We start from the raw sequence: 71,894 nt of genomic DNA on the forward strand, positions 1-71,894 counted from the left end.
TATATGTGTGTGTGTGTGTTTCCGCATCTGTAGCCTGTTATTGTCTCATTATTTATACCGCACTGTGAATGAATCAAAGTAAATATATAAGTGGTCATGAACACATCTGTCCATCAGACAGAGGGGTGCTGTGGCTCCTGTCATCATTAATGGACGTCTCTTTTAAAATGACCGCTCAGAGGAGAGGAGTTCTCATTTCTCTAACCGCCTGCTGCTTCCCCTCCTCTCTCCTCGGTTCCCCTCCTCAGTCCTCCGCTCGCATCTCCTGTGGGCGGGACTAAGTATCGAGGATAGGAGTCGAGGAGGGGAGTTAGAGAAATGAGAAAGGGCCATGGCGTGTGTGTGTGTGTGCCTCACCTGCAGCGAAATCCCGGATGTCCGCAGGCCTTTTTAGAAGCACATCTCTGTGAGAGGAGGACAAGAAATGTGATTAGTAACTTTACAACTGCAGTAAAGTATATTGAGGAGACACCCTTTGAGTGTACAATAAAGAGTTCACCTTAAAATGTGATCAACTGGACCCTCCAGAAAAACGCGGGCAAAAATCCTTGATTATGCGATCAAACATGCGGGGTTTTATGTGATTTTATGCGGTGAAATTGCGGGAAGTTGCGAAATATGCGGAAAGTTGCAAAATATGCGGAAAAATAAATATTGGGCTGTCTTATTTATTTATTCTCTCACACACAATCTGCCACTAACTTTAAACCCCTTTACTATTCAATTAAACACATTCAATGTTTATTTATTGTAAAAGCAATTGGACTATTTTAATCTCACACACACACACACTTCTCCGCCTCATTCTGTTTTCATTTACTCGTTCGTTATCTGACCAGCTTCAATCTTGTAGGCTTCTCACCTCGTTTCTTGTAGCCCTCGAAAGGGTTTTGGAGGTCGATGCCTCGGTGAACGTGGGTTGTTTGACTTTCTTGTCCGCAGCAGCAGAAAGCATTTTCGAATGTTTGAATGAATCAAAGTGGGTCGTCACCGTCGATTTTCTCTTATGCTCCAACACAGTTGCACGGGGTGCAGAATAGTTTCCCCCCACTTTCGTGCAAGACATCGGGGTACTGCTTTGCCCGGTCTTTAGCAGAAATGTTCGTCGGTAAATGAGATGGATTACATTGTTTCATCTTGGTGTTTTCTCTCTCGTGTGAGCTCCACACATTCACTCTACGGTGTTGTTTACCTTCTGTGATGCGCGAGTTGATGACGTCGCGTCATCATCACTTCACGTCAAGACGAGTTAGCTTTTTTCCCCCTCAACTTTGTGTGGAAAAACGCGGGGATTATGCGGCCTTTTGATAAATATGCGGCCTTTTAAAAATCTGCGCCATTTTGCTGATAATGCGGTAAATTCTGCGATCGCAGAATCGCGTTTTTCTGGAGGGTCTACGGATACACTCATTGTCGGAGGCAGATTCTAAAGTATCTTGAATACATCGCATGTTTCTTTCAAATAAGCGGCAAGATACATCAATACAAGGTTTGTATTCGTTTCTTTGAAGTTACTTTGTATAGCATCTGATACAAATCATAAAAAGTCAGAATGTCATAATAATCATAAAAATGCATATTATAATTTATTATAAAAATAATAAAAAATAAAAGTCATTGTTGGTTAAAAGAACAAGAAAAAACATGATATAGCATATCAGACAGACCCTTTAACCCTGACGAGAAGATATAAATCCTGTTCACATGGACACACAGAACAATCATTTGTGATATATAGGCTACAATTAATTGTTCAGTCTCTATCCCAAATAGGCTACTACCAGCAGACACAGAGAGCAAAGAACAGTTAGTTTAATGTAAGTTAACTAACCTTAAAAAGTCACCTATCAATACCTCCACCTCTGGATGTGATCTCAAATACTTCTCATTGTTAATTCTCGTCTTGATCTAAAAAGAAAAGGCATTTCAGGTTAGTCAACAACATACAAATCCAGCTGCGGGTTGTGGCTGTGTGTGAATGACACACTGTTACCTTGAACTGTCGAAGTTTCTCCTGCTGATCAGCAGTTAATACAGCAACGTCCAGTTTAGCTAAATCCCCTTTTCCAGACATATTTTCTCTACAAATATTGGTCTAATGTATCACCTTACAGACCGGAGCCATGTCACGCTCAGATCTGTCCACCTGTTACTGACATGGCTGCTGCTAACAACTGTTACTATGGAAACAACCTCCAACAACTAACGGCTGCGTCCGCTAGGCGGCAGCAGAAGACAAAAAAAGGACTAACATTTCTGCAAATGTGTGAGTTTTCAGTCACCCACCCTTTTCAATACAAGGACGGACTGTTGTATCCTCGCTGAAGATTTATGGGATTTTTATTTTATTATTAATAAATGCTGTACTTATTGTTGTATGAGTGTTATTAACCAAAAAGTAATGTATCGCTTTCTGTGTGGAGGAGGGGTTGTGGGGTTTGTATTATACAGGACTTTGGGTTGCATTTTACTTTTATCAATCACAGTTAATATACACAATTCAATATTATAGAATGAGCAACCATGGGGATAAATGTGTGTATTGTTTCTTGACAGTCTTTCTAATATGCCTTTCACTTGTAGTCCATCAGGACAACATTCATTTGTGCTTTTGAATCCTTTTTTGGAAGCTCAAGCACCTTCAGGGTGACTGTTTTTTTGTTCTCTCTTTTCTGTCGGTTTCAGAAATACATCATATGAAAACTGCAGTGTTATGTCAGCTTAGCTTAGACATTTTTTAAAGTTACATTTTTGGACTCTTCTGTCATATTGGAGTAAAACACCATGGCAGCTGAAGTGCGGTTTCAACACTGACAGTCACCATTCAACTTTTTAAATGTATAACACCACAACAAGTCCTATAGGATGGGTTTTTGCCTAAAGAAAACATTTAAGAGGCTGGGTGATTAGGGAACTGTTCTAGCTTCAGTATATTGAGACTGAAAACTATTTTAAAATGCTTTTTGACTTTCAGTATCCCAGCATGGCAGTATTCAGCTGCTATTTGGGGCCTCAAGGCTAAAATGAGCCTCTGGGCCTGAATACAAACTCTGTCCCTCCTCCTCTCTGTGCAATGTACACAGTTTTCCCATGCTTGATAGAAGCATACAGTATAACCACATGTCTTAAAACTATATTTTAGTGTAGAGACATCTAAATAATAAATCACTTTTAGCCCTGTGTTATATTGATTTATATTGTGCTTAAAATATTCCTAAACACGTAAACAGTTCTGCAGCTGACTGAATTGATACTTGTATGCCATAACCTTTTTCCGGTCATCAGACCATATTTCTTCAAAAATAAAATAAAACATCACATCCCACCATTTTGCAATCGCTTTTAAAAATCTTGTAAAAAAATATGTGGAAACTAAAAAGACATGAAGCAAGTAATATAGTCGATAAAGCTTAATAAAAGTGTATACCAACAGAACAGGAGTTGGTCCTACAACATATAGCTTTAGAATTAGACGACATAGCCTGCTGTTTTATCAGGTCTTTCAATTGCCACAGATAAATGAGAGAGTAGCTTTACTGCTCTTCATATGACAAATACAACAAATAAAAGTCTTTCAGAGGTATTCAAGGCATCATATAGAAATAGAAAAATACAAGCTGAGTTTGATTGCAAAACCAAGCTCATTGGAGAACCATCAACGTTTTAAGTCCATTATCCTTTCCATAATATATCACACTGGATATGGATTGTTTATTCCCCTTTTGCCTGTTCATCAATAAAGAAAGAAATAACTTGAGTTGTTGAAATGTAAGGCGTCTATCCTCTCCTTCAGGCGCTGCTTTTCTTCTTCACTCTCTTCTTCATTTTCTTCTTTACTTTCTTCCATTTCGTTCGGTGGGGGTTCTTTGTTACAAGGAGGGGCAAAGGTCACCAGAGCATGTCCTTCTGGAGGTGTTTGAGTGGAGGGTGCAGGCCGTGGAGAGTCACCGTACGGGGTGCTAACACTCATACTCTTGAGTTTAGACATGAACCTGTGTCTGTGTCTGCAGTGGGGGAAAAAAACTGTGAAAGGATTTGCTGAAGTTTTAAATCAAATGACTCCCATCCATTTGGGATTATTTAGCTTTTGCTATAAATGTATCCATGTTTGTTTTACAGTAGGAACAACTATTTTAAACATATATTCATTACCTGAATATGAAAAGAGCCAAAATGACCGACAAGAAAGCAAATGAACCACAGGAGATCCACAGGATGTGATGTGACCCCTCGTCTCCACCTTGCACAGGTTCAGGAACTGCAGGAAAGACGGGCAGACTGTGAGAAATCCAAATGGAGATCAATAACATACATGCAAGTACGTTTGGGTGGAACTAAATGTATGTGTGTGAGATAGGTGTGTTGAGCCATGCTTCCTGTGGCTTGTTTCACTGTCGTGCCTTAGTTATTATGAAGACATGGCTTCCTGTTGAAACCCAGTGGGGCACAGGGGGTTTTCAACACTAACAACATTTTAGAGTTCCCTTCCTCTCACTCTCTCAGCCCCCCTCCTCTCTTTCTCCCAAACACAATAAGCTAATTAAAAACATATTTTACTTTCTGCTATATTTCTTACCATCAGACAGATCCTCATCTGCACCAGAGCCTTCAGTGTATACTGAAAACTGTTAGAGAAGGTAACATAAGAGACGGTGTGAGATACTGGAGGCAGGACAACAGCTAGCATCAAAGTGTGAGGAGAGCATGATCAAAAGACACATTTAGACTGTTACCGTTGTGGCAGTGAGATCCTCATACTCCACTGACCGTTTTGCTGAGGAGAGAAACATCGATGCAGATGAAATCAGAAAAACATATTGTACTGTAGAGTGCATTATTGCAGTGCATTCCCAAAAAAGTCAGACATATCGAATAGATATGAAGGATTTCAAGTTAAAAGAACAGAAGGATGTTAGAGAATATCCCGATAAAACCTTTTCTTAAGAGGTTTCACTTCGATGTCAAAAGTTGCATGGTTCAATTGAATTTAATGGGGTTTATTTAATTTGAAAAAGCATATATTCTTTTTAAATAATGTCAACATTACATGTATCCAGGATCCATAATACTGCACTCAAGCTGTGTACAAAGAGTTCACTTATTCAGAGGGATAAAAAACGTGACGGAAAGAGGTGAAAGTATGTACAGTACAACTTTAAAGGAAGGAAACGGGAAGCTTTCCTACGGGTTGTCCTAACTTATTTTGTTTCCAGGGAGGATCAAGTGTTAATGAAGCGAGAAAGGACAATGATTTACAGGTCCACCTAATTAGCACCACTTCCATGTTTCTGAAGCAATATGTTATAATGATATCATACGTTTCCTCTAATAGAAGAGAACTACAATCCACACAATAGCCTCAGTTTATACTGTAGCAGTCAGAGAGCAACCCTGTCTCCTAAAAATTACGTTCCCACAGAACTAAACTGCATTCTCAATTACGTTTAGCTAGAAACGTATTTTCTCCCACGTTACGTTAGTTATGAACATATCTCAAATACGTTTATTTTCTACATATCTTCTAGAAACGTGTTTTCTCCCACGTTACGTTTGTTATGAACGTATCTCAAATACGTTTATTTTCTACATATCTTCTAGAAGCATATTTTCTTCCACGTTACGTTAGTTATGAATGTAACTTAAATACGTTTATTTTCTACATATCTTTGCCATTTATTGTCTTGCTTATAATAATGATAATTAGTTATTTATAAATATCATTTTAGAGCACACCTTTGAAATCGACAATCGGGCTCGATATATGGTTAAATTAAAATCAGTAGGCGAGGCTGTAATTTTGCCAGCTGTTACTCTCATGAGCGAGGCAGAACATAATAGTTTTAACATGCCAAAAAGCTGCTGTGTCGTTTATTGCACCTCAAACATTAAAACAAATCCAGAGTTACGTGTTTCTGTACTTCCTCTAAGAAGAAAGGACAGTATCAGAAGAGCTCTGTGGCTTCAGGCTTGATCGCCGTTCAAATGACAGCGCTGGTTTCCCCAAAAGTGGGCGGGGCTGTAAAGTGAAGTAGATTTACTCTCATCTATTATTCAAAACCATTCTATTTATTCTAACGTAAATTACATGCCAGTGTTTTATCTTTTATGTATTTGTTTTTATTTTAAATCGTATAATGTCTGACTTTTTTTCTGTCTGTGAGGAAAAGAAATGGGGCTCAGAGCCTCAAAATACTGAAATCTGTATTTTTTAAAATCTTTTCTTTCTAATTTATTATTCTTTTCTAAATAACACACTGTTATTTACTCAACAATAACACACAATTATCCTTGTTTTTATTTATTCATTTAATTCTATAATCTTGGGCTTTTTAGCCGTAAATAAAGTCACCGGAAACAGACGGGACATTTTGAGCGATACACACCACAAACCCACTAAACTGATTACCCAAGATCCTCAGCTTGAAGCTTGTTGATTGGATGTTTTAGCCGCAATGCACGCTGGGATATGGTGTTGATATGATATGGAGATATGATATCCGACAACGAAAAATAAAATAATACCTAATTCAGAGTGTGCTTGCTTTTCTCGTTGGAAGTCATCACATAACGGCATTGTAATACACGGTTCGGCTGCATTAAATATTACACATCTGCCGTAATTCTTTATTTATAGAGAGAGACAAACAGGAGAACTGCTGCCAAAACTGAATACTTGACGTGGATCATAAATATATCAACAATTAAACAACATCTTCAATTTCTTTTCACAAAATACGTCTCCTTGCAGTATCAATAGTAATTCGGCTGACTTTTATATTTGATCCAATTGGTATATTGGTTATATTTACACCATAACGGTGCACAGCTGATAAAAAAGGACTTGTAGTTTTTAAAGATATTACTGATTTTCTTTGAATATAAGAATCTAAATACTGAGTTGAGAGAATAGTCAGGGGATTTTGGTGATGGGAGACACATCTATGGAATCACAATTTCAATAGCTTACTATTAAATGAAGGATAGCCTATGCCTTTCTGTCTGTGATGTTTTACAAATCAGATATTAATGTGAAGAAGTAAAACAAGAGAAATAGTATAGCAATATCCTGTAAAATTATGTAAAAACATGAATAAAATTACACATCTTCAGATGTTATACATAAGTGTCTACACTAATAATACAAAGTTATTATTAGTATGCTGTGTGTACCTTGTGTGCACCGCCTAGTGGTTAAAGCATGTTATTGAATTATTTTTGTTGAATAATCTTATTTGATCAAAACAATATTAAGAGTACATACTTTCATAGGGGGAAAGTAGAAGGTCAATGATAGAAATATAGAATATAAAAAGTCAAGAAGATACTAAGTGATCTCTACAATAAAACAGTTTAGTGCTGGATGTTCAAAGATATTAATAAGAGGATGTGCAAAACAGAAAAACGAATTAACCTTTATTAACACATTAAAAAATACTTTAGGTTAAGGTCTTCTTTTAAACAAGAAACAAGCTCTGGGGGTATCTATCTACAAATGAATATTAAGCCTGACAAAGTACTTAACGTCTAAAATATTGCTTTCCTGCAATGTTAACTATGTTGAAACACTTATTTTAAATGATATTATACACATTAATTATACTCTTATGTATGTAGATAGAATAAGAAATGTGCAGAATATGACAGTTTAATGGTGGAGGTATACAGTACACACATATTGATAGATGTCTGTTGAGGAACCTGCGACCCAAGTTGTGTATAAGATCAATACACCTTAAAAAACCTTGAAATCTTGAAAGGGATATGCAAAATAGCCATTATACAGTTTTTAATTAACTATTAGTAGAGAATAACGAGTAATGAATATACTTTATAAAGATCTGCAGATAAATGTTTAGTCTTCTCAAGCACCAACTATCAAATATCTCTCCTGATTGTTGGCACTTGACAATCACCTTCCCTGAATTGTATTCAGGTGTAACTAAAGTCTGATTTAAGGGTTGTTTATATTCCACATCATTAATCAGAATCTGCAAAGTAACTAAACTAAATGTAATGAAGTAAAAATACCAGGTTAACCTCTGAATTGTAGTGGAGTAGAATAACAAAGTAACAATGAGCTGTCATGTGGGTATATATTAATGCTGCCCATTAAGGATACAAGCGATTTTCACCCATTTAGTAATTACATGTTTTAAATGTGTACACACCAATGTGTTTCCTATCGCCTAAACCTCCAGGGCTGTACACAGTTTAATACTGTCAACTTCTACATTTGGGAAAAAACGTCTTTTAAAACTACAATTCCCAGTAGAGATGTGCCATAGAGAACATGTTGCGAAACACAATAGCCAGCATGTGTAGTTCTGGTGGGGCGTTCGAGTCCAGTTTTGAATAGTCTGCCGTGGTTTCGTTCCATTTCAAAGAGCTTGACGCTCGGCGTAACCTTGGCGCAACATCACGGGGTTTGTCAACGGGACTGTAGTCCCAAACGATAGCTGGGGATTATGGGTAGTGTAGTGTCTTGGGCCATCCTAAATCTCGAAATGTCCTGTCTGTTTCTGGTGACTTTATTTACGGCTAAAAAGCATGCTAAAATGCCCAAGATTATAGAATTAAACGAATAAATAAAAACAAGGATAATTGTGTGCTATTGTTGAGTAAATAACAGTGTGTTATTTAAAAAAGAATAACAAATTAGAAGGAAGAGATTTAAAAAAATACAGATTTCAGTATTTTGAATCTCTAAACCCCATTTCTTTTCCTCAAAGACGACAAAAAAAGTCCGACATTATACGATTTAAAATAAAAACAAATAAATAAAAAGATAAAACACTGGCATGTAATACGTTAGAATAAATAGAATGGTTTTGAATAATAGATGACAGTAAAATCTACTTCACTTTACAGCCCCGCCCACTTTTGGGGAAACCAGCGCTGTCATTTGAACGGCGATCAAGCCTGAAGCCACAGAGCTCTTCTGTTACTGTCCTTTCTTCTTAGAGGAAGTACAGAAACACGTAACTCTGGATTTGTTTTAATGTTTGAGGTGCAATGAACGACACAGCAGCTTTTTGGCATGTTAAAACTATTATGTTCTGCCTCGCACATGAGAGTAACAGCTGGCGAAATTACAGCCTCGCCTACTGATTTTAATTTAACCATATATCGAGCCCGATTGTCGATTTCAAAGGTGTGCTCTAAAATGATATTTATAAATGACTATTATCATTATTATAAGCAAGACAATAAATGGCAAAGATATGTAGAAAATAAACGTATTTCAGATACGTTCATAAGGAACGTAACCTGGGAGAAAACATGTTTCTAGAATATATGTAGAAAATAAACGTATTTGAGATACGTTCATAACAAACGTAACGTGGGAGTAAATACGTTTCTAGCTAAACGTAATTGAGAATGCAGTTTAGTTCTGTGGGAACGTAATTTTTAGGAGACAGGGTTGCAGAGAGGCAAGTGAGAAAATGAATATTTAAGGTATTTTTTTGTTGTTGTCTGATCTATTTTATTTTTCTCTTCTGTGTTTATAACTAAAGCCAAGGTGACAAAGTGTAAAAAGCAGCTGGCATGTGAGGCTGAAGTTCACCACCGCTTGTTCCAAAAATACTTAAAGTAATCAGGTCGTCTTCTTAGGTGAGTTTCCACATGCACTCTTAACACAAGGTATATACAGTATATTGATATGTTGGCTGTTTTCACAGGTGGGAAAAACGTTTTATAGAAAAATTGAACTGGGAAAGCGTCTCTTCCACAAATATGAACAATTATCCTGGAAAAAAAAAAAATGCTCACTTGCGTCCCAGGATTTTCCGTATCAGCTAATGGGAGGATCTAATTTTGAAATGGTTTGACTCAATGCTTTTATTCCTACGTGTGGATGAGTGTGTGTGTGTGTGTGTGTGTGTGTGTGTGTGTGTGTGTGTGTGTGTGTGTGTGTGTGTGTGTGTGTGTGTTTACCTGTCCAGCTGCTTTCATAGACGGGTGTGCTCCAGTCACTCCAGTGACCATCATACTCTTCCCTAGTCCTGAGCTGTATGAGGTATTCAACACCAGGCATTGCATCCCTTATAGTATATGAGCGTGTGCCCTTAATCATCTGTATCTAAAAAGCCAATTACAGAAAAAAAAACAGATCAATAAACAATGTCTTCACCTGAGTGTTAACTTGTTTAAGGCCAGAAGGCTAACAGTATATTGATCTACTAAACTGTAGCAAGCAAACAAACACACAACATATGAAAAAAACTCTAGCATGCACCTGCCAATGATCAAAGGACTTGAGAGGTCGGTATTTGATCTCGTAGATTAGTTTATAAAAGCTGTCTTGAGACTTCCAAGAGATCGGAAAACTCCAGGTGACCGTTATCCTCATCTCCTGTCCCTCCTCCTGTCGGACTGACACCTCTGATGGAGGGTCGGGCTTCACTGAAGGAGCAGGGAGGAATAGAATGAGTGCTTTAATTACCCATACATTTCACAAAAACACATTGCGTTGACACACAAACCTACATATGCTCAGAGGCATGAATGAAAGCAGGGAGCTGGTGGCGTTGCCTGCCATGCTTGTGACGCACAAGTAGGCCATGTAATTGCTTCTCAGCTCGTCGTCATTGTGATCCAGAGCACACCAACAGCGGGAGTGCTTAGAGGAGTATGAGCACTGCAAATGAAGAAAGGACTTTGTGGCGCTGCGAGCAAAAAATGTAAAAGAAGGAAAGAAAAAAAACAGTTTCACACACACATAAGATATAAAGACATAAATAACACAACTTCCTGTGGTATTATGAAACGTTTGTTTTGCCGTGGTTTAACATCATCCAGTGTGAAGTAATTGGTAGCTGGTAAATCTACACAGTGTAACGCTGCTTATAATGGTTTGGAAATTCAACTTTAACCTTATTTTCATTCCATTTAGGATTTTTATTTAATTTGTTACTTCATTCAGTGCCTACTCCGAAACTCCTCAAAGCACTTTCGCTTCAACTGTTTCAAATGTTTCAACAGCAACATTTCAGCAAGCATATACTTTCATCATAAAGTGTCTCCATTTCTGGTTAACCTTTAATCTTATTCTAATAGATTAAAGAATGATACCAATTATTACTGTGGATATCACTTGAAAAGATCTCCACGAGGGATACATTCCCATTATTCATGGCTCATCATATGTGTATAGGGACCTGCTTACACACCTAATGGGATCTACAGGTTAGGTCAGGGGTGTCAAACTCTAAACACAGTGGGCCAACATTTAAAAATCGGTACTAGTCGAGGGCCGGACTGGTTCAATGTGTATTGCAAAACTTATTGAAACTACTTAGTGCACATATTAAACCTGGAACTAACAAGCTGAAATAATTGCCTATAAAAACAACATTAAACATTAAATAAATGAAAAATCAGTTGCATGCATTCCTTTCTTTTCCGGAGTCATTTCTTATGAGTACATCTTTCATTGTTGCATTGTTGTCATTGTTGCAAGAAAGTGCAAGAAGGAAACATCCATTTAAACTCCGTTTGCTGCTGTGATGCTAGTTCAAGCCAGATACTTGGCATCTCATCTTGGACCACCATGGGCCGGATTTGGCCCCCGGGCCTTGAGTTTGACATGTATGAGTTCGGTGATACAGGGTCTAAATATAAACTTTACTATTTTCTCACACATTTATAAGTTATTCAAGATGACTTTATACTGTAAGTGTCTTTACCTTTTACTGAGGAAGAGGGAGCAGTTAGGGAAGATAGTGAAGGGCTTCTGAGGGGCCCACTCACAGCGAATCTTACTGCTGGGGGACTTTTTGTAGCACGACAGCTGGGGGGTCTCTGGAGGATCTAACAGAAGAGGGGCAATGATATTGTACATTATTCAAGTCATTCAGTCAGTTAATTGTTTCCTAATTATATGTTCATCAAAAATATGGTTAATCCCCTCATCTGCTGGTACGCTAAAACTAAAATGTATAAAATTAAACTATATGTAATACTATTTCTGCGCAGCTAGAATTAATAATACCCAGAGTCCAACATTAGACTTGTGTAAAACCAAGAAGCAAAAGCAAAAAAGTACCCATCAAAAGGGAAAATAAAAAGAGAAGCAAAACCAAAAACCTATTTAAAGATCTTTTAAATAATTGACCTTACATACTTATGCAGAAAGTATGCCATGTTGCAATGTCTTACTCACACTGTATTGTGTACAGAAAACCGCCACTAAGGTTAAACTTTTCGTTTTGTTTTCTCAATTAAGACAAATGGAAGGACAAATATGGCATGGATAAAATTGACACTCGATAACTTCAATGATCCGTTACAGCTTCATTGATGTTGTGACCTACCTGCGACCTTGACCTTTAGGGAGAACCTCTCTCTGCCTCTGTGGTAACACGTGAACCTGCCGGAGTCCGACAGTCTCACTGAGGACAGAGACAGTGAAGACCCTCTCCTCTCAAAGCCGATTCCACCCCAGTCCCTGTCTCCTTTTCCCACGATCCTCCCGTTCCACTTCCACTGTAGTCTCGGCTTCATGCTCCTTGTTACTCTGCTCCCATCCTCACCCTCCTCCTGCTCCTCATAATCTCCCGGCTCCCAGACCGTGGGAGTGCTCGGAGAAGCTGTGTAAGCTGTTGCTGAATCTTTGAGGCTCTTGCTTTCTCCTGCCTCAGTGGTGTTAGAGTGGTATCCTTCACCCACAGTATTCTCCACAGTAGGTTTGGCACTTTTCATCAAAGCTTCAGTGTTCCTTATATTGTTAACAGAGGTTTGATTTTCATCAGAAGAACTCCCTCCTCTGACCTTTACTCCATCCGCCTCCACATGACCGCTGCAGCTCAAAACCAATTTACTGCCTTGATATAAAACCAACACACCAGGGGGAGGGTCTGCAAAAAAACAAACAAAAACACGATTACAGAGCTAATATAAACTACTCTGTGTGCTGGCTGTCTTTAATTGTGAATGTCTGAACTTGCTTTACAGAAGCCCTGAGAGGCAAATGCGAAAAACGAAACCATCGTTTTTCCTTTTAAGTCTAATCAAAATTATTTTCAGATTTCAGAGCAGGGGGGAAATGTTTGGCCAGGAAAATCTAAATTTGAGGAAAGAACATTTGCAGGGTACTTTTTTCCTGTGTGTTGTTGTAATACTAATTGTAGTCAAAAGAGGCTAAAGTGCATCAGTAAGATGTTCTCCTTTCTTTTGTTTTTACTTTAATCCTTTTTCTTTTTTTTAAACAAAAATACATCTAACAGAGTGCATGGAGCAATGAAAACTATTTGTATACCTGTGCCTCAGCTATTAACAAAGAAGAGAAAATCATTTGGATCTGTCTTAAAAATAGATTAGCAGATTTCTACTTAATTGCCTCTCCGGGCTTCCTTAATCTTTTGCACATAAAAAAAGTGCTTCTGCCATGAGTATTGGTTTGCACAGCAAAGATAGGATGCATTGTTGCATAACTAAAACTACTAACTCCTTTTGAACTAACTCTTTTAAAGTGTCTTTTCTTTATGGTTTCTTTTTCTGTCCCTGATCATGTATCGGGTCATATCTCGCATTTACATCTCTGACACCCCCTAGTTATGCAGATTTTGTGATTGCTCTCAAACTCAGTCATTTGCTCCTTCAGAAAGGCTATTCTGTATCTGTGTGTGTAAAGCCTCCAGATTGAACTCCACGTAGTGTTTAGCAACTCATTCTCTTTGTTTTCTCTGACCTTTGTGAAAGTGTGTGATGAGGGGTGGAGGAGTTAGGTAAGTCTGGGGTACTCTGTACATTTCTCATCACGTAGATAACTAATGTTTAGACACACTAGGTTAGCGGATTGTTGCCACCCCTGTATTCTGTTTTGTCCAATTCTGAGTAGTTTAGTTAGTGAGAATTTCTGTTTTGGTTTCAAAGGATAGATGTAGGCCTGGTTTTGTTATGCTTGTTTCTTTTGTTTGGCACAATCTCCTTTGACTCCTCCTCACACACAGAGTATTTCTCTTCAATTTCTGTTCAGTTCAAGGGTTACAAGAAATAAACCTTTTGTCAACCTTTACGCTGACTCCGTCATTTTTATTGGTTGTTGTGTGTTATTGTCTCCAGGTCCCCAGACCTTAGTGGGGACGTAAAACACAAATACGAGAGTAGTTCATTGCCCTTTTAGTACAAACACACTCTTGTCCTTTACTCTGATTTGGTTGCCTTTTGCCTGTAAATCAGATATTTTAGAATAGAAGCTATACAGACAAGGCAGAAAAGCAAATTCACTAATGTATGAGCAGTGTTTAGGTTTATATATTTAGACTATAACATTGAATTTGCATGATCAGCAATTAGGATAATTTGAGTGAAGATATGTTTAAAAAAGTAAAACCAACTACATCCCCTCCTTCCTCCAGTTTGAGTCCAGCTTAACAAGCACATAGTGAAAGCACATTTATAGTGCAGATTGGTGTGCAGTGTTGGCAGCACAATTATTGGTACATGCTGCTAATAGTTAGATTCCCTTAATTTAGATTGAGTGATTTATAAATGTTCGTGTTCTGTAAATGTGATCTGAAATCGACCTGTCAAATAAATAAAACTTTTGCTAATCTATGCACTTTATGCTCAAGTGAAATCAAAGCAGGCTGCTACAGAGTTCAGTTTAATCTGTCTCAAGAGCTCCTGTGAGTTACATTGATGTTAGCAAACAAAAACACACACACATTGCTTTTAACACTAAAAAGGTTAGTTAGTGAGTTAGTAAAATGTTCCACTTTTCAAAGTATTTACCACACTGTTTTCGACGTCTCACCGATACCGTACAACATGTTTTTTTGGCTGTATAAATGAAATCTGGTAGTTTACCTTTTTTGGGACAGGTCCCGTCGAAAATACCGTGGACCGGTGTGGCGCACAGGGCACACAGCAAAGGGAGAAAAATCCGCATTTTTGCGCACAAGTCTCCCTTCACCGAGTCCTCACACCATCACTCACAAACATCGGAGACCGTTGTGACTCCCATCTAACTTCACATGATCAACATCTGACGGTCCTCCTCTGGCTTCTCAAAGCAGTTACCGGCCGCCTCTGGTTTCAGCAGTCCGCTGTCAGTAAGACCCGTTATTGTGAAATCCCAGCTCTCTTCCCCTTGTTGCACAGAGGAAATCCTCCTGAGTGTCAAAAATAAAACCCCAATGAAAGCTGAATATAGCTCTGCTATTATAATATTCATACTCAAGTTGTAATCAGTGGGGTTTTTCAATTCTTTTTTTATAAAACACTTTATTCTAATCAACAGACATATTGTTTACGTTTTTTAGTCTTGAAAATGTTGCATTTTTAAAAATGTATTTCAATTTAAAATGTCCCCTCCACCAGTAGACAGTGATAGTTTACTTTGATAAACTAGAGTTAAATTAAATACATTGTTATGTGGTTAAACTTCTGTTGTTGAAAATAATCTCAAATTGCAAGTTATTTTGGTGCCACACCAGACATTTATTTCTTGCACTTTGATTTCTTCTTTTGATTGATTCAGGGCTTAGCCCACAGATCATTAAGGTACCGGGCGCTACAGTGGACATTTCTATTGCAACACCCCCCACACGCACATACACAGTGCACCCGCGACTGTTACAATGAAGGCTCGAGAATCAGCCCACGGCATATGTGTAAACAGGGTAACCTCAGGGGGGTCCTCCTCACCTCCTCTAGGGGGGTCCGGGGGCATGCTCCCCCGGGAAGATTTAAAAAAAAAATAAAAGCATCAATCTGGTGCCCTTTGAGAGCAAAATTAAGAGATATGCATACATCTTTCAACCACCCATATAAAACAGAACTGTAAACAGATTTTCTTTTTCTTTATGGATATTTTACAAATCACTCCCCTGTGACTGGGGTAGCTTCTAGCTTCATGTCGAACAGTAAGTCAACATTTTCCAGAGAGCTTTCTTTGAAAAGGTAACGCTAAAAAACATAGGCCTAACATTTATATTGTATGACAGTGTTTATTTAGTGGCTAGCTATAGCTACTTGTTAACGGTTTAGCTTACCCCCGCGATTCAAAGTAACGTCAACGTAGCTGTAATTTATGCCCTGCTTACATGTTCACATAACTTGAAAGTTTACTTACATTTACATACCTTGTTTATCTGGCTCAAGTGGTGGCTCTGGGGTTGTTGTGTGAGCCACCACTTGAGAATTGTCGTCTTTTTTAAGAATTTTTTTTCTTATGTCCATCTTTAAAAACTCCTGAGTCCGACTGACAGTTTAAACATTGTCACAGGATAGACCTGTCAGCCAATAAGACAGATGTTTATTTCCATGCAACTCTCTGATTGGTCTGGTGTCTTGTCTCTGTTGTATTCACTGAACACGGAAAATTACATTCCTGCCGTCCTCTCTAGTGTCATGATGAGGTTCAGGTAAAGCACCAAGCACGGTTAATGTATTATATTATTGAGGGAGAATTGTCTGGGGCTAAAGAAAAAAGCCCAGGCGACACGCCTGATCTCACCCCAGTCATGGACAGGGGTCAGTGATTGACAGGAACATTTGCAACACAGATGGGATGTCGTACTATTTTTATGGATCAGGAAACAGAAAGAGTTTAAACGACCAAAATGTTGACATTGTTAAGGCATCATTATCCCAAAACACATTCCCTTTATTTGCGGACAGATAAACATTTGCAACACTACAATGTACAATGTACATTTTGTACAATGTCATTTGTACAATGTTTGACAAATTACGTTTAGATGTCTGTTAATGCCTACAGTAAGCAAGTGGTAGTTTGTTCTTTCTGGTGGTGAAATACATTTAAATCAGAGGTACATTAACATGATCTGGCCCTTTGTCCGACAAATAAAACACTTTGGCTTGCTTAAAGGTCAACTAGGCCATTATAAAACACATCAATATGATGCAAAAAAAGAAAAAACATGTGAAGTAGGGGTATATCAAGTAAAAAAACAGATACATAGGAAAAAAGAGTAACGTAAAGTACCGTTCTCACTGAGAACTATAGTGAACGTAAAGCTTTTAACAAAAAACAGTTCTACAGAAAATATTGCCCGCACTTTTTTGCTGATTGAAAGTCTTATTGTTCTGCTCCTTCATTCTACCCATTTCTGATTAAGAGAGATTCTGCGTGACTTGTTTGTGAGTGAGGCTAAACTTGAAATAACAAGTGGAAACAATCTTTTAGATCCTTAATAGTAAGTAATCTGTTATCGCATCTGCTGCTTTCCTTCAGTCGAATTCTTTAAATACCTTGATCTTGTAGTCATTCATGAACACAGTTATCATTGGAACATGTATATCATCATAACATCACAATCCATATTGCTACATTGTGCCACCTGTTCCTATGATATGGATTTAATTGATTTATTGTAGAAGCCTTAGTTTGGAAAGGAGAACACTGAGTGGGGAGCTTTTTTATCAGTATCTCCAGGAAAACACACACATCCTGTATGTGTGTGTAAACATGTGATGGATAGCAGTGGACATGATTTTCCTCCATTTATTCTGCTAGTTTCACCGGGCTGTTGGATGCAGAGGCTCGACCCTTCCATCTCAACAGAGCTTCCTGTAGGAGAGAGGGACAGTTGTGTTAATTGTGTAAGATTTGTTGTACCCGTTTCATTTTTTGTTAGTGATACATGAAGTAACAGCAGTTTACCTGCACGGCACCCAGACTTATCGTCCAGCCTCCAGGTGAGTCTCCCCCCTGGGACCTCAATGCTGCGGGGGTGAGGACTCCAGCATTGAGGGTCTGGGCTGAACCATCAGCTGCTTCTGAAGCTGGTGCTGGAGCCGGTGGGTTCTGTGTGGATGAGGTGGAGGCAGTCTGTGTGTCGGGGGCTGCTCCTGTCTCCTCCTCTATGGGTGCATCTTGTGAGCCACACAGAACAGACGAGGAGTTAGAGAGCGGCGGGATGGACCCAGAGACACAGCTGGGTGCTGGGCTGCTCTCCCCCGAGGCGCTGGGGGGGGTGTTAGTGTGAGAATGTTTCTTCCTGCGCAGCGTGTCAATCCAGCTGGAGCTGTGTCTGGAGGCGAAGGTGGCCATGGCCAGAGAGGAGAGCCTCATGTTCTTCCCTGAGGTGATCAGCTCTCCAAATCCTTCCGTGTGGGCAAAGGCGTAGCCCGACCTCCTGGAGCTGCCTCGAGCACCCAGACGGCCCTCCGACACACTGCCCACCCCCCGCCAGGCTCCGCCCACACTGCGACCTGCCGGCTTTCTCTTCTTCTGCCGCACCAGCTGAGTGTAGCGCACCTGGAGATGGAGCAGAGGAGATTTTTTTATTTAATTAGGCAGTTTGATTCTGTTTTCAGCCTTTGTACCAAGCTAAGCAAATGGGAAATTGTTCCTTTAAGATTGCTTCATTCTTCTATTCTTTCTTCTCCATCTGATCGTTAATCTAGTCCATACTCAAACCTATTTGTACTTTACAACTTTAATTTATATCCAGGACAGACACAAGTAATAGTGACAAAATAAATAATAAAAAAAGGGTCTTCTTCACACCACCTTAGCAGCAGCTCTGGTTGAAAGCACCATGAGCTTATATGATGTAAGACTAAGTCACTGGTGTAACTAGGGTACGCTAATTTAGTCAATATTTACAGAGTATTTAAGGACGGTAAGAATGAACTCATCATTACACACACACTCAGATGAACTGTTTGTACGTGAGAAGTTAATCATTGGCTTGTTTTAAACCTACCTGTAGGGATGATGCAACACTGACACATGTTCCAACGAACAAGATGGACACATCAGAGACTTTGTTTTTGTGTGTATTTTCTCACCGTGTCTGAGAGCTGAGGTTTGAGATCCACCTTAAGGAAGCGGAATGCCAAAACTGGAACTATGCATATTGCTGTCGCCAGCGCAATAGTTAACCACACGACTGGTTGCAACAACGTGTTCTGGGCACTACCTGCACTCAAAAACACATAAACAAACATGAGCAAATATGTCTCAGGATTTTACAGCATTTCCCAAACACTGCAAGCACACAGATATTAGACATCTTTACATAATGAACTCACTGGTGTATAATTGTTTAAGCACCACAGGACATGACTTAGATATCCTTCATTTATACAAACATGTGCCTACATGTTTAATATAATTGTATGTTTATTTGACCTTATTGATCTTTATAATTAGTAGTTTTTTTAAATTACCATTTGGTTTTCTGTTTTTGTATACTTTTTTGGATGATACAGGTTAACTGTCACTTTGACAACATCCTCCTCAGTGCTATCTTGTCATGCTCCTTGGCTCTTTTGTCTGTTTTTAGTTTTGTATGTCTAGGTTTGGGTTTATTTTGCTGTTCGGTTCTCCCTGTCATGTTTTCCTCCTTGTGTATTGTCTGGTCCCTCTCCCTGTGTTTTTCCTCCCTGTCGTTAGTTTCCCTGGTGTGTCTAATTGTCTGATTGTGTTCACCTGTGGCCCTTGTGTTTCTCCTCCCCTCTTTCTCGTCTTGTGATTACCCCTCCCTGTATTTAGTCTTGTCTCTTCCTGTGTTCAGTGTTGGTCGTTTTTTGTTGGTGACTGAGTTCACCGTGGAGTGGAGTGGAGTGTTTTGTTTTGTCCTGTCCTGTCCGAGTTAGAATTAAGTCCTTGAAATAAAGGTATTATCAGTGTAATCTGCATTTGGGTCCTGCCTGCTTCACTCTATCGTAACAGAACCAACCAACCAACCAAGAAATGGACCCAGCAGATGATCCATTTGAGGTGGAATTACAACATTTTCCCTTTTATTTTTCTTGCTGCTATGATTGGTAGAAGGGAGCGTCCAGTGTTCTGCAGAAGGAAGCCTCTGCCTCTGGTAGAGGCGCACCGGTTGGCTATGGAGAAACCAGGCTTGGTGAAATTCTTACCTGGCTGGATTTTGAACTTCCTCTTGGTGTGTGATTTCCAGCCTGCTGACACCATATACGTCTCGGTGTGTTCCGTCCGGAGTCAACCCCTGCTTCTTCCCCATGTCCTGCTCCTGTCCAGGAGCCGTTCTCGGGAACTCATCTGGCTTTCGGAGGTCCACGGAGCCTCCAAAAGGCTCCTAAGAGAAGGAGTCGCAAGTCCAGGCTAGCAGCCCGAGCCCCAAGAGCCATGGTTCCAGCCCCAGTTATGGCCCCAGCGGCCATGGTCGAATGCGCCAGTGCCATCCCACACAGCCATGGTTCCGTGTTCCGGTTCCGTGCCCAGCAGCCATGGTTCCTGCTCCAGTACCGGCCCACACAGCCATGGTTCCAGCCCCAGTCCTGACCCCAGCAGCCATGGTTCCGGCCCCAGCAGCCATGGTTCCAGCTTCAGTACCGGCCCCAGTAGCCATGGTCCCGACTCCAGTTTTGGCTCCAGTACTGGCTCTCAGGCCGATGCCAGCTCCCCGTGTCCTGTCGGCGTACCGGCCGACTCCAGCCCCTCGTCTCCTGTTGGCTCTCCGGCCGACGCCAGCTCCCCGTGTCCCGTCGGCATACCGGCCGACTCCAGCACCTCGTCTCCTGTTGGCTCTTCAGCCGACGCCAGCTCCCCGTGTCCTGTCGGCTTATCGGCCGACGCCAGCTCCCCGTGTCCTGTCGGCGTACCGACCGTCTCAAGTCACCTCTCCAGTTCCCTCTCAAGTCCCCTCTCGAGTTCCCTCTCTAGTCCCCTCTCAAGTCACCTCTCGAGTTCCCTCTCAAGTCTCCTTACAAGTCAACTCTCGAGTTCCCTCTCAAGTTTCCTCACAAGTCAACTCTCGAGTTCCCTCTCAAGTTTCCTTTCAAATCACCTCTCGAGTTCCCTCTCGAGTCACCTCTCGAGTCACCTCTCGAGTCCCCTTTCAAATCACCTCTCGAGTTCCCTCTCGACTCACCTCTCGAGTTCCCTCTCAGGTTCCATCTCGACTCACCTCTCGAGTTCCCTCTCAGGTTCCATCTCGAGTTCCCTCTCTAGTCCCCTCTCAAGTCACCTCTCGAGTTCCCTCTCAAGTCTCCTTACAAGTCAACTCTCGAGTTCCCTCTCAAGTTTCCTCACAAGTCAACTCTCGAGTTCCCTCTCAAGTTTCCTTTCAAATCACCTCTCGAGTTCCCTCTCGAGTCACCTCTCGAGTCACCTCTCGAGTTCCCTCTCGAGTTCTCTCACAAGTCAACTCTCGAGTTCCCTCTCGAGTTTCCTTTCAAATCACCACTCGAGTCCCCTCTCGAGTTCCCTCTCGAGTCCCCTCTCGAGTCCCCTTTCAAATCACCTCTCGAGTTCCCTCTCGACTCACCTCTCGAGTTCCCTCTCGAGTTCCCTCTCAGGTTCCATCTCGAGTTCCCTCTCGAGTTCCCTCTCGAGTTCCCTCTCAGGTCCCCTCTCGAGTCTCCTCTCGAGTCCCCTCTCGAGTCTCCTTTCGAGTCTCCTCTCGAGTCTCTTCTCGAGTTCCTTCTCGAGTCTCTTCTCGAGTTCCCTCTCGAGTCCCTTCTCCAGTCTCCTCTCGAGTCTCTTCTCGAGTTCCCTCTCGAGTCTCCGCTCGAGTTCTCTCTCGAGATCCCTCTTGAGTTCCATCTCGAGATCCCTCTTGAGTTCCATCTCAAGTCCCTTCTCTAGTCCCTACTCAAGTCCCTACTCAAGTGCCGTTGGAGGTTCCGCTGGGGGTCCTGCCAACTCCATGTCCTGTCCCGTTGGGGGTCCCGCCGACTACTCTTCTGCCGGGGGTCCTGCCAACCCTATGTCCTGTGCCGTTGGAGGCCCCGCCGACTACTCTTCTGCCGGGGGTCCTGCCAACCCTATGTCCTGTGCCGTTGGAGGTCCAGCCGACACCTGTTTTGTGGGGGGTCCTGCCAACTCCATGTCCTTTCCCGTTGGGGATCCCGCCGACTGCTCTTCTGACGGGGGTCCTGCCAACCCCATGTCCTGTTCCGTTGGAGGCCCCGCCATCACCTGTCTCGCAGGGGGTCCTGCCAACTCCTTGTCCTCTTCCGTGGGGGATCTTGCCGACACCTGTCCCACCGGCCTCCGGAGCTGTCCGGTCTTCGCCCTCGGGCCCGGCCCCCTGAGTGCCGCGGTCTTCGCCCTCGAGCCCGGCCCCCTGACTTTCCCAGCCGCAGTCCTCGCACTCGGGCCCGGCCCCCTGACTCTTCCTGCCGCTGCCTTCCCCTCATGCTCGGCCCCCTGAGTTCGCCCGCTGTGGCTTTCGCCCCTCCATGGACTCTGCCTTGCCCCCGGGCCCTCCGCCCGAGTCCCTCCTCCGGACCCCCTCCACCCACCCTTTTGGCCATAGTTAGTCTCTTCCTGTGTTCAGTGTTGGTTCGTCTTTTGTTGGTGACTGAGTTCACCGTGGAGTGTTTTGTTTTGTCCGAGTTAGAATTAAGTTCTTGAAATAAAGGTATTATCAGTGTAATCTGCATTTGGGTCCTGCCTGCTTCACTCTATTGTAACAGTTTGAGGTCTTTGATCCAGTTGTGATCCAGTGTGTTGCTTTGCTGGTTAACATTTGGATGTACCTATCACCTACCTGCTGGATCTTTTTTGGACCTTTTTTGCCTAATTTGGACGAAGTTCTTTTTTTGTTTACTGAATTATTGCCTGTGCCTGGGTCAGAACTTGCAATTCTTGACATTATGATAACATTACTACTACAATTGAGAAATGTGATACAAAAATATTGATTTGAAATTGCTATATTATATTGGTCAGGCCGTTTTGTGTGTAACCGACAATTAAAGACAACAGGACACCAACCTACAAAGTGGAACTGGTTGGGAAAGATCCCGAAGAGGGTCTGGCTTTGCAGAGCGAGCATGATGGAGAAATATAAGCCCAGCGAGCCCCACACAAACACATGGTTGATAACAGTCCAGAAGCCTGTGTCCAGAGCGATCTGCACAAACAGAGGAACAGGCCGGTTAATGCTCCAGCACGGAACAGACCGTTCACTTTGGTAGCTTTGAGGAAATCTAACACCTTCTCACCTGAACGCTGACCACAATGACCAGGGCTGTTGCCGTGGTGACCGCAAAGGTCTGGTAGTCAGCGAGGGGCACACCTGTGCTTTGAGTGGCGTCGGACAGGATGGCACAGGGGACGAAGAACAGCACGACTGAGGTGTAGATGCCCTGGGCGATGCAGATGAAGAACTCTCTCTTGTTGAAGAGGAGGTTGAGCTGCCCGGGCTCGTACAATTTAGGATACTCCAGACTCCTCTGGTCAGGAACGTCCTACAAGAGGAGAGGAAGTGAGGAGCTGCAATTACTGAAACAAGTCAAGCCTGCTATGTTGTGGTCATAACTACAGAAATAAACATAATTGTCTTTTTTTTGCGACCTAGTTCCCAATAGTTATTTATTAGATGTATTCTTCTATTTAAAGTAAGAACAAACTATGCACAGTAACTATGCTTGAACAGACCTGGTCAAATATCCCCATGGCCAGCACAGGGAGGGAGGTGTAGACAATGTTGTAGAGAGTGATGAAGTACTGATCGTACACCGTCTAAAAGTTAGAGGAGATGCACACAAACACATTGAAAGTGATTACCCTTTTCTAACCCCTGATCAATGTCCTTGAGTAGTCTCACAAGCTCTATCCTCTGACCTGTGCCGAGAAGCCACAGTAGAAGCCAAACCAGAAGTGCACCATGGTGAAGGCAAAGTTCTTGTAGAAGAAGTAGCAGAGGAAACGGCACATGCGCAGGTAGGACCAGCGGCCGTGCACCAACAGGAGGCGCTGCAGGAATCTGAACTGAGAGAATGAGTAGTCACTGGCCAGCACCGCCTGGATCCCCTCCTGACCTGAGATACCAACTCCTATGTGAGCACCTGGAGGAGCGGGAAGAGAGAGGCACACAGAGAAAGAGGGAGAAAGGTAAGCTTAAATGTAATGTTTGGCCTTAAGAACAAATTATTATTGTTCCTTATTTAAAAGATGTAAATATAAAATCAAATGCCTCAGGAAAAAAAACATGTTCAAATGACGTACAAACACAGACAAACCCACAAGGTGATGCAACACTTACAAAACACTTACTATTACACATGTATTAAAATAAACGGAAAATTGGGTTATTGGCTTAACCAAACCTCTCCGTTTCCCCTTAAGCTGCTTTAACGTAAAAAAAACAACTCTTAATGTCATTCTGTTTCACACTGTTGCAACTATTAATGAAAGCAATTTGCAATATGCACAGAGTGAAATATTAAAACACAAGACTTCCTGTTTTTGTTTTAACGATTACATAAAATCTACATTTTTTGAATGTATTTCTTTTAACATTGTATACAAATGTTCCCAAAGTTCAGTCTGACATATATTTGGTATTTCCACTCAGATTTCAACAATGTTTGTCTGCAGACAGAAATTAGTGGCCAACCTTCAAATAAGTTGAGTTTAGGTTGACACTCACAAAATTGACGACACAAAAAATCTGTTCATATCTTGATGAGGAAATCACACTTACTGCAAGAGACATTTCCACACAACATTTCTCGACTACTAGTAACACAATGTAGATAAACAACTTCTTCTGCCCTTCTGATGAGGATTTCCATTGCATAAAGGTAGTCACGCACCTACTGTATGTGGCTCAACTTCTCTCTTTCCTCTCCGTCTCAAAAATCATCAACAAACACTTCCTCCTCTAATACACATCTGCACAACTCACTTTTGATCATGCTAACATCGTTAGCCCCGTCTCCTATAGCCAGGGTCACGGCTTTCTTGTGTTTCTTGATCATCTCCACCACTTGAGCTTTTTGCAGCGGGGTGACTCTGCAGCAGATCACGGCTTTGCATGCACACGCCGTCGACACAAACTCCGTCTCCATGTCTGCTTCTAGTGCGTGGGCCTATAAAAGAACAGCAGATACAAATGAGAAGTTTAAGGGTAAATGTTAAGGGTTTAGAGTTGTATAGTTGTAGGGGAATTATTTGTTGTTGATCAAAAAACACTTCAGGCAAATTATTATTTTCTCACAGCTGACAGTTTAACTTTAATGGCATCTGCTTTTTTTAAATGTGAAGGTGGCGGTGGTTGTTTTTTATACCAGACTGTGGCCGTTGATTACGAGGGCAAATTCTCCAGAGATGTTGTCCATGAGGTTAGAGGGAGGAGGAGGAGGGCACTGCAGCTGTTTCTCTCCTCCCCTACTATCGCCTTGTCCTTCTCTGAAACCGTTACCCATGAAACATCCCTCCACCCCCTCCTCTTTTCCATCTCTGGTTCTTGACATCTCGATCATCCTATCCCTCGCCCTCCTGGAGAGGAAGACAGTCAGTATCAGTCACTGAGTTCATGAGTTAAATGTTACAGGAGGCTGGAGTGTGGATATTGTAGCAGTGGCCTAAACAATTGCATTTACAGGGCAAAATCTTTGACATGCCTATGCCGGTTTAGCACCAGAAATTGTTGTTTTAGTTATTGTTAGAAAGAACTATTAACAACAATATATTTTGAACTCACTGAAAAGGCCCTTTTTGGCGTATTTAGTTCATTTGTTTGGCTGTACTTTATTGTCTTGATTGAACTGTCTATTTTATAGCTAGGGTAAAGAGCTGGATATTACTCAGTAACTATTGTACAGTAGTTGAAACACTGTGCTTCCACACACTATAAACATGGATATAAATGCATTTTGTAACTTCAGTTTATTGTGTATCCTACAATGCAGGGTAAAAGACAGACTGACCTGAGCTCCTGTCGTACGCTCTGGACGGTGTGTCCACTGATGATGAACACCTCGGTCATGTCATCTGTCAGCATCTTGCAGGAGTAACCTATATTGACAGCCGTCTCTATGTGAGCGAAAGGGAGAGTAAAGCATTTGGTTAAATATTTATAGTAAACATTCATCTTTTTTCTCCACTTCCATTGAAAATCCTTCAGTCAATGTTGGTATTTAAGCTGAGAAGAACATGTAAATCTCTCATCTGTTCAACATATAGATTACATTTCATTTGATGTCCTTTGTTGGAAATGTGGCCTAGGTTTAAGTAGCTCTAATTTGAGAGGTCCTCCCTGCAGATGACAAGGTTTCAAAAAACTGAAAAACACAGCAAATTAGTTTCTCTGAGTTTTCTCTCTACGGGAAAATGGTGGAAGGCCAGTGTTTTGTATCCATATATTCAAAGAGAGCAGGAGCCAAATTGCACGCTCATGTGGATCAAAAGTTGAGTTGAACATCGTTATATCTTCAGTCATATGTGAAGAAAATAAATAATTTCACAGTTTTTTGACAGTCTATTATGCTCTTGCATGTGCCTCCTCAAATCAATTACATAATTGTGGCACATGAACCGGCCCTCGTTGATCATTGGCTTGTGGTCGGTGACTACAAGTTGTAATCAGCTGGAGGTCTGGCAGAACATTTACTCATAAGAAAGGAAAGCAGTCCTGATATCACTTTTCGACTTCTTAATGGGGGACAGTTTGGACATCCATTATACAAAACACGTATAAACCTGTTTTTTTTTTTAATGTTACTCTTCACAGCCTTATCGTGAAATTTAACATTTTGTTTGGTTATTTGCAAATGATGGTGCTTTTAAAGAACTCTGTGCAAACTCAGATCTGAAATGTGTGTAAATGTGTGTGAGTCTCACCCTGCTTGTCTCCAGTGAGAACCCAGATCTTAATGTTAGCCAGGGAGAGGACAGCGATGGTCTCTGGGACGCCTTCCTGCAGCTTGTCCTCTATAGCTGTGGCACCAAGGAGCTAGACAAACAGACATACATGTACATTTCAATTTTTATTCAAGCAGGAAAGTATGAAACTTAATCTGAGAACTGAGAGTGTTTTTTTTTAATCCACAGTAAATAAATTCCCCTATTCAAATATGTCTGAACGATACAACCAACGAAACCTAAAGTTCCCTTTTTTGATTTACCATATTAATTTTAGTTTGCAGAAGGAAGGAAGAATTGTGCGTATGAAGAAATGGCTTAATGTTCCACACAAAGAAACTTAAAGTCAGAGGCACGCACGCACACATAAATACTTTGTGAGGCATTTTCAAAGACTTGCTTGAATGTAATTTGAAGGAAGAGGAATATGGCTGATGAGAAATTATGAGGAATGGACTAAAAAAGCACTGTAGAAAATACGAGATGTTGCTAGCCTTGCGATGTTAGCCTTAAATGTACCCCAGGAATAGTTTCCGCCATGGTTATCACAATCCGAATTAACAATACTATCAAGTGCACACTCTCAGCACAAGTCACTAACCACCATGTCTTGCTCTATCTGCTCATATGCGGCTGCCAGTCTGTCCTCTCTGCAGCTGGCAGCTTTGGCAGCGCTGCGGTGTCTCTCTGACCACGCCTCCCACTCGTCCTCTGACAGGTCTCTGTAGGCCAGAGCCAACGTCCGCAAACCATCTGCCGCATACTCCTATAGCAAAACACATTTACACAGACATGTCACTAAATATACGAACATTCTGACACAAGGAGAAACAATGGAAACCTTGAGGCTGATGGTCTGCCACGTATCAAGGTGATACATTGTCTGACTACGCCAAATATTCCCAAATTGGGATCAATAAAGTACCTATCCATCTATCTATCTATCTATCTATCTATCTATCAGAAAAAGTAGAGTATGAGTTAAGGCTTGGACATTCATAGCTGTTTTCAAGTTTGGAGGCACTAGGTGGCAGTACAGCTCCATCCACCCAGGAGATAATGTGATATGTGTTTACTCACATTGAGGTGGTCCGAGGTGATGTTCATCAGTTCCTGGTTGCAGGGGTGGAGTCTCTCCAGCAGCACAGTGTCAGCTCCTTTACAGTACAGACATATTCTGCCCTCTGAGTTACGCACTGAAAATAATAAAAGTAGGGAAGACAACATACTTAAAGAAATCTATACACCTCCAACATTACTGTACCTTCAAATAACAATCTCCCTTTTCTGAGTTTTAACAAATGTCGTTCCTGCGGATAGTGGGAGATAAACAGAACGCAGTCTGTGGCAGAGATGTATGAACGTGTGCCTCGTGGTCCTCGCTGCTCTTTTGCTTGACCACATTTGTGTGAAAGCAAGGTGATTTATGACCAGTTATTTCTGGGCAGCTTTCCAGCACTTTACAGGAATACTATTCACAGGAACACACAGTGAAATCTCACTGACGGATCAAATGTAAACATGACTAATAGCCTATATCGTGTCAGTTTGTAGGAGTGTGGATCGTAATTGAAATGTCCCTGTACATGCAACACTTTTATTTCTGCTGCAACAAGATATTGATCACAGCAGACTGAAGTAAGTAACGTGGCCTAATGACAGATTAAAAGTCCCCAAAAATATAGGGAAAATATGAATAATAGTTTACCAGTATATTTGTAATTTTCAAACTGAAAAAGACACACACCTATAACAGACATCCTCTTGCGTATGTTGTTGAAGTCCAGTATGGCGAGCAGGGTGTAGGTCACGGATCGTCCCATCTCCGTGGTGGTTATAGTCCCAGGTGTTCGGGAGCGAAACACAAAGCCGAAGTTTCGAGCCGCCGTCACTAGAGCGCCCTCATCTGGAGACTGAGCCTTATAGAGCAGCTCTCCTGGGTATACAGATAAAAGATGGTACATAATGGGAAATAAATAGCGTACAGATGGACAGAGTGTGTGGTTTGCTGCTATTTGACGTCCCAGAATCCCCTCTCCCCTGCCCTTGCTCACCCTCGCTCTTCTCCTCGCTCATGACGGTGTGACAGAGGGAGAGCAGGCGGAAAAACTTGTGAGTGTGTGTGTCGCCCACTTTCACTGCCTCCAGCAGGGTGTCGTCATAGAAACAGAAATCCGGGTCTGCCAGGGGGTTGAAGGGAGTGAAGTCCAATCTCTGAAATTAAACGGTGAGACAGGGACTCTGATAATAAGTGTATAGTGGGTTGTGTGGTGGTGGTGTGTGTGTGTGTGTGTGTGTGTGTGTGTGTGTGTGTGTGTGTGTGTGTGTGTGTGTGTGTGTGTGTGTGTGTGTGTGTGTGTGTGTGTGTGTGTGTGTGTGTGTGTGTGTGTGTGTGTGTGTGTGTGTGTGTGTGTGTGTGGACTTTGAGCAAAATAAGTATTCTAACCTTTGGCTGGGGTCCCAATGGGTCTGACCCTTCACCTGATAGTAACACACACACACACACACACACACACACACACACACACACACACACACACACACACACACACACACACACACACACACACACACACACACACACACACACACACACAAATACACATTGTTCAGAATACAATATAGCCCGGTTCAACACCAGCTTTACATGTGACCTTAGCAAAAAGCCTATTACATTGTTGTACAGTTGTATTGTATGGAGTGGAGTATATGTGTATGTAATAAAGTGGCTATTTAGTTTAAAGGCCAAATTTGCAATGCGTGGTTTGGTAAGTGTGGTGTGTGTGTGCAGTTACCGTAAGTCTGTCCATTGATGGAGCACTTATTGAAGCTCATGATGTTCTGAGTGAGAGTTCCTGTTTTGTCGCTGAAGATGTATTCAACCTAATGAAAGTAAATTAAATGTGAACACATGATCTAAATCGACATAGATAAAGTAATTGATTTTGTCGAAGTTCAAGAAATAGCAGTTTATAAAGTTTATACTGTACACCAAAGCCCTAGAGGGCAATACATTATTCAAATCAATATCTGTATCATCCTCATCTCTGAATTTAGACAGCTTTCAGTTTGCAGTATTTCATTTCTGACCTAATTCTACCATTCTTTCAGAATTTAAATTCAATAGAATATAAGATGAAAACTAAGCATCATAAGCAAAGAAAAGTAGGGCCAATGAAGGATGGATTGATATACATAATAGACGATAAATGAACATGCTTTTTGCTGTACCTGGCCCAGCTCCTCATTCAGAGTGGTGGTCCTGGCCTCAGCTGGTGTGTTACACTGTGAGCAGAACATCTGCCGGTCCCAGTTAATGAAGTAGCTGTGACCCAGCCTGATCACTTCCACACTGATACACAGACAGGTCAGAAAGAGACGCTGTTGCATTAACAACAGAGTAATAGTAATCTAACATAGGGCCACGTGAAGTTCTCTAACACTTACACCTAGACAACAAAGATAGGGGGAACAAATCAGTTAGTAGTTTATGTAAGTCACACACACAACCTCAAAGTGTTCTAGGTCAAAGGTTCAGGGGTTCAACAGTAGCTTGTTTGTGAATTGGTGAGCAGAGGAAACAGTTTTCAGGGTGTCAGCTCCCCTACCTGAGAGGAAATCTCTGCAGACCACATCTACAAACAGTGTCAACAAAGCTTATTGTCTGATATAAGCAGGAATGTTGTATATGTCTCGTCTCATATGTGTCTTCTACTGTATACATTATACAAGCTTGCATTTCAAACTGTGTGTCTTGGACTTCTCCTCACCTGACATACAGAGAGATAGGCACCACGGTGTTGAGAATAATAACGTAGGACCAGAAGGAGAGGAAGGCCGAGAAGAGGAAGTTGTCCACAGGAGGGTCCCAGGGCAGATAGCTCTGAAACAAGAAGCCCACCTCCCTCTCCCACACTGCGTTACCCACAGCCAGGATCACTCCCATACACACCAGGAAGCCAAAGATCTGACAGAAACACACAGATGGAGAAATTGTACATACGGGTCCAAATCAGATGTGTTACATTTTGATCTCTGGACAGTTGAACCCAAGTTAGGGTGGCTTAGAGAAGATATATGAATCTAGGTAAAGCCACTGAGCTCATTTCCTGAAATAGTGACATTATGAGCGAGGAAAGTGAGAGGTTTGGGGTGTCTTACCCAGAGGACCAGAGTGTTCATCAGGCGATCGATGCTCGTACGCTTAAACTTGGTGCGACCGCTGTTCTGCATTAGCTTGGTATCCGGGCCTGGGAGAAAAACAGGAGAATTAAGAGCTGCTATACACATCATATACATACTTTATTCAAATGTAAAAATACACAGACCTGCAAAGATGACAAGGCCGTAGCAAGCCTCTGTGTTGCGGAGGACACATCCTCGTAGCAGCATGTTCTGGTTGGACAGGGTGTATTTCTTGTCTCTCCAGTACAGAGTCCCACAGAAACGATCCAGCTTGTTGTTGGGGGGCTCACACACTACCTCACCTTTAAACACAAACACAGATACATCCTAATCTGTTGCTTCATTATAGATATCCACAAAATCCAATTACATTATATGTTTTTTTTTCTAACTGTATGATATAAGGTTGAATGTTTCATCCTCATTACATCATTCCTTTGTCACACAGTCGAAGGCCGAAACGCACACCTTTTTGAAAGTTGATATGAGGCAGTGTGGGTTGATTTGCTGCAGTAATGTATTTTCCGCAGCAGGTGAGGAGTGTGTGTGTGGGCGCACTGTGCTGCTGACACAAAAGTATTTCGTTGTGTGGGACTAGTGGGCGGGTGATGGGCTGTCGTTCAATGCTGGCAGGGTAGAGAAGGAAGTGTGTGTGTGTGTACATTTTGTGTGTTTTGTCGGAGAGTGAGAAGGGGGATGCCATTTGTGCCAAATACTGAAACCTGTTGACCTAAATATTACCTTAACTGAAGATGAACCAAACCAGAAATCAAGAGTCGAGGATGAGTTTTCTCGAAACTCACCGTCAAACGAAGCCAAGTTGTTCTGATCTCCAAGTTCAGATGTCACTGAGACCGACTGACGAACCTTCATATTGGACTCTCTGGAAGATAGTACACCACACGGTTAATTAGATGTAGGGTCATGTTGCTTCTTTGAATTTCCCCTCAAGGGACTAATAAAGATGTTCTTACAGCACTATTTACTGACATAACAATATTATTTTGAATCAATTTAAATAAAATGTCTTATTTATGTTTTCTTTCTTCCTTTTTTTTGTTTCTGCAGTTTATGAGTTGATGCGAGTCATTTTAATGTGTGGGTGTTTTCTGACCCGTCCAGCTCGGCTGTCTCGATGTAACAGAGTCCGTGAGGCTCACTGCTAGACAACAGGAGCAGGTCAGCCTGAAAATAGATACAAAAGCTGAGAATCCACTGCACTGCACTTACGACACAAAAACAACATTAGTATTAGCATCCGCAAACAAGTGAGTAACGAACAAACATATGTCGTGGAGCGTCCCCTAGCAAGGCACACTGTACGGAAATCCATGAGGCATTTTAGCACTTTGTTTACAATACAGTATGAAAACAGGCGGAGATGGTTTGAGGGTGATCCCTGAAGTAGGTTAGTAAGTAGTATCATTTCAAAGTTAAAATGTACCCTGTAAGAGGTGATCCCTAAGTGTTTCGTCTGTGGAAATGTACATCACACACTTACTGCCACAAACTGGTTGTTTTCCAGTTTAATGATATCACCCACTCTAACGTTCATCCATTTTTCATTTTGTAGTCTGTAAGAGCAAAACGGAGAGAAACAGTAAAGACAGATAGAGTTAGAGATGTTAAGCAACGGTTGCAAAGTAGGAAACCTTGAAAGAATCTGATAAGCAGACTTAATCAAAATTCTTGAGAGTGCTCAGGTGCAAATAACAGGACAGGAGACTCACGAGCCACGGATGAGGACCTGAGACTGACGGTTGTTCACTTGGCTGTCGCTCTTGTGACGAAACTTCAGGAGACAAAAGTCAATGTGAGTCATGCTACTTTAATTCACTGAAATGTCATGAGCAAAACTGCATGAGTATTCGGTGCGTAAAAAGTGAGCTCACATAGTCGTCTGTGGCATCCTTCACTGCAGTGATGCTCAGCACCAGAGCTAAAGGCACGATGGTGGTGAACCAGGAGAGGGAGGAGATCTGAGGTATTAACTAGACAGAGACAGAGAGGAGCAGATTAGTTAGAAAAGGGACAACGAGGCAGAGTGTGATTCAGAGAAAGCTACATTGGACCATAACCACACAGCAGAACGCTCAGCTGCCTAAGAACCTGAGTGCACCCAACTGTACCAAGTGAGCAGGTGATTTCACAAGACACAAACATATTTGATAGGGTATTTCTACTTCAGCTACTTCACTATCTACTTGATATTACCTTGACTACAACGTTGTCTCCAACGCCATTAGACGTGTATTTTCTTTCACCATGCTGCTCACAATAAAACACATATTTGTCCTAAAGAGATGTAAGCCAGTAACTCTTCATCCTTTGAAAATTCAGCATGCATGTTATTTTTCTCTCTTCCTGTGCCATGCTCAAATCCCTGTTTTACATCCCTCGGTCAGCCCCTCTCCTCACCTGCAGTATGAGCAGGAAAAGGAAGTAGGTGTTGGCTACTTCCTGGAACTGCTCAAACAAGTTGACGGGCAGAAAGGTGACGATGTTGTACTTTGATGTCATAATACAGTTACTCTGGATGAGGAGAGGAAAAATAGAACATTATATTTTGACTCAGATTATTTCAGTTGAATTATATCAAAATGGTCTCTCATCTTTCGACAATATTTTGGAACATGGACAGGATTAAGCTGTCTCACCGCGTACTGAAACTTTTCGTTGTACTCTCTGTCATTGGCTCTGACCTTTCTCTCCTCCTCTGCAGAAACACAAGACACATAATGAGGCATGAACGATGATATCACCACTTAGTTTTACAGATAAGCACCCAAACCACTGCATCTCTGTGTGTCAAAGTCATTGGTCAAAGCGCATAAAAGGACCAGCAATCATTTCTAAAATGTCAATAACAGTAAAATCCTCCAGAGAACTGGAGAACAGAGAAAGAGACAGTCCACTTTGTGTGTGTTTATTTATAAATCAATGTAGCTAGAGTAGTCTGCTGAAGGTTGTTTGAGTATTGGGTGAGTCATATGCATGCTGTCCAATTATATCTGATCTTCAATTATCTGCTGCCTCTTTCTCTTAATGATTAAATGTGCAATCTGGGACAGAGAAGCAAAGTAATCACGATTGTGAACATCTGTAGGAGCACAAAGTAGTACCAGGAGCTATGCCAGGTAGTCACAGATAAAGCATTACATGCATTATGACTTAAATCTATAAAGAACAAAAATACACCAGGGAAATGTATGTTTCTCCCCTTTTGACCCTGCTCTTTATCCTCTTGCTGTTTTCAGGTTTCTCTTTATGCTGAAGCAAGGTAGTTTGGGAGTTCCCCTCCTCCTCCACCAGGCCTGTCTCCTCTAATATTGATGAGACTGCTTTTTAAATGAAATGACTGGCCTGTTTTGCACAGGGCTGTACATAGTTCACATGCACGCCCACACACACACACATCCAGATTAAAAATTCAGGCCAGAAGTATATGTTCTGCACAGACGTACTGTAGCTCCGAAACACTCCTTTGACTGATGACTGAGATGCAATGAGGCAATACAGGAAGGGACATCATAAAACATAATCTCATGCACACATAAACAAAGACCCTGTGGTTTCCTGTGTTTCTGCAGCACTGTGAAGACTTGTTTTATCTGGGTCTCTTCTAACAAACAAAGACAGGCCACTTAAAAAGATGCAGTATCACTTTTAGGTTATAAAACAGATTTGGTGCAGAAGATAATCTCCAGTCGACTTTTTGGACACATTGTGTAAAGTGGATTGGATTGGATTTAGTATTGTTCAAAAATACAAATGATATCTCCCTTTGATTTACATTTGAAGTTACTAGTGGCTGAATGAGTGCACAACATTCTCTATCACAGTGTTAGTGTTTGGTCACAGTGAATTCTACAGTTGTTATGACTGTGAATGTAAATAAAATAAAAATGAAACTCTTGGTGGATTTTATTTGATTTTCCCTCTCTTTTAAACTGGTTGGTATAACACTATCACATTTGTCTGATTAGGTAGATGAACATCCTCGATCATGTCTTGTTGTTGAAACTCCTCCAATCCTTGTTCTCCTCTTTTCCCTCTGGCAGCCCTCCCATCTACCTGAAGGTCGTAACAGTGCTTTCAATGGGAAGTGTTTACCAGAGAGATTCTGCCTGACAGGCAGAGCAAAAGCTGCATTAACCCTCCATGAAGAGGCCAGATGTTAGGTAAGCAGAGAGAGACTGAGGCTGATGTCAGACCAGGTGGTGTCTGTCCCAGCTGTGCAAGCTAACCACCCCTAACTGAATGCACGAGCATCTTTAGCAAACTGTCCATTAAGTGTTTAATGTCTCTGGCAGCTCCAAGGGCATATGAAACCCTGACGCAGACGAGATGCTACACAGCAAGTCTGTATGAATCTATAAAGCTCCATTACTGAGAAACGTTCAGTTTGCAGGCTTACTCGGCTGAGAGCGTAAGGTTTTAATAAACAACTATAAATATTGAGTAAAACAGTAAGCCTTAATATCACAATATTTCACACATATTGGCTAACTCCTAAATCCATTTTATATCATCCCTGTCTCTTTAACACTCGTCCCTCCCTCGACATGTGAGGACACATGCCACTGTCAAGAATGTCCTCGTGTCTGCAGCAACACACTCTCACTCCACAGTGAACGCAGACTGAAGTCATAAGAATAATGACCAAAGAGCAGAGTCAGCCTGAGCTATAGGAAATGCTATTGTCATTCACATCACTAAAAGTCAGGATGAGATTCTGTGCAGAAGGGATCCTCACTCAATGTGGCTGATTTAATTAGAAGAAGATGGGATGGTAGAATTGTCTGCAGTCATTCTCACGCACATGCACGTGCAAACACACACACACACACACACACACACACACACACACACACACACACACACACACACACACACACACACACACACACACACACACACACACACACACACACACACACACACACACACACACACACAGTGATATCATTTTGTTGGAAACAATGCAGAGGGAAACAGTGACAGACTGGTGGGCTGGAGGTCAAATGAAGGTGTACATCCTGTGACTTGTGATAGTTAATATAGCTAAGGAGTACAGACGAGGCAGTGCAGTGACAGCAGAGGCTGGCGCCTGGAAGATTGATCAGTGTCTCAGGCAGCCGAGACCAGAAGGACATCGTCCTACTTATTTATGCAAAATACAGATTTATATGCACTCAGTTTTGTTTACACATGCACAGATTCATAATCAGCAGCAAACATCAGGCAAACAGCTAAAATAGAGCGATGACACATTAAACAGGCTAGCTTCTTATATTAGGACAAACAACTGAATTTAAGTATGAAAAAGGTCTATTGTTGTTATTTCCCTATTGTTTACTATAGGCTACGGTTTAGCTATTCATGTCAGATGCTGATGTCTAATTAACAGAATGAAAAACATCTGTGATTGCAGGAACAGCAAAACAACGTGGAATAGTATATTAAGTCTGATGCAGACATGTAATATGATGAGGTGTAGCCCACAGTGTTCACACACATACACAAACACAGAAAATGGAGTGAGTAAAATGAAGAAGCAGGAGTGACACTTGGACACAGTTGGGATGAGAGTGAAACATGATGTTTATTTTTGAGATGTGCAACAAACTCCTGCTGATGACGACGACAGTGAAGACTTTTTGACATCAACAAGCTCAATTACCCCGCATCCTTCTCACACAAACTGTACCTGTCCTCTTCTTTTTCGACGTGGCTCCATTAAGTCCTTTTTGTTTGTTTCTTTTCAGGGGAAGAACGAGTGGAAACCATTTCTCCGGGATGTCTTTCGGTACTGTCATCTTAACTTTTCTAGCAGTCACCATCTGAATTGCTGTTATTCAATGACCGCCGCATCTCCGCAAGGACGCGGGGATGGAGCTCCGGTCCCAACTTCAGTCAAGTTGGATTGCCCGCGCGCCGCACCGTCCCATCCCTGTCTCTCTGTTTCTCCCTCTCTCGCCTCCCAAACACAAACACGCACGCAGCCACGGACACTGGGTCCATCAGTTGCTATGTTTCTCTCCCTCCTGCCGCAGAAACACTGTCTGAGGTCATGGTGTAGAATAAAGACAATCTCTTAACAGATATAATAAATATTAAACACGAAGTTCACTTGATTTTAGCCTTTGAGGTTGTTTTTTTTTCTCTATGACGCACACATCGAAAATGCGTTATCAATTCTGCACCACAGCTGCCTCATAAATCAAGAGACCATGTGCAGAGTCTGCACCGTCAGCTTTACGTCTCATCCACAACATAAACACAAAAAGCATTACGTAACCACTTGGTTTCACTGACGTTGCCATGGCATCCGCCTCTGCAGGGACCTCACAGCTGAGCAAGTTGCCAGATGAGGTAACTGGGTGCCATTTTGGATCCAGAAAGCATGAGCTGATTATGACAAGGCTGTGCGTTTAGAGCATAGGTTTAGAGCCAAAGTGGCTGGTTCAGCAGCGCAGTTTCCTGCACGTTTTAAAGGAGAAAGTGCACTGCAATGGGCGGGGCAAGGCCGGTGCACGTGCTGTTTGGCGAGACTCGTGCCGATATATTTAAGATTGCCGAACACACTTTTCCACAAAGTCTTGTCATATGCATTCACTGATCTAGATTGTGACACAATAGACCTATATGCAGTTAAATGTAACCAAACTTCTCTCACTCTTTTGAGTGTTGTATGTTTTGTAATAATGGACCAAGAGTCTCTTTAAATAAAGATGATGATGATGTGCCATTAGGGCCTATTAACTAAAGCTGGGAGAAACACCATGGGCTCAACGAATATCTGAGCACCCACAGATTACACAGCTGTTACAATTATAAGGAAGCCGATCTTGGAACTGAAACAACAAAAGTCTAGAACATCTCTAACAAAGTCAAACCATTATCAATTTGAGTTGCATCCATGGGGTGGAGAACAAATCCAATTAATAAATGCCATTGCATACTGCAACCACAAGCCTGAAAACCCCCAAACCCTCTTTATGTGTCTCTGCTTTGAAACCATCTACTAGGAGCAGTGGGAACCTATTGCACAGCACCCAGGGAGCAAGGGCACCATGGCAGGGCCCATGGTGAACTGCCATATTTTAAGTTTGGTTCAGGGACTCGAACCAGCGACCCTACGGCTCCCTATCCGAGCCCCATACTGACTGAGCCACTGCGACATCTGGAGTAACATTCACAATCTACCCTGCAGTATACAAAGTAATAAAAACTAGCTGCACCTTTACCAGCTTTAATAAATGAATAAATGAATACATCAATAATTACAATCTAAACATATGATATGTCATTCTGTAATGGAAACATTTGCATAATAGTTACTTCTCCTTTTGGTACTTTAAGTATATATTGATTCTTACATCTTTGTATTTTTACTTTAGTACTTTTGAATGCAGGACTTTTACTTGTAACAGAGTAACTAGACTACACTCTGGTACTTCTACTTTTACTCACAAGATCTGAGTACGCCTTCCACCTCTGCATTTACGTTTGTCCCTGGTATTAACAGGTTCAAATATCGTGTCTGTCCACAATGTTTCATCATTTCCTATTAGTTATTTTAAATTAAAAAATCAAGGCGTTCCCGAGATTTAGCTTTCACATTAATGTGACAGACTGCAACCTAAAAACATAGCGCCGGCGCTGAAGAATAACTAGTTTACCTTAATGCACCAGTCATTAGCGTGTTGAGTGTCAGGTACTGACCTGGAGGAGGCCTCTTTCTGAACATCTCCGCTCAGCCGGCGTCCCTCTGCTACGGCCCATGGGATTGTCTGCAGAGGGAAAGACGAGTAAGTGAAAGACACAGAAGAGGAATACAACGGAGGGATGAGGAAGGTCGAGGTGGTTATAGAAGAGGAGGTAAAAACAATAAAAGCATATTTTCTCTTTTTAAACAAGCGACAAGAAAACTGCTCACTTAAAAAAAATAAGAGCAAGTATGTGATGCACTCTATTTATTGATATTGAGACCTTTTTTTGTTTCAGTGGGTGAAAAAAGATTTTTCTCTCACTGAAAAGAGAAAGTGTAAAATCAATCAGGCATTTCAACCACTACACAACCGGACACACACGTGTGTACACACACACACACACACACACACACACACACACACACACACACACACACACACACACACACACACACACACACACACACACACACACACACACACACACACACACACACACACACACACACACACACACACACACCAGACCAGACCATCTCTGGTCTGTTGGAGCCATAATGAGGAAATGACATTCAGCAGAGAGCTGCATCTGCCTGGGGACTGCCGGCTGGAGCCGGATCACTGTCAGTCTCCTCATACAGTGGAGGAGGAAGAGTAATGGAGCAGCATTTCCCCCTGCACTCTTCTCTTCTCACTTTCCCCTCTACCCATTTATGCTGACCTGTTAATATCACACACCTCACAGCTTTCACTCGCTGTGTTTTATCCCGGCTAAGTAACGGCAGGAAGATGAGAGATGGGGTTGCAGAGGGGAAGCTTTAAACATCTCAGTGTTGGGCTTTAAATATCTCAGTGTTCATACGAGAAGGTACAAACAGGATGGCAGGCAGGCAGGCAGCAAGCCTCAAATCAATACTCCTGAGAAAAGTGACTCTGCCTCTCTTCATATAAGTTTAAGCAGATCAGCTTTCAGATACAGTTTCCAGAATTGTCTCTTGCCTTGTCATACACTCTTTTATTGCATGCTTCCTCCTCACTTTCTACACTGTATGCTTTCTCTTTTTGAATCTAGAGACTGTGGAGTTGTTTGTCATGTCTTCTCGCCTCTCTCTTTCAGCTCTCTAACTCTCCATCTGTGGAGGCTGCCGCCTTGTAAAACCCCTCTGCAGCAGTGCCATTATTAAATAGAAACACTGGACACAACGAATATCTTAGGAGCCTTATTAGCCCCTTGACATATCTTTTACTGGAGTCTGAGGTTTTAGAGGATTTGAAGCAAAAATCCTTGATGGAATGTCAGAACTGCAACACCAACATTCAATACTTTAATCTTTAACATCCCAAAAGACAACCAGTATTGCATATGCTATTCCTAGTGTGTGTTACAGTAGCTCATGAATGTCATTTCCCAGCTCTGAGGCAGGTTGTACACACAAAAACACATTTATAGATGGATAGGCTATATGACCCTCTTGAATGAATGAACCGAATATAGAACAATGACAATAAGACAGTCTTTCTTTCTTCTTTTTTTATACCCAGTGTTTGCTGTGTTCAATTTGGTTCATGCTGTACATTACAGAACATTCTCAGTCTTCACGTAATAATGACGTTAGTTGACCTTTCTGCTCTGCCGCTGTATTATAAAAAGAATACTTTTTCAATGTTCGCTGCATGAAACCCTGTGAACATGAACCCACAGATTACACCACTATTGTTACAATTATAAGGAACCCGATCTAGGAACTGAAACAACAAAAGTCTACATCTCTAACAAAGTGAAACCATTACCCATTTGGCCTCTGAAGGAAGTTGTACATTTCTGGAAGAGTAGTTCAAATTGAGTTTTATATCTCTTGTGATATATTGCCGCAGTAAATACTAATTCTGTTTTTGTGGTATCTCTGCACAGCATTCGTTTAAAATTAATAACAAGTTTACTGTAAGTGACTTTAGTGACTTTATAAGGAAATAGAGAACAACAAATTACTTGATTAACTCTAACAAAGAGGCGTGTTCAGAGTCAGGTTGTATACTTTTTGAGGATGATGTGTGTGATACAGAAATGAACATCTATTGTTTATGGTATTTATGTTTGTCTTAATGCCAGTGTGTGTTTGACTCAGCTTTATGCCACACACTCCATACATCTGTCTGTCTTTAAACAATAATTAAGGATTGAGAGTGGTTGTTACATGTCTTGTGGTGTATTAATGTGGGGTCAGCATGGCATCCTTTATTTAAAAGTTTCCAGTAAGGATTGAGATTACACAGATGATGAGGTAAATTACTTATTTCTGTAGACAATGTCGTTATAGAATTAATGAAAAAAATAGAAAATAGAAATACTCTTTTTGCTTATTTTTTCCCCATTTACAGCTTGGACCAGGGGCCTACAGTTGTGGTAAAGTGGGCAGCCCTATAGGATTTGCTTTAAATAAGCACCTATTCAAACTTGAACTTTACTTGTAAAGTGTTGTGACTGCATCTTGCACGGTTGTGACGCTATTGCAGTGACAAAATCTGTCCAGAGACAGACAGTAAGTTAAACACCTAGCAAATGACTCAAAAGTGTTTGTGTGGTAGTTTCTGTAGGTCTCTGCAGGACCACATTTTGCCATTATGACACACTGAAAACAAAACCAGTATGGCTGTGGCGGCTGGTAACAATATTGGGGGGGAGGGGGAAATAGAATACAAGGTTTCAGGTCAAAAACTCATAAGGATGCACACAACAACACATTCTAACAACAAATGACCTGAATAACTCAAAGTGAAACCATAATGCAATTGGCCGGTTGCACATTTCTTAAGAATACATTTAATTTTACACCATTAAGCTCCAATGCTTCTTTAGATATCCTTTAGAAGAAATGCAGTTATGTCTGGGCCTGGGCTCAGTAAACAGTGACATAACTAACTTTCACTTTGACTTTGGGAAAATATTGTGACTAATAGTGGGCTACAGGGACGATTGAAACTAAGAAATCTACTGTAGGAACTGAGCGGCTTTACTGTAAATAACACTGTCTGGCCCAGTAATAAGAGCTGCACACTTTACAATGAAAACCGAGACACAAATCAATAGTTGTCAACTGAGAAAGTAAGGCTGTAAAATAAACCAGCTGGCCATACATGATGGAGGCTTCTAAGCACCGCTACAACAGTTCAGGAAACGCAAACCTACCTTTTCAAGTTGGCTTTATAAAAAGGTTTCTCGTGGAGACGTCCTTGCTGCTGCTCTAGCCGAGGTCATGGTGAGGTTTCGGGCTTGAACTGGACGTTGTCCCCGTGATGAGATGCTGTCACTGAGGTGGGAGGGTGAGGCAGGGACCGGGGACGCGCACCGTGTCGAGGTGAGGGAGGGTGAGGGAGGGTTTGGCTTCGGCCAGGGGAGAGGAGAGAGGAGAGGAGAGGAGAGGAGAGAGGAGGGGCTGAGTCTCCTTCACCTTCCCACCTCCACCCCAACCTCCTGCACTCGACCACTATGACGTTTTGCTCTGCATCAGTGGATGTCTTTTTTATAGGTGTGAATTAGTTTTACACTCCCACAGTTTGCATTTAAATTTAAATTGGATAATGTAAAGCTGTGATGACATGTTTCTAATTGTTCACACTTTCTTGATAGGCTACTCACATTTTAATCTTCGCTGCTTTAAAACCGTGAACAAAACACTAGCTATCACAGACTGTGGCCATGTGCGGTCTTTTCTTTTTTGTGCCATACCGCCCTCTACTGGTCAGTTTCACAGACTGTCTGTACAATTTATATTTATATTACAATTTGTATTGTCTCTGACTTTTAAAATATGTTTTGTTATGTTATATTGATGACCAATCCTGCGTAAGACAGATAACCTTCAACTGGCAGTGGCTCAGTCAGTAAAATATGGAGTGTGGACTAGTACTTTAAGAGGCCCTTGAGCAAGGCACCAGATATCGGTTTATATTCATTTTTAATAGATATTTAAAATGTCCTTAATTTATTTATTCATTTATTTATGTAGTTCCTTTTTACATTTGTTTAATGATACTTTCTGACTTTAAGGTTAGCCAAGCCAGGCCTATACAAGAAGCACCTTTAGTAAAAACTGTCTAAGGGGTTGACTGACTGAAGACACACAGATGTTACTTGAACTCAGAACCATCTAACTAAGCTTTTCTACAAGATGAATTCTGTACGTCTGTAAGTCTAATTAAATGTGTAACTTTACATCAAAATTCAGGTGGGTTTTCCACTCTATTTGGGGTTGCACCTCAGGTTTTAGGTTATCAAATGGATACATAAATGTAATACAGTATCTTGAAGGGTTTATCAGAAATATGGGCATGTTTGAATTGAACCAACACATTTCAGTCTGTGAAGCAGCATGCCTTCCACCTGAGCTGTCTGAACAGTGATAGATAAAGTGACTCTCACTATGAAAAGCTGAATTTTGATTGCAATATAAATATGTTTCACTGTTGACATGTATCAGTCTGTACACTTTGATTTCTCTTCCAGTTGAAGAGAGTGATTTATAAGACTTCACATAATCAACATTGAGTCAGCTGTACTAAGTTGCAAAGAAACATTGATATATTTGTTTCACAGTTACATTTGATTTAATCATCTTAAGATATCTTCAAACGTGATGATGGCATCTCACAAAAGTAAATACAATAAAGAAAAAAAATCAATATTATAAACAATATAGACATCAATGTAAACAGAATCATCATTATCTCTCGCAGCTGCCTCCACATCTATAGACTGTGTTTGATAAACTCTCTCTTGATCATACAGTATTCAAATAAGAGATGTTGGTATTATAGTAATCCAGAAGAAGTTCACAAAAGGTGTGTGCGTTTTAAAAGTGGCTCAACTCAGGGATTTGCTTTTTCAAACTCACAACCAGATAATTGTCTTTAACTTGATGTCATGATGACATATCCATCACCATCACAGTAACCATTAGAGACGTGCAGCCTTTAACATCTCTCTGTTGTCCCACATTGTGCTGGGCTGCAGGACTTTATCACTGATGGTAGAGAGAGGGGTGAGGCTATCCGGAGGGTCGGGGTCAGGCAGGTGCCAGTGGATGAAGATCAAGTACATGAATGTCCCTAAAACACCTCCTACAAGTGGGGCCACCAGTGGCACCCAGAACCAGTAGTTGTAACACCTGGAGAGCAGACAGAAAGGATTCAGATGAGAGTTTGTTATTTAAAGTGGAATTATTCAATGTTCTTATAATAACACTGAATCTCTTATGTGAAAGGGAATGGTTAATGAGCTAAAAGAGTCTTTTCCTAAAACAGAAGCAGCTATTTTCCATAAACAAGCTCAGCTCTGCTCGGCTCCAAACAAAGTTACAGAAAAAATTACCGGTTTACTGTTGAAGAATGTCAATTATTAGAAAGCAGCTATTTTTCAATTAGTGTTGGTTTGCTAAGATACCACAGATTTGTTTACACAAACCAGTCAGGTTGCCACAATATCAACTCTAATTTGATCATATCGGCTGAATGTGTATCCTTGCAATCATTTCTTAACACATTATTCATAAGGAAAGTCATTTTAAATGTTTTGATTTGTAATTAAAACATTTATTTTTAATTATTATTATTATCTTTTTTAAATGTATTCAGTTAAAATACTTACTTTATATACTTGCCGCAAATGTTTGATTGATTGATTGATTGATTGATTGATTTATTGATTGATTGAAAAGTTTATTAACAGCTTGTATATTGGGTACAGTACAGTACAGCTCAAAAAATACAATTGTTAAGGGGATGCAGACCAGAGAAAGACTTTCGTCTTGTTTACATCAGGGTCCCCCATTTCCAATTCATCATATCATTTAAGACATATAAGACATATTTGACATACAGATGGCTTATTTACAATTTACATACAGGTGGTTTTTTACATACAGATTGCTTATTTACAATTTTCATTTTAGATTTCGTTCTAATACATCCTAACCGGACATTTAAGACATACCAAGTCTACAGATATACAGTTAGTAACATAGTCTAAAATGCGAGTATATACATAGATGGGGGGGGGAAGCTGTCCATTGTACGACCGGTTGAGATTTGTACCATTACCGAGGCAAGTTTTGCAATGCTCTCCCCCGAAGGTGCTCTTTAAGAGAGGTTTTGAAGGTAAGTATAGTTTTACTTTCCTTTACAGTTGTGGGAAGAGCATTCCACCTTGATGTGGCATAATTTCGAAACGTGTATTCCCCCTTTTTTGTGCCAAATCTGGGTTTCACATGATTTGTGGAGCTCCCTCTGGTGTTATGATCATGGTATTCCTTGACCTTTGGGAAGAACTTTGTCTTTGACATGTACATGGGTACCATAGAGGTGTAGTGGATCTTGTAGACCAGGCCCATTGCAAGTAGCTGTACTCTGTCGTCTACTCTAAGCCATCCTAGGTTGTCAAAGTGGGCAGAGGTGAGGTGGGTTCTAGATGAAAGGTCAAGCAGTAGTCTGACCAGTTTATTTTGCGATGTTTGAAGTTTTATTTTTAGCGCCTTGGAGGTGCTATGGTACCATGACGTGCAAGCATGCAGTCATAGTACCCTTGAATGAGTGCTCCTGCCAGAGTTTTCAGGGTGTTTTTGTTTACCAGAGAGGAGATCCGCTATAGAAATCTAGTTCTTTGATTGACTTTTTTTATTACATTGGATGCCATTTTGTCACAGGAGAGGTTTGCCTCAAGAATAGATCCTATGTAATTTCCTTCTTAGGCTACTTGTGGCAATAATGTCACCGACTGCAACTGAGAAGTCGTCGGATTTGCTGAGATTATGTTTCGAACCGAAGAGAATGGACTCTGTTTTACCCAGGTGTAATGACAATTTATGTTAGTGTGTTAGTGTTCATTTCTATTATATTTGTATGTTATTGTATCTTTTAAACATTTTTCACTCGTGTAAATGCTTGACACTGCTGCTGGAACAAATATATGTTCCCAATTTTGGGATAAATAAAGTATCTATTTAACTATGCTGGACTTTTCTGGTATTACATGCCCCCTATTGGATAACATCAATGAATGCAGCTTTCAAATAGACAAGATCAAGCAAAGGGATTATTGAACAGCTGTGGAGCCACAGAAAACCCTATAGGAGATAGGGTTAGAATTTAGGAGCTGATTTTTGGATTATCGGAACGCAACCCGAGTCAACAACAGGAGTGACAGTCCGCACACACACAAGACCGTAATTATGGCAGAAGCAAAAAAGCCCAAAATATATAATTTTCACTCCGAGTGGGATGATGATTATTTGTGTATCTATTTCAATTCAAACTCCATCTGTCTCATCTGCAATGCGAGCGTGGCTTTATCGAAGAAGGGTAATTTAGGAGCGGCATTTCAACAGTGCACAAACGCTACGAGACGGAATTCCCTCCTTTCTCGTAGTACCCCTCACTGCAGTGCGCAGTACCTCAAGCCCCTCCTTCTCAACCTTTGAGGCACGTAAAATAAAATTAAAGTTAAAAAACAAATGAAGGCCCTTTCTTGAAGTCATAACTGAAATAATTGGGTTGGGTTGTAACGAAATACATGTAACGGCGTTACGTAATCAGAATACAAAAATCAAGTAACTGTATTCAGCTCGCGTTACATTTGAAAAACGAGTAATCTGATTACAGTTACTTTCGTAAACCTGAAATGAATACATTTTGGATTACTTATTGGAATTATTGGTGGAAAGATTTCCTCTCAACATGTAATATTCATTAGTAGTAGGTACAGCCGATTCGAATCATCAGAGCCGCCGCAGATGGACCAAAAAAGCGTTTGAAAAAAAATCGCGGGTCCGCTCGCTCAGTGAAACAATAACAACGAAACATGGAGGAACAAAAGTCTGCGTTTAAATCGCGCGTGTGTGTGTATATATAGGTGTGTGTGGTTAAAACACATCAGCCTGCGGTCACTCTTTAGTCTTTAGCCTTACTAATGATTATTTCTGAAGGTAAACACAGTGAAGGCGGTGCGTGAAAGGCACTGCTCGGCCCGCTCGTCTTCTCAGAGGCTGAGTTAACCCTCCCGCTGCCTCCTGGCGCTGCAGAGATTTCATGAAGTGAAGGAGGTTTTCCTTCAAAAAACAGCTGTGGGCAGCAAATACTGTGAGTGTCACGGACATGAATTCATAGATCAAGGCAGACTGGTGCACACACTCTCCTGTTTTGCCAATCCGGTGGTTAAACAAATATATCTCTACACCCCTGGCCGAAATGTCCTTAAAATGAAGTCCGAGTTCGACATTTTAATTCATGTCCTGCCAACACTGGCAGGACAGAAGGCGACACGCCCGTTCTAAGCCGTGTCCCTCACTCCTCACATCCCAAGCTGCATCCCCAAAACGTGTACGCGCACCGTGTCGAGGTGAGGGAGGGTGAGGGAGGGTTTGGCTTCGGCCAGGGGAGAGGAGAGAGGAGAGGAGAGGAGAGGAGAGAGGAGGGGCTGAGTCTCCTTCACCTTCCCACCTCCACCCCAACCTCCTGCACTCGACCACTATGACGTTTTGCTCTGCATCAGTGGATGTCTTTTTTATAGGTGTGAATTAGTTTTACACTCCCACAGTTTGCATTTAAATTTAAATTGGATAATGTAAAGCTGTGATGACATGTTTCTAATTGTTCACACTTTCTTGATAGGCTACTCACATTTTAATCTTCGCTGCTTTAAAACCGTGAACAAAACACTAGCTATCACAGACTGTGGCCATGTGCGGTCTTTTCTTTTTTGTGCCATACCGCCCTCTACTGGTCAGTTTCACAGACTGTCTGTACAATTTATATTTATATTACAATTTGTATTGTCTCTGACTTTTAAAATATGTTTTGTTATGTTATATTGATGACCAATCCTGCGTAAGACAGATAACCTTCAACTGGCAGTGGCTCAGTCAGTAAAATATGGAGTGTGGACTAGTACTTTAAGAGGCCCTTGAGCAAGGCACCAGATATCGGTTTATATTCATTTTTAATAGATATTTAAAATGTCCTTAATTTATTTATTCATTTATTTATGTAGTTCCTTTTTACATTTGTTTAATGATACTTTCTGACTTTAAGGTTAGCCAAGCCAGGCCTATACAAGAAGCACCTTTAGTAAAAACTGTCTAAGGGGTTGACTGACTGAAGACACACAGATGTTACTTGAACTCAGAACCATCTAACTAAGCTTTTCTACAAGATGAATTCTGTACGTCTGTAAGTCTAATTAAATGTGTAACTTTACATCAAAATTCAGGTGGGTTTTCCACTCTATTTGGGGTTGCACCTCAGGTTTTAGGTTATCAAATGGATACATAAATGTAATACAGTATCTTGAAGGGTTTATCAGAAATATGGGCATGTTTGAATTGAACCAACACATTTCAGTCTGTGAAGCAGCATGCCTTCCACCTGAGCTGTCTGAACAGTGATAGATAAAGTGACTCTCACTATGAAAAGCTGAATTTTGATTGCAATATAAATATGTTTCACTGTTGACATGTATCAGTCTGTACACTTTGATTTCTCTTCCAGTTGAAGAGAGTGATTTATAAGACTTCACATAATCAACATTGAGTCAGCTGTACTAAGTTGCAAAGAAACATTGATATATTTGTTTCACAGTTACATTTGATTTAATCATCTTAAGATATCTTCAAACGTGATGATGGCATCTCACAAAAGTAAATACAATAAAGAAAAAAAAATCAATATTATAAACAATATAGACATCAATGTAAACAGAATCATCATTATCTCTCGCAGCTGCCTCCACATCTATAGACTGTGTTTGATAAACTCTCTCTTGATCATACAGTATTCAAATAAGAGATGTTGGTATTATAGTAATCCAGAAGAAGTTCACAAAAGGTGTGTGCGTTTTAAAAGTGGCTCAACTCAGGGATTTGCTTTTTCAAACTCACAACCAGATAATTGTCTTTAACTTGATGTCATGATGACATATCCATCACCATCACAGTAACCATTAGAGACGTGCAGCCTTTAACATCTCTCTGTTGTCCCACATTGTGCTGGGCTGCAGGACTTTATCACTGATGGTAGAGAGAGGGGTGAGGCTATCCGGAGGGTCGGGGTCAGGCAGGTGCCAGTGGATGAAGATCAAGTACATGAATGTCCCTAAAACACCTCCTACAAGTGGGGCCACCAGTGGCACCCAGAACCAGTAGTTGTAACACCTGGAGAGCAGACAGAAAGGATTCAGATGAGAGTTTGTTATTTAAAGTGGAATTATTCAATGTTCTTATAATAACACTGAATCTCTTATGTGAAAGGGAATGGTTAATGAGCTAAAAGAGTCTTTTCCTAAAACAGAAGCAGCTATTTTCCATAAACAAGCTCAGCTCTGCTCGGCTCCAAACAAAGTTACAGAAAAAATTACCGGTTTACTGTTGAAGAATGTCAATTATTAGAAAGCAGCTATTTTTCAATTAGTGTTGGTTTGCTAAGATACCACAGATTTGTTTACACAAACCAGTCAGGTTGCCACAATATCAACTCTAATTTGATCATATCGGCTGAATGTGTATCCTTGCAATCATTTCTTAACACATTATTCATAAGGAAAGTCATTTTAAATGTTTTGATTTGTAATTAAAACATTTATTTTTAATTATTATTATTATCTTTTTTAAATGTATTCAGTTAAAATACTTACTTTATATACTTGCCGCAAATGTTTGATTGATTGATTGATTGATTGATTTATTGATTGATTGAAAAGTTTATTAACAGCTTGTATATTGGGTACAGTACAGTACAGCTCAAAAAATACAATTGTTAAGGGGATGCAGACCAGAGAAAGACTTTCGTCTTGTTTACATCAGGGTCCCCCATTTCCAATTCATCATATCATTTAAGACATATAAGACATATTTGACATACAGATGGCTTATTTACAATTTACATACAGGTGGTTTTTTACATACAGATTGCTTATTTACAATTTTCATTTTAGATTTCGTTCTAATACATCCTAACCGGACATTTAAGACATACCAAGTCTACAGATATACAGTTAGTAACATAGTCTAAAATGCGAGTATATACATAGATGGGGGGGGGAAGCTGTCCATTGTACGACCGGTTGAGATTTGTACCATTACCGGAGCAAATTTTGCAATGCTCTCCCCCGAAGGTGCTCTTTAAGAGAGGTTTTGAAGGTAAGTATAGTTTTACTTTCCTTTACAGTTGTGGGAAGAGCATTCCACCTTGATGTGGCATAATTTCGAAACGTGTATTCCCCCTTTTTTGTGCCAAATCTGGGTTTCACATGATTTGTGGAGCTCCCTCTGGTGTTATGATCATGGTATTCCTTGACCTTTGGGAAGAACTTTGCTTTGACATGTACATGGGTACCATAGAGGTGTAGTGGATCTTGTAGACCAGGCCCATTGCAAGTAGCTGTACTCTGTCGTCTACTCTAAGCCATCCTAGGTTGTCAAAGTGGGCAGAGGTGAGGTGGGTTCTAGATGAAAGGTCAAGCAGTAGTCTGACCAGTTTATTTTGCGATGTTTGAAGTTTTATTTTTAGCGCCTTGGAGGTGCTATGGTACCATGACGTGCAAGCATAGTCATAGTACCCTTGAATGAGTGCTCCTGCCAGAGTTTTCAGGGTGTTTTTGTTTACCAGAGAGGAGATCCGGTATAGAAATCTAGTTCTTTGATTGACTTTTTTTATTACATTGGATGCCATTTTGTCACAGGAGAGGTTTGCCTCAAGAATAGATCCTATGTAATTTCCTTCTTAGGCTACTTGTGGCAATAATGTCACCGACTGCAACTGAGAAGTCGTCGGATTTGCTGAGATTATGTTTCGAACCGAAGAGAATGGACTCTGTTTTACCCAGGTGTAATGACAATTTATGTTAGTGTGTTAGTGTTCATTTCTATTATATTTGTATGTTATTGTATCTTTTAAACATTTTTCACTCGTGTAAATGCTTGACACTGCTGCTGGAACAAATATATGTTCCCAATTTTGGGATAAATAAAGTATCTATTTAACTATGCTGGACTTTTCTGGTATTACATGCCCCCTATTGGATAACATCAATGAATGCAGCTTTCAAATAGACAAGATCAAGCAAAGGGATTATTGAACAGCTGTGGAGCCACAGAAAACCCTATAGGAGATAGGGTTAGAATTTAGGAGCTGATTTTTGGATTATCGGAACGCAACCCGAGTCAACAACAGGAGTGACAGTCCGCACACACACAAGACCGTAATTATGGCAGAAGCAAAAAAGCCCAAAATATATAATTTTCACTCCGAGTGGGATGATGATTATTTGTGTATCTATTTCAATTCAAACTCCATCTGTCTCATCTGCAATGCGAGCGTGGCTTTATCGAAGAAGGGTAATTTAGGAGCGGCATTTCAACAGTGCACAAACGCTACGAGACGGAATTCCCTCCTTTCTCGTAGTACCCCTCACTGCAGTGCGCAGTACCTCAAGCCCCTCCTTCTCAACCTTTGAGGCACGTAAAATAAAATTAAAGTTAAAAAACAAATGAAGGCCCTTTCTTGAAGTCATAACTGAAATAATTGGGTTGGGTTGTAACGAAATACATGTAACGGCGTTACGTAATCAGAATACAAAAATCAAGTAACTGTATTCAGCTCGCGTTACATTTGAAAAACGAGTAATCTGATTACAGTTACTTTCGTAAACCTGAAATGAATACATTTTGGATTACTTATTGGAATTATTGGTGGAAAGATTTCCTCTCAACATGTAATATTCATTAGTAGTAGGTACAGCCGATTCGAATCATCAGAGCCGCCGCAGATGGACCAAAAAAGCGTTTGAAAAAAAATCGCGGGTCCGCTCGCTCAGTGAAACAATAACAACGAAACATGGAGGAACAAAAGTCTGCGTTTAAATCGCGCGTGTGTGTGTATATATAGGTGTGTGTGGTTAAAACACATCAGCCTGCGGTCACTCTTTAGTCTTTAGCCTTACTAATGATTATTTCTGAAGGTAAACACAGTGAAGGCGGTGCGTGAAAGGCACTGCTCGGCCCGCTCGTCTTCTCAGAGGCTGAGTTAACCCTCCCGCTGCCTCCTGGCGCTGCAGAGATTTCATGAAGTGAAGGAGGTTTTCCTTCAAAAAACAGCTGTGGGCAGCAAATACTGTGAGTGTCACGGACATGAATTCATAGATCAAGGCAGACTGGTGCACACACTCTCCTGTTTTGCCAATCCGGTGGTTAAACAAATATATCTCTACACCCCTGGCCGAAATGTCCTTAAAATGAAGTCCGAGTTCGACATTTTAATTCATGTCCTGCCAACACTGGCAGGACAGAAGGCGACACGCCCGTTCTAAGCCGTGTCCCTCACTCCTCACATCCCAAGCTGCATCCCCAAAACGTGTACGCGCACCGTGTCGAGGTGAGGGAGGGTGAGGGAGGGTTTGGCTTCGGCCAGGGGAGAGGAGAGAGGAGAGGAGAGGAGAGAGGAGGGGCTGAGTCTCCTTCACCTTCCCACCTCCACCCCAACCTCCTGCACTCGACCACTATGACGTTTTGCTCTGCATCAGTGGATGTCTTTTTTATAGGTGTGAATTAGTTTTACACTCCCACAGTTTGCATTTAAATTTAAATTGGATAATGTAAAGCTGTGATGACATGTTTCTAATTGTTCACACTTTCTTGATAGGCTACTCACATTTTAATCTTCGCTGCTTTAAAACCGTGAACAAAACACTAGCTATCACAGACTGTGGCCATGTGCGGTCTTTTCTTTTTTGTGCCATACCGCCCTCTACTGGTCAGTTTCACAGACTGTCTGTACAATTTATATTTATATTACAATTTGTATTGTCTCTGACTTTTAAAATATGTTTTGTTATGTTATATTGATGACCAATCCTGCGTAAGACAGATAACCTTCAACTGGCAGTGGCTCAGTCAGTAAAATATGGAGTGTGGACTAGTACTTTAAGAGGCCCTTGAGCAAGGCACCAGATATCGGTTTATATTCATTTTTAATAGATATTTAAAATGTCCTTAATTTATTTATTCATTTATTTATGTAGTTCCTTTTTACATTTGTTTAATGATACTTTCTGACTTTAAGGTTAGCCAAGCCAGGCCTATACAAGAAGCACCTTTAGTAAAAACTGTCTAAGGGGTTGACTGACTGAAGACACACAGATGTTACTTGAACTCAGAACCATCTAACTAAGCTTTTCTACAAGATGAATTCTGTACGTCTGTAAGTCTAATTAAATGTGTAACTTTACATCAAAATTCAGGTGGGTTTTCCACTCTATTTGGGGTTGCACCTCAGGTTTTAGGTTATCAAATGGATACATAAATGTAATACAGTATCTTGAAGGGTTTATCAGAAATATGGGCATGTTTGAATTGAACCAACACATTTCAGTCTGTGAAGCAGCATGCCTTCCACCTGAGCTGTCTGAACAGTGATAGATAAAGTGACTCTCACTATGAAAAGCTGAATTTTGATTGCAATATAAATATGTTTCACTGTTGACATGTATCAGTCTGTACACTTTGATTTCTCTTCCAGTTGAAGAGAGTGATTTATAAGACTTCACATAATCAACATTGAGTCAGCTGTACTAAGTTGCAAAGAAACATTGATATATTTGTTTCACAGTTACATTTGATTTAATCATCTTAAGATATCTTCAAACGTGATGATGGCATCTCACAAAAGTAAATACAATAAAGAAAAAAAAATCAATATTATAAACAATATAGACATCAATGTAAACAGAATCATCATTATCTCTCGCAGCTGCCTCCACATCTATAGACTGTGTTTGATAAACTCTCTCTTGATCATACAGTATTCAAATAAGAGATGTTGGTATTATAGTAATCCAGAAGAAGTTCACAAAAGGTGTGTGCGTTTTAAAAGTGGCTCAACTCAGGGATTTGCTTTTTCAAACTCACAACCAGATAATTGTCTTTAACTTGATGTCATGATGACATATCCATCACCATCACAGTAACCATTAGAGACGTGCAGCCTTTAACATCTCTCTGTTGTCCCACATTGTGCTGGGCTGCAGGACTTTATCACTGATGGTAGAGAGAGGGGTGAGGCTATCCGGAGGGTCGGGGTCAGGCAGGTGCCAGTGGATGAAGATCAAGTACATGAATGTCCCTAAAACACCTCCTACAAGTGGGGCCACCAGTGGCACCCAGAACCAGTAGTTGTAACACCTGGAGAGCAGACAGAAAGGATTCAGATGAGAGTTTGTTATTTAAAGTGGAATTATTCAATGTTCTTATAATAACACTGAATCTCTTATGTGAAAGGGAATGGTTAATGAGCTAAAAGAGTCTTTTCCTAAAACAGAAGCAGCTATTTTCCATAAACAAGCTCAGCTCTGCTCGGCTCCAAACAAAGTTACAGAAAAAATTACCGGTTTACTGTTGAAGAATGTCAATTATTAGAAAGCAGCTATTTTTCAATTAGTGTTGGTTTGCTAAGATACCACAGATTTGTTTACACAAACCAGTCAGGTTGCCACAATATCAACTCTAATTTGATCATATCGGCTGAATGTGTATCCTTGCAATCATTTCTTAACACATTATTCATAAGGAAAGTCATTTTAAATGTTTTGATTTGTAATTAAAACATTTATTTTTAATTATTATTATTATCTTTTTTAAATGTATTCAGTTAAAATACTTACTTTATATACTTGCCGCAAATGTTTGATTGATTGATTGATTGATTGATTTATTGATTGATTGAAAAGTTTATTAACAGCTTGTATATTGGGTACAGTACAGTACAGCTCAAAAAATACAATTGTTAAGGGGATGCAGACCAGAGAAAGACTTTCGTCTTGTTTACATCAGGGTCCCCCATTTCCAATTCATCATATCATTTAAGACATATAAGACATATTTGACATACAGATGGCTTATTTACAATTTACATACAGGTGGTTTTTTACATACAGATTGCTTATTTACAATTTTCATTTTAGATTTCGTTCTAATACATCCTAACCGGACATTTAAGACATACCAAGTCTACAGATATACAGTTAGTAACATAGTCTAAAATGCGAGTATATACATAGATGGGGGGGGAAGCTGTCCATTGTACGACCGGTTGAGATTTGTACCATTACCGAGGCAAGTTTTGCAATGCTCTCCCCCGAAGGTGCTCTTTAAGAGAGGTTTTGAAGGTAAGTATAGTTTTACTTTCCTTTACAGTTGTGGGAAGAGCATTCCACCTTGATGTGGCATAATTTCGAAACGTGTATTCCCCCTTTTTTGTGCCAAATCTGGGTTTCACATGATTTGTGGAGCTCCCTCTGGTGTTATGATCATGGTATTCCTTGACCTTTGGGAAGAACTTTGTCTTTGACATGTACATGGGTACCATAGAGGTGTAGTGGATCTTGTAGACCAGGCCCATTGCAAGTAGCTGTACTCTGTCGTCTACTCTAAGCCATCCTAGGTTGTCAAAGTGGGCAGAGGTGAGGTGGGTTCTAGATGAAAGGTCAAGCAGTAGTCTGACCAGTTTATTTTTGCGATGTTTGAAGTTTTATTTTTAGCGCCTTGGAGGTGCTATGGTACCATGACGTGCAAGCATGCAGTCATAGTACCCTTGAATGAGTGCTCCTGCCAGAGTTTTCAGGGTGTTTTTGTTTACCAGAGAGGAGATCCGCTATAGAAATCTAGTTCTTTGATTGACTTTTTTTATTACATTGGATGCCATTTTGTCACAGGAGAGGTTTGCCTCAAGAATAGATCCTATGTAATTTCCTTCTTAGGCTACTTGTGGCAATAATGTCACCGACTGCAACTGAGAAGTCGTCGGATTTGCTGAGATTATGTTTCGAACCGAAGAGAATGGACTCTGTTTTACCCAGGTGTAATGACAATTTATGTTAGTGTGTTAGTGTTCATTTCTATTATATTTGTATGTTATTGTATCTTTTAAACATTTTTCACTCGTGTAAATGCTTGACACTGCTGCTGGAACAAATATATGTTCCCAATTTTGGGATAAATAAAGTATCTATTTAACTATGCTGGACTTTTCTGGTATTACATGCCCCCTATTGGATAACATCAATGAATGCAGCTTTCAAATAGACAAGATCAAGCAAAGGGATTATTGAACAGCTGTGGAGCCACAGAAAACCCTATAGGAGATAGGGTTAGAATTTAGGAGCTGATTTTTGGATTATCGGAACGCAACCCGAGTCAACAACAGGAGTGACAGTCCGCACACACACAAGACCGTAATTATGGCAGAAGCAAAAAAGCCCAAAATATATAATTTTCACTCCGAGTGGGATGATGATTATTTGTGTATCTATTTCAATTCAAACTCCATCTGTCTCATCTGCAATGCGAGCGTGGCTTTATCGAAGAAGGGTAATTTAGGAGCGGCATTTCAACAGTGCACAAACGCTACGAGACGGAATTCCCTCCTTTCTCGTAGTACCCCTCACTGCAGTGCGCAGTACCTCAAGCCCCTCCTTCTCAACCTTTGAGGCACGTAAAATAAAATTAAAGTTAAAAAACAAATGAAGGCCCTTTCTTGAAGTCATAACTGAAATAATTGGGTTGGGTTGTAACGAAATACATGTAACGGCGTTACGTAATCAGAATACAAAAATCAAGTAACTGTATTCAGCTCGCGTTACATTTGAAAAACGAGTAATCTGATTACAGTTACTTTCGTAAACCTGAAATGAATACATTTTGGATTACTTATTGGAATTATTGGTGGAAAGATTTCCTCTCAACATGTAATATTCATTAGTAGTAGGTACAGCCGATTCGAATCATCAGAGCCGCCGCAGATGGACCAAAAAAGCGTTTGAAAAAAAATCGCGGGTCCGCTCGCTCAGTGAAACAATAACAACGAAACATGGAGGAACAAAAGTCTGCGTTTAAATCGCGCGTGTGTGTGTATATATAGGTGTGTGTGGTTAAAACACATCAGCCTGCGGTCACTCTTTAGTCTTTAGCCTTACTAATGATTATTTCTGAAGGTAAACACAGTGAAGGCGGTGCGTGAAAGGCACTGCTCGGCCCGCTCGTCTTCTCAGAGGCTGAGTTAACCCTCCCGCTGCCTCCTGGCGCTGCAGAGATTTCATGAAGTGAAGGAGGTTTTCCTTCAAAAAACAGCTGTGGGCAGCAAATACTGTGAGTGTCACGGACATGAATTCATAGATCAAGGCAGACTGGTGCACACACTCTCCTGTTTTGCCAATCCGGTGGTTAAACAAATATATCTCTACACCCCTGGCCGAAATGTCCTTAAAATGAAGTCCGAGTTCGACATTTTAATTCATGTCCTGCCAACACTGGCAGGACAGAAGGCGACACGCCCGTTCTAAGCCGTGTCCCTCACTCCTCACATCCCAAGCTGCATCCCCAAAACGTGTACGCGCACCGTGTCGAGGTGAGGGAGGGTGAGGGAGGGTTTGGCTTCGGCCAGGGGAGAGGAGAGAGGAGAGGAGAGGAGAGGAGAGAGGAGGGGCTGAGTCTCCTTCACCTTCCCACCTCCACCCCAACCTCCTGCACTCGACCACTATGACGTTTTGCTCTGCATCAGTGGATGTCTTTTTTATAGGTGTGAATTAGTTTTACACTCCCACAGTTTGCATTTAAATTTAAATTGGATAATGTAAAGCTGTGATGACATGTTTCTAATTGTTCACACTTTCTTGATAGGCTACTCACATTTTAATCTTCGCTGCTTTAAAACCGTGAACAAAACACTAGCTATCACAGACTGTGGCCATGTGCGGTCTTTTCTTTTTTGTGCCATACCGCCCTCTACTGGTCAGTTTCACAGACTGTCTGTACAATTTATATTTATATTACAATTTGTATTGTCTCTGACTTTTAAAATATGTTTTGTTATGTTATATTGATGACCAATCCTGCGTAAGACAGATAACCTTCAACTGGCAGTGGCTCAGTCAGTAAAATATGGAGTGTGGACTAGTACTTTAAGAGGCCCTTGAGCAAGGCACCAGATATCGGTTTATATTCATTTTTAATAGATATTTAAAATGTCCTTAATTTATTTATTCATTTATTTATGTAGTTCCTTTTTACATTTGTTTAATGATACTTTCTGACTTTAAGGTTAGCCAAGCCAGGCCTATACAAGAAGCACCTTTAGTAAAAACTGTCTAAGGGGTTGACTGACTGAAGACACACAGATGTTACTTGAACTCAGAACCATCTAACTAAGCTTTTCTACAAGATGAATTCTGTACGTCTGTAAGTCTAATTAAATGTGTAACTTTACATCAAAATTCAGGTGGGTTTTCCACTCTATTTGGGGTTGCACCTCAGGTTTTAGGTTATCAAATGGATACATAAATGTAATACAGTATCTTGAAGGGTTTATCAGAAATATGGGCATGTTTGAATTGAACCAACACATTTCAGTCTGTGAAGCAGCATGCCTTCCACCTGAGCTGTCTGAACAGTGATAGATAAAGTGACTCTCACTATGAAAAGCTGAATTTTGATTGCAATATAAATATGTTTCACTGTTGACATGTATCAGTCTGTACACTTTGATTTCTCTTCCAGTTGAAGAGAGTGATTTATAAGACTTCACATAATCAACATTGAGTCAGCTGTACTAAGTTGCAAAGAAACATTGATATATTTGTTTCACAGTTACATTTGATTTAATCATCTTAAGATATCTTCAAACGTGATGATGGCATCTCACAAAAGTAAATACAATAAAGAAAAAAAAATCAATATTATAAACAATATAGACATCAATGTAAACAGAATCATCATTATCTCTCGCAGCTGCCTCCACATCTATAGACTGTGTTTGATAAACTCTCTCTTGATCATACAGTATTCAAATAAGAGATGTTGGTATTATAGTAATCCAGAAGAAGTTCACAAAAGGTGTGTGCGTTTTAAAAGTGGCTCAACTCAGGGATTTGCTTTTTCAAACTCACAACCAGATAATTGTCTTTAACTTGATGTCATGATGACATATCCATCACCATCACAGTAACCATTAGAGACGTGCAGCCTTTAACATCTCTCTGTTGTCCCACATTGTGCTGGGCTGCAGGACTTTATCACTGATGGTAGAGAGAGGGGTGAGGCTATCCGGAGGGTCGGGGTCAGGCAGGTGCCAGTGGATGAAGATCAAGTACATGAATGTCCCTAAAACACCTCCTACAAGTGGGGCCACCAGTGGCACCCAGAACCAGTAGTTGTAACACCTGGAGAGCAGACAGAAAGGATTCAGATGAGAGTTTGTTATTTAAAGTGGAATTATTCAATGTTCTTATAATAACACTGAATCTCTTATGTGAAAGGGAATGGTTAATGAGCTAAAAGAGTCTTTTCCTAAAACAGAAGCAGCTATTTTCCATAAACAAGCTCAGCTCTGCTCGGCTCCAAACAAAGTTACAGAAAAAATTACCGGTTTACTGTTGAAGAATGTCAATTATTAGAAAGCAGCTATTTTTCAATTAGTGTTGGTTTGCTAAGATACCACAGATTTGTTTACACAAACCAGTCAGGTTGCCACAATATCAACTCTAATTTGATCATATCGGCTGAATGTGTATCCTTGCAATCATTTCTTAACACATTATTCATAAGGAAAGTCATTTTAAATGTTTTGATTTGTAATTAAAACATTTATTTTTAATTATTATTATTATCTTTTTTAAATGTATTCAGTTAAAATACTTACTTTATATACTTGCCGCAAATGTTTGATTGATTGATTGATTGATTGATTTATTGATTGATTGAAAAGTTTATTAACAGCTTGTATATTGGGTACAGTACAGTACAGCTCAAAAAATACAATTGTTAAGGGGATGCAGACCAGAGAAAGACTTTCGTCTTGTTTACATCAGGGTCCCCCATTTCCAATTCATCATATCATTTAAGACATATAAGACATATTTGACATACAGATGGCTTATTTACAATTTACATACAGGTGGTTTTTTACATACAGATTGCTTATTTACAATTTTCATTTTAGATTTCGTTCTAATACATCCTAACCGGACATTTAAGACATACCAAGTCTACAGATATACAGTTAGTAACATAGTCTAAAATGCGAGTATATACATAGATGGGGGGGGGAAGCTGTCCATTGTACGACCGGTTGAGATTTGTACCATTACCGAGGCAAGTTTTGCAATGCTCTCCCCCGAAGGTGCTCTTTAAGAGAGGTTTTGAAGGTAAGTATAGTTTTACTTTCCTTTACAGTTGTGGGAAGAGCATTCCACCTTGATGTGGCATAATTTCGAAACGTGTATTCCCCCTTTTTTGTGCCAAATCTGGGTTTCACATGATTTGTGGAGCTCCCTCTGGTGTTATGATCATGGTATTCCTTGACCTTTGGGAAGAACTTTGTCTTTGACATGTACATGGGTACCATAGAGGTGTAGTGGATCTTGTAGACCAGGCCCATTGCAAGTAGCTGTACTCTGTCGTCTACTCTAAGCCATCCTAGGTTGTCAAAGTGGGCAGAGGTGAGGTGGGTTCTAGATGAAAGGTCAAGCAGTAGTCTGACCAGTTTATTTTTGCGATGTTTGAAGTTTTATTTTTAGCGCCTTGGAGGTGCTATGGTACCATGACGTGCAAGCATGCAGTCATAGTACCCTTGAATGAGTGCTCCTGCCAGAGTTTTCAGGGTGTTTTTGTTTACCAGAGAGGAGATCCGCTATAGAAATCTAGTTCTTTGATTGACTTTTTTTATTACATTGGATGCCATTTTGTCACAGGAGAGGTTTGCCTCAAGAATAGATCCTATGTAATTTCCTTCTTAGGCTACTTGTGGCAATAATGTCACCGACTGCAACTGAGAAGTCGTCGGATTTGCTGAGATTATGTTTCGAACCGAAGAGAATGGACTCTGTTTTACCCAGGTGTAATGACAATTTATGTTAGTGTGTTAGTGTTCATTTCTATTATATTTGTATGTTATTGTATCTTTTAAACATTTTTCACTCGTGTAAATGCTTGACACTGCTGCTGGAACAAATATATGTTCCCAATTTTGGGATAAATAAAGTATCTATTTAACTATGCTGGACTTTTCTGGTATTACATGCCCCCTATTGGATAACATCAATGAATGCAGCTTTCAAATAGACAAGATCAAGCAAAGGGATTATTGAACAGCTGTGGAGCCACAGAAAACCCTATAGGAGATAGGGTTAGAATTTAGGAGCTGATTTTTGGATTATCGGAACGCAACCCGAGTCAACAACAGGAGTGACAGTCCGCACACACACAAGACCGTAATTATGGCAGAAGCAAAAAAGCCCAAAATATATAATTTTCACTCCGAGTGGGATGATGATTATTTGTGTATCTATTTCAATTCAAACTCCATCTGTCTCATCTGCAATGCGAGCGTGGCTTTATCGAAGAAGGGTAATTTAGGAGCGGCATTTCAACAGTGCACAAACGCTACGAGACGGAATTCCCTCCTTTCTCGTAGTACCCCTCACTGCAGTGCGCAGTACCTCAAGCCCCTCCTTCTCAACCTTTGAGGCACGTAAAATAAAATTAAAGTTAAAAAACAAATGAAGGCCCTTTCTTGAAGTCATAACTGAAATAATTGATGCAATTAACATGCAAATAGACATTAAAATATGCTTTGAAGGCTGTTAATGTGTTTAATTTGAGTTTTACATTTTTAAATGCCGTTGCCATGGCGACAGATCACTCGCCATCATCATTGGTATCATTATATATATATACAGGGTTGGGTTGTAACGAAATACATGTAACGGCGTTACGTAATCAGAATACAAAAATCAAGTAACTGTATTCAGCTCGCGTTACATTTGAAAAACGAGTAATCTGATTACAGTTACTTTCGTAAACCTGAAATGAATACATTTTGGATTACTTATTGGAATTATTGGTGGAAAGATTTCCTCTCAACATGTAATATTCATTAGTAGTAGGTACAGCCGATTCGAATCATCAGAGCCGCCGCAGATGGACCAAAAAAGCGTTTGAAAAAAAATCGCGGGTCCGCTCGCTCAGTGAAACAATAACAACGAAACATGGAGGAACAAAAGTCTGCGTTTAAATCGCGCGTGTGTGTGTATATATAGGTGTGTGTGGTTAAAACACATCAGCCTGCGGTCACTCTTTAGTCTTTAGTCTTACTAATGATTATTTCTGAAGGTAAACACAGTGAAGGCGGTGCGTGAAAGGCACTGCTCGGCCCGCTCGTCTTCTCAGAGGCTGAGTTAACCCTCCCGCTGCCTCCTGGCGCTGCAGAGATTTCATGAAGTGAAGGAGGTTTTCCTTCAAAAAACAGCTGTGGGCAGCAAATACTGTGAGTGTCACGGACATGAATTCATAGATCAAGGCAGACTGGTGCACACACTCTCCTGTTTTGCCAATCCGGTGGTTAAACAAATATATCTCTACACCCCTGGCCGAAATGTCCTTAAAATGAAGTCCGAGTTCGACATTTTAATTCATATCCTGCCAACACTGGCAGGACAGAAGGCGACACGCCCGTTCTAAGCCGTGTCCCTCACTCCTCACATCCCAAGCTGCATCCCCAAAACGTGTATGTTGTTACATCGTTTCAGATGTGATGTTTCAGTGTGCTCTTGATAAGCCATTAAAACAGTAAAAACACGTTCAGTTTCCTTTTTGTGTCTCCTGTTCACCAAAATATACCCAGGAAAAAGAAAGTAATCCAAAAGTAATCTAAAAGTAATCTGATTACGTTACTTTTTTAAGACACGTAACTGTAACTGTATTTGGATTACTTTCAGAGCCATGTAATCAGTAATCAGTAACTGATTACATTTACAAAGTAACCCTCCCAACCCTGTATATATATATATTAATATATATTACAGGGTTGCCAACTCTCACGCATCTGGCGTGTGACACACGCTTTCACTCTCAATCTCACGCTCTCGCGCTGCCCAAACTATTCTCACGCCAAAAACAAGAATACCGAAGACTAGAAACGGTTTTGAAAACTTTTGTCAGGTAGTGATCATTGTTTGTAGATGTATGTGCATTAATGAATAAGGCAACTCAGGCTGTGTCTCAACGCCGTGTATTCACATTAAGCAGGCAATCATACAACTGAGGTATATTCACGTGAGGCAGATATATATATAACACAGGCACAATACGTCCACAGGGTGGAGCTGCAACCTAGCCTAAACCACCCTGTAACATCTCCCTTCCTTTTGTTAAGTAACAACACAGGATCAATACTGCCATTAAACTGTTGACCTTCAATCAGAACATTAATCAAATGATTTCAACAACAAATAGTGCACATAGCAGAGACACTTCAATAATAGCCGGATCCGAACACATCAGCAATAAACTCAGAACAATCAATCACATTTGTTTTACAATCTCTTTTACAATCTCTCTACTTTTTTTCAATCTTTATCTTCCATGTGTGTTGGAGTGCGCACAGTCCAAGTGTGTGTGTGTGTGTGTGTGTGTGTGTGTATGTGTGCGTGACCTAGAGGTCAAGTCTGTCAGGAGGTCTAATCAGCCGTCCGCTCCGGGAGATGGCCCGGCCCTGTAACTCACGGCATGGTGTATCCCCAGTCTGCGGGGAAGAGCGCGACGACCCCGGGGGTGATGGCCTTGGAGACTCCTCGGGGACGCCAACGACCTCTCTGGCGCTCCCCCCACTCGCAGGCTGCTCCGGGGCCGATTCTGGGAGAACTGACGGCTGGAGAAGGGCCGCCTCTGCTGGTCGAAGATCAACCCTGTTGCGCCGATACGTGGTCCCCTCCACACCGACCAGATAGGACCGGAGTCCCAACTGCTGAAGGCACACACCTCTCCTCCATCTGCCCGTCCTGTCTCCTGGGAGTGGCTTCATCCGTATGGGCTGGCCGACGTTCAGCTCCGGCAGATCCTTGGCTGATCTGTCATATGTCAGCTTTGCTGCTTGATGTTTCATTTTCAGCTTGTCAGAAACACCCATGACGACCTGAGGCACCAGTAGCTGATCGGCCACAGGGAGAAGGGTTCTCAGTCTCCGCGACATAAGCCGCTGTGCTGGGCTGCAATGCATACCCTCAGTGGGCGTATTTCTCCAATGCAATATGGCCCTCCAGGGGTCCTCTTTGGCACGGTCTGCCCTTCTGCACAGGCTCTTTACAATTTTCACTGCTGACTCCGCTTTGCCGTTAGCTTTTGGGTGCCTCGGTGAGGACATGACATGCTCAAAACCCCACTCTCTCGCAAACGCCCGGAACTCTCCACCGGCAAACTGGCCTCCACCATCCGAAATGGCCCTGTCTGGGACACCATAGCGTGCAAACTGTGCCTTGCATCTACGGATCGTGGTGTCCGCTGATAGGTCAGGGAGGAGGTCGATCTCCCAAAAGTCAGAATAATGGTCCACCACGAGTAAGAAGTTCTGTGCTGCGTAGCTGTACAGATCCATGCTTACTAGCTGCCAGGGGCGTGTGGGGAGCGGGTGTGACATCATAGTCTCTTTCTGTTGTTCGTGTGCATACTCATTGCACACAGAGCACTTTTGCACATAATCCTTGACTTCCCCTTGCATACCGGGCCAGTAAAGTGTATCACGGGCCTGCCTGTAGCACGCCTCGCCCCCCACGTGGTTGTAGTGGATCCGTCTCAGCATTTCCGGGCGCATAGCTTTTGGAATGATGACGCGCTGACTCCTGAAGAGCACGCCATCCTGGGCACTTATCTCATCTCTGATGGCCCAGTAGTCCCTGACGGCTACAGGGGTCTCCTCTTTGTGTCCTGGCCATCCCTCCAGCACGACAGACTTAAGTGTTTGAAGACACACATCCTCCTCAGTGTGTGTCCGAATCTGTGTCAGGCGTTGGCTGCTGACATTTAAATAGTCTGCCTGCTGAATGGCCGCCGTGTCACCCTGCTCCTGCTGCATGCTGCAGACCATCTCACGTTGGTACAGTGTGTCTGTTCTCTGTGGCGGGGTGGTGGCTCTGCTGAGCGTGTCACTTATGTACATCTCAGGGCCTGGCTTGTATACCACCGCAAGGCAGTAGTTCTGAAGTGTGAGGAGCATGCTCTGAAGGCGCTTTGGCGCACTGAGGAGGGGCTTGGTGAAGATGGACACCAGCGGGCGGTGGTCGGTCTCTGCAGTCACATCACTCCTCCCATATAGGTAGTAGTGGAAGCGTTGGCAGGCGAATACGATGCTCAGGCACTCCTTTTCAATCTGTGCGTAATTTTGCTCTGTTTGGGTCAATGCCCGGGAGGCGAATGCGACAGGCTGTCCCCCTTGAAGCAAGCAGCAGCCCAGACCCGCCTGACTGGAGTCGCTCTGTACGGTGACTGGCTTGCGGACGTCATAGTACCTTAGGACTGGCACCGCCGTGACCAGTGCCTTGATTTCCTTCATGGCGGCATCATGTTTGGGCAGCCAGTGCCACATCACATCCTTGTCCAGCAGTCTCCTCAGCGGCTCACATACCGCTGACAAGCGTGGCATGAATCTGGACAGATAGTTCACAAATCCGACACACCGCTGGACCCCTTTTGCATCTGTGGGGTTTGGCATGTCCAGAACCGCCCTGACTTTTTCAGGGTCAGCCTTGAGGCCCTCCGCGGACAGTATGTGGCCGTGGAAGCGGACCTCCTTCACTCGGAACTGCAGCTTTTTCAGGCCCAGTCTCAGTTTTACTTCCCTGCATCTGTCCATCAGAGCGATGAGGTTTGTGTCATGGTCGCGATTGGCCTCATCCTCTGTGTCCCCACAGCCGACTATAAGGATGTCATCGGCTATGGGCTCAATCCCTGTCAAGCCGGCCAGCAGCTCATGCTGCTTCCTTTGATACAGCTCTGGGGCAACTGACACACCGAAAGGGAGTTTCAGCCAGCGTTTCCTACCCCACGGTGTCCAGAATGTTGTCATCAGGCTGCTTTCTTCATCCAAGCGGCACTGCAGGAATGCATCACGTGCATCCACCAGGGTGAATATACGTGCCTTTGGCAGCTTATACAACACGTCATCTAAAGTGGGCATAAGGTAGTGGGACCGTTTCAGAGCACGGTTGAGAGCCTTCGGGTCAATGCATAGTCTCAATTTGTCTGGCTTTTTCACTATGACTAGATTGCTAATCCAGTCCGTAGGTTGAGTGACTGTGGTCAAGTGTCCCTCCTCTTCATATCGATCAAGCTGAGCCTTAACAGCTGCCTTGAGGGCCACTGGAACATTCCTGGGAGCACACTGCACCGGTGCCACAGTGCTGTCCAGCTCAAAGTGAATATCACCGGGCAGAGACTCAACAGGGCTGGTGAACACGTCGTGGTAGGTGCTGACCAGACACTCCTTGGTCAGGTCTCCCTTCCTGCAGTGCTCCACCTTATTCAGCTCCTCAGGAATGGTGAAGCGTATCAGACCAAGTCTCTCACATGTCTCACCCGAAAGCAAGGGCCTCTGGCCAGTATGCACAATCTCAAAGTCCAGTCTGTGCGTCTTACCCCTAATGACGCATTGTGTGCTGTACACCCCTAGTGAGCTCATCCACTCACTGTTGTATAGTTTTAATCTGGTGAGACTCTTCAGAAGAGGGGTTCTAGGCGCCAGTGTTGTCTTGTCCTTGATGCTCATCACATTGCAAGTGGCTCCAGAGTCGAGCTGGCACCTCTGAACCCCACTTTGCAGTGGCAGGTTGACAAACCACTTTTTACCTCGAGTGTTCACAGCCCCCACGCTCTCCGCTGTGTACACGTCTCTCTCATCGCTGTCCTCCAGTTCCCCTGGCAACGGGTCATCCACAGCATTCAACTGACGTGCCTGCTGGCCTCTTTTCATGCATACTTTTGCAAAATGGTTAGCAGTGCCACACGAGCGGCACGATTTACCAAAAGCAGGGCACAGGTCCCGCCCACGCTTGTGCCGTGTGCCACAGTACTTGCATTCGCCAGCGTCTCTCATGCTCTGTGGTTGTGCAGATGTGTTGGTGGACTCGGATGGCCTGCTGCCAGACCTCCGTCCATATCGCTGTCCTTGTGTGGCATTAATGCTGTCCCCAGGTCCAGAGCTGCCCAGTGACATGGTTTTTAACTTGCTGTCCATGACCTCGGCTGCACGGCAAATTTTAATGGCCTCGTCCAATTTAAGGTCATTTTCCCTTAGTAAGCGACGTCTAGCACCCTCGTCAGTTATCCCGAGAACAAGCCTGTCCCTTATGAGTTCATCTTTTATAGCTCCATATTCACAAGAGGCAGCCTTTTCCCTCAGCCTGGTAGCAAACGCATCCAAGAGCTCTCCATCCTCTTGTTTAAGGTTGCCAAAAACGTACCTCTCAAAGATTACGTTCTTTGCGGGTGTGAAGTATTGCTCCAGTGCCACCAGTATAGCACCCGCATCTTTTTGTTGGTCCGCGGTGAGTCCCAGGTTGTGTTTGTAAACATGTCGGCAGTCGTTCCCCATTAGCCTCCTGAGCGCAGCTGCTTGTACCGGATTTACTTTCTCGCTGAGCCCGGTCGCAAGCAGATAATCCTCAAATTCTGCTCGAAAGCTCACCCAGTTGCCGTGGATGTCCCCCGCCATCTTCATAGGCTCCGGAGGTGGGATGCTGGATGCCATTGTTCCAACGTGACGCTAATGCTAACAGGCTAACTGAAACTGCTAAACCTCACCAAAACAAATAAACGCACTCTGTCTCAGCGACGGACAGTAGCATGCAATCCACAGCTGGGTCCTATTTGAGCTTCTGACACCATGTTTGTAGATGTATGTGCATTAATGAATAAGGCAACTCAGGCTGTGTCTCAACGCCGTGTATTCACATTAAGCAGGCAATCATACAACTGAGGTATATTCACGTGAGGCAGATATATATATAACACAGGCACAATACGTCCACAGGGTGGAGCTGCAACCTAGCCTAAACCACCCTGTAACAATCATCTTCTCAATAGAACATCTTTGATAATGTCTTCTGGCCAATCAGAATCAAGATAACGGCGTGGTGTTATTGCAGGAAGTCCCGACGGAGAATACTTTTGCTGTAGTACATCTCTATATACAGCGATACAACATTACGTGTTGATAGAAACCAACACGTAATGAAATAAGACCCCACGGTTTGATGATTGATAGGTGTGTGGGCTGTCTGTCATGTTGACACACAGAACAATGGGGGCTATCAACCCTTAACCACAATGTAAAGTAATTAACACAGCTTATTCCCTCTTCTCTCTGTGAGGAGCAGCAGGTTCAGCTTTCAGAACAAAGTAACAAAAAACTAAAATGGCATTCATTTGTTTAAATATGTCGTGTAGTAATAGATGTATTTATTTTTCTTCTCAAGAGAGTATCAGAATGTGTATTTTATGTTAGTATTTAAAAAAATCTCCTGGGGGAGAATCCCCCCAGACCCCCCTACAGGGGTTGGGCTTTCAGCATGTCAACTCTTTCACCTGTGTGTAAATTGCAGGATTGGCTCCAGGTCGCCCTTTTTATTTACTACAAGACAAATGTGCCTTTTTATTTCATACAGTTCAATTTGGATTGAGACAGGGAAATAATCTAAACCTCACGCGTGGCGTTTCACTGTCAAGGGGGAGCGTGTATGTAATTACATTGCAAATACTGACTTCACCCCACCACTGTATGGGTTAGCCCTACCATAGATTACCCAACAAAAATACTAGGCTTGTTTGAGACAAGCAAGACCTGCGCAGTTGCGATCAACGTCTTACTAGTGCGTTGCATGATGGTTAGTCATTTTGTCCGACTTGCTCTGGAGGCTCGCCCACATGAGACTTTGAAATCTCGCGGGACAAAGACGCCCGCAGCCTTGAGAGCGAGGCGAGGCGAGTTGGCGCAGTTGCTCTCCACAGCTGCGGAAGCGAAATGCTTGATGGGAAACGGCTCGCTGGTATCTCGAGCTGAGCGCTCATTGGTGGTTTTTACCACGTGCTGCTGATGAAACTCTCCAATTGGCTGGCAAAAGTTTGTTGTTGTTTTGTGTCAGTTTTACTTCGCCACATCCATTCCCATTTTTCATCATTGTTCCACAATGTTTATCATCATGAAATTAATATCTATATATTTTATACTATACTGCTTACCGTTTTCATACTTTATATATCTTAGCATATTCATACACACTGTTCATACTGCTCACAGGCTGATATATAGTGTATTCATACCCCACTGTTTATTCATCATTCAATTCATTCTATATTTTATTCTGTAGATTGTGTACATTACTTTTCACTTCACTGCTTGTTGCACCTGGTTAGAAGCTAAACTGCATTTCGTTGTCTCAGTACCTGTAATATGTGCAATAACAATAAAGTTTCTCTTTAAGTTAAACCAAATCATTAAAATAAAATCTATTGTAATGTAATGATTTGGTTTAACCTTATTTATTGAATACATCATTTAAAATGGCAAGATTAAATCAAATTACATCCATGTTGTCCACATCATAAAGCTTAAAGTGGCAGCTAAAGAATTAACACAGCAGCAGGTCTGTTCAATTCATGCTCATTAAGCTTCATGTGTGCGGATCTGAAGGGACTGATCATTTGTAGCCTGTCCACCTATCAGTTTTGCAAACATTAAGAGGGAGGAGCATTTCTAATTATGGAACCCAGTCACTGGTGTGGTTCCTCATCATGACTGAATTAACAAACCTATATAAAGCAATGGAGATCACCTTTGTCTACAGTGGGTAAAATGGAATTTCCGCCATTGCAAACCCAGCCAGTCAAGCCGACTCCGAGTCCGAGCTGTCCGATTTAAGACGAGCTTTTTGACACCTCCCCCGGCTGCGATCGGCTACTCTCGTCTTCTTTCGAGGCGAGCCGCAATGTGTCTCAAACAAGCCTACTCTCTGGCAACTGCCGACCCGTATTGCGCAAGCGCAGATCTAAGATCCAGTAGAAATGATAAAAAAAGTAAAAGTATGCTGCTTATTGTTCTACTAGGCCAAAATAGAGTGTGCCAGGTACCCAAAGTTGGCAACCCTGATATTAATATGTTAAAATAGTTAATACTCTGACACTATGATTAACAGAACAGAACTGTGAAGCTCGTCACGTGTCTCAAAGGTATATATATATATATTTATATTAATATGTTAAAATAGTTAATACTCTGACACTATGATTAACAGAACAGAACTGTGAAGCTTGTCACGTGTCTCAAAGGTATATATATATATATTTATATTAATATGTTAAAATAGTTAATACTCTGACGCTATGATTAACAGAACAGAACTGTGAAGCTCGTCACGTGCCTCAAAGGTTGAGAATGAGGGGCCGTTAGTCACGTGCCTCAAAGGTTGAGAAGGAGGGGCCGTTAGTCAGGAGGGGCCGTTAGTCACGTGCCTCAAAGTTTGAGAAGGAGGGGCCTAGGTTGAGAAGGAGGGGCCGTTAGTCACGTGCCTCAAAGGTTGAGAAGGAGGGGCTTGAGGTACTGCGCACTGCAGTGAGGGGCTTCTCCCTAATTCTGCCCTACGCTCCCAAAAGGGGAGGGGCCTGAAAGGACAGCTAAATGCACAGCAGTCCATTTTCACCAGGACCAACAACAAGAGCAAGGCTGCTACCATATAATATTATTGTGTCACATTCTTGCGAAACACATGAAGTCTTTCAAAGACGGCAAAGTTCTGTAAGAAGCATTCCTGGAGGCTGCCGATGCGCTTTTGGGGGATAGTAAAAATAACAGAAGCATTTCAACAGGTTTTTGATATAATAAAAACTCAATTTGGATACCGTTATTAATCAGCTGTACGTTTTAGTTTGTTTGAACGTATTCATTATAATTATTGTACAAAATGGTATAAGAATGCAAACTTAAATTGATTATAGTCTATCATCAATTCAGGTTAAGAAAATAGTGTTGCTTGCATCCTATTTTAAAGGCATTTCTTTTTATACTCTACTAAAATGCAACAAAAAAAGATTCTATTAATTTTGTCTTTTTTATTGCATTTGGCAGCAGATCCCTGTGTAGCTTCAGATCTGAGTTGTCTTATTAGTAAGCCTAATTTGAATGGCAAAGAAAGGGTTCAGAGTATTTTCTTTTTTCCTGTGTCATATGTGGCAGCACTGTTCAATGTTTCTTGAAAACATTACCCACTGTAGTATGTGACGTGTGAATAAACTCCAACTCTATATCAACAACACTGTTGTGTAACTTCAGTTAAATACTTGTATGTGTGTAGATTAGAAAGAGCAGGTAAGATAAAGGATCTGCAGTATTTTATGGAGTATTAATCGTACAAAGGTCAGTTTTATACAAGTAGAAGTGTGTATTTACCTGGTAGTTTACCTGGTCAGTAATGGCTACGCCTCTCTATTTGGACTGGTAGATCTCGGCAGACTGGCAACTTTAAAAGTAGCTCTCAGTTCAAAAAAGGTTGGGCATCCCTGATAAACCTATGTTTGTGTTGTCAAGCAAACACCAGTCAGATGTTTTGTAATGAGCTGACACCTCATTTTCTATTGATAGTGCAGAAAACTGTTGATAACCTAAGACAAGGACAAATACCTCTTAAAATGTCCTTCAAACAGTTTGAATGAATTGTGTAGCTTCATCTGTAAGGCCAGACAATTATTGATAAGAAATAGGAATTCCAGAGTCATCAGTTTGGAAAGTTGTGTGTGTACAGCTGTAAAGAGATAGAAAGATATAGGAGCTGTATACTTATACTTACGTGAAGACCTCAGTACCCCAGCCTGCAGTCAGTGTAAAGAGGCGTGGCCCCAGATCCCGAGCTGGATTTATTGCACCACCACAGTTGGCTGACATTGACATGGAGATCCCCAGGACGATCGCTGCCACTATCGCAGGAATCAGCTCCGGGGGGGCCGGGGTGTTTCTCTTCTCACCCAAACTCAGGATGCACAACATCAGCATGCCAGTGCCAACTACCTAATGAAAAGTGTAAATACTGTAATGCACAGTTCAATAAAGGAACAGCTGTTAAAATAATGAACAAGGTCCACACAAATTCTCCCACTGACCTGGTCAAGGAAACTGCTGCTCAAAGAGATGTACTCTGAGGGGTATGTGGCAAATATAGATGCTGTTTCATTTGGGCCATAGACAGTCAATACTCCTCCACTAAACTCCATTATAGCATCTGAAACAGACAGAGAGTTTAATGTTAAAAACAGATTGTGCACAGAGCTTCTCCATTTGTTTGATTTATCTGGTCACGACTTAAGATCTTTATCTATCAGCCCATATATAGCAATGATAAAGTGTTTTGAAGTGCCAGAAAGACGAACCATAGTAGACCAGGTAGACGAGTCCTGATGCCACATAAGCCCCCAACAGCTGGGAGAGGAAGTAGGGCACCAGCCTTCCCCAGGGCACCTGGCCCAACACACAGAAACTCAGAGACACTGCCGGGTTCAGGTGAGCTCCTGCAGAGAAACATAGGAGATGGATGGGATCAGACA

General features: G+C 41.5%; 3 protein-coding genes across 7 annotated transcripts in view; all 3 read right to left on the minus strand.

The window, feature by feature from the left end:
• Positions 1–357: 357 nt before the first annotated feature.
• il6r (interleukin 6 receptor) lies at positions 358–15,060 on the minus strand. Of its 3 annotated transcripts, XM_034102853.1 has the most exons (11): positions 14,812–15,060; positions 12,315–12,857; positions 11,688–11,811; positions 10,489–10,667; positions 10,238–10,404; positions 9,937–10,081; positions 4,734–4,774; positions 4,577–4,625; positions 4,153–4,258; positions 1,832–1,908; positions 358–404 (listed from the first exon to the last, which is right to left on the minus strand). In XM_034102853.1, exons 1-10 carry the CDS (start codon positions 14,891–14,893, stop codon positions 1,875–1,877), a joined length of 1,470 nt encoding a protein of 489 aa, XP_033958744.1. In that variant the 5' UTR covers positions 14,894–15,060; the 3' UTR covers positions 358–404; positions 1,832–1,874. The 3 variants fall into 3 exon arrangements, with proteins under 3 accessions (XP_033958744.1, XP_033958742.1, XP_033958743.1); XM_034102851.2 differs by lacking the exons at positions 358–404; positions 1,832–1,908 and adding an exon at positions 3,170–4,004; XM_034102852.2 differs by lacking the exons at positions 358–404; positions 1,832–1,908 and adding an exon at positions 3,884–4,023.
• Positions 15,061–16,512: 1,452 nt separating this feature from the next.
• Positions 16,513–41,874, minus strand: atp8b2 (ATPase phospholipid transporting 8B2). 2 transcript variants are annotated; one of them, XM_034102857.2, is made up of 30 exons: positions 41,633–41,874; positions 38,459–38,526; positions 33,388–33,446; positions 33,149–33,262; positions 32,623–32,721; positions 32,461–32,522; positions 32,232–32,304; positions 31,845–31,915; positions 31,534–31,613; positions 30,874–31,032; positions 30,707–30,795; positions 30,316–30,512; positions 29,777–29,897; positions 29,341–29,428; positions 28,992–29,026; positions 28,600–28,759; positions 28,293–28,481; positions 27,626–27,741; positions 27,147–27,311; positions 26,525–26,636; positions 25,612–25,717; positions 24,970–25,180; positions 24,588–24,771; positions 23,522–23,745; positions 23,336–23,419; positions 22,900–23,145; positions 22,670–22,808; positions 18,766–18,896; positions 17,633–18,229; positions 16,513–17,539 (listed from the first exon to the last, which is right to left on the minus strand). In XM_034102857.2, the coding sequence occupies exons 2-30, from the start codon at positions 38,481–38,483 to the stop codon at positions 17,474–17,476; spliced, it is 4,002 nt and encodes a 1,333-aa protein (XP_033958748.1). In that variant the 5' UTR covers positions 38,484–38,526; positions 41,633–41,874; the 3' UTR covers positions 16,513–17,473. The 2 variants fall into 2 exon arrangements, with proteins under 2 accessions (XP_033958748.1, XP_033958747.1); XM_034102856.1 differs by lacking the exon at positions 41,633–41,874 and adding an exon at positions 36,441–36,791 and having other exon boundaries at positions 38,416–38,482.
• A 16,611-nt stretch (positions 41,875–58,485) lies between these two features.
• The window catches only part of aqp10a (aquaporin 10a), a 15,066-nt gene continuing 1,657 nt past the window's right edge, over positions 58,486–71,894 (minus strand). For both annotated transcript variants that reach the window (XM_071205877.1, XM_034103228.1), the window contains 4 exons: positions 71,721–71,858; positions 71,454–71,572; positions 71,144–71,361; positions 58,486–58,696 (listed from right to left, as the gene is read on the minus strand). In XM_071205877.1, the coding sequence (XP_071061978.1) occupies positions 58,486–58,696; positions 71,144–71,361; positions 71,454–71,572; positions 71,721–71,858 (686 nt within the window). The remainder of the gene's footprint in view (positions 58,697–71,143; positions 71,362–71,453; positions 71,573–71,720; positions 71,859–71,894) is intronic.

This window comes from Pseudochaenichthys georgianus, chromosome 16 (genome assembly GCF_902827115.2).
Source record: "Pseudochaenichthys georgianus chromosome 16, fPseGeo1.2, whole genome shotgun sequence".
In the NCBI taxonomy this organism is placed as follows: Eukaryota; Metazoa; Chordata; class Actinopteri; order Perciformes; family Channichthyidae; genus Pseudochaenichthys; species Pseudochaenichthys georgianus.

Bases quoted from the DNA above. Each gene is read 5' to 3' on its own strand.
- il6r (XM_034102851.2), bottom strand. From the start codon at position 14,893: ATGCGGATTTTTCTCCCTTTGCTGTGTGCCCTGTGCGCCACACCGGTC. The intron at 12,858-14,811 runs GTAAACTACCAG...GTTTTTTTGCAG, and splicing joins CGGGACCTGTCCCAAAAAAG to ACCCTCCCCCTGGTGTGTTG. The intron at 10,082-10,237 runs GTGCATGCTAGA...TTGGCTTTTTAG, and splicing joins AGTCCTTTGATCATTGGCAG to ATACAGATGATTAAGGGCAC.
- atp8b2 (XM_034102856.1), bottom strand. From the start codon at position 36,573: ATGGTGACTGCTAGAAAAGTTAAGATGACAGTACCGAAAGACATCCCG. The intron at 33,447-36,440 runs GTACAGTTTGTG...GTGTTTCTGCAG, and splicing joins GTCGAAAAAGAAGAGGACAG to AGGAGGAGAGAAAGGTCAGA. The intron at 29,429-29,776 runs GTACAGCAAAAA...TACTTTCATTAG, and splicing joins TGAATGAGGAGCTGGGCCAG to GTTGAATACATCTTCAGCGA.